Here is a 72,089-nt window from a genome sequence, read left to right as displayed (position 1 = left end):
TAAAGTGAGGAGCTGCACAATAATTATTAGAATAAGTAACACTCAATAATACATGATTCCTAAAATTAAATACTTTGTTGAAATGTAATAAAATCCTTGATGTTAATATTTTTAATAAACTGACATTAGTTCATTATTTTTTTATAGATATTACATCTACCTAATTTGTAAAATAATGGGGGATCCTCATTATTGTATCAATCAATGTTACTTTTATTGTGTTGGCAAATATGTTGTCGAGGGTCTAGAGTATATTTTATTGGCAATATTGGGGAAAATATTGGCAAACCTAAAAAAAATAATTCCTTTTGTTTTTTTACTTTAAACATTTAAAGCAACAACATCGCCAAAGAAACACACTGCCACATAAATATGAAAACAAAACTTATTATGAGATGTATAAGATGTTGATAGATACATCACAATTGATTTTGAATTGTGACCTCTGTCTAGAGTATTTAAGTCTTGGCAGGTTGATAAAAAATCACATAAAAACAAAAATAAATGTATCTCATGATCATCATCCTAGTCATCTAGATACTACAATTATGAATGCACTAAGGAGTCATTCACTGTTAAGGGATTGTTTCAATTTGAGGCATGCTATTCAACATCAAGTCTATTGGTGCTATGGTCCCTGTTGTCATACATAATGTCTAGGCACTGCTACAATGACTTAGATAGGGGGATATCACCCAGATCCCTAATCTCCTCGTTCACGTTGTCTTCCAACAATAGGCTAAGGGAGGTAGACCCTCAGAAATGGAATGAAAGAGAACTAGTTGTGAACCAACCAATTCGGGAGACAATCAAGCAACCAAATACTTGTTTTAGATTTAGAAAGACCTATATGATTCGATTAGATTTAAATGATTGATACCGGTGCCTTATGGAGCCAACTATCTTGCTATGAAATTTAGGACATAGTAATTGATGAACAACTGCTGCTTGGATGAATAACTATCTTATATGAAATGCAGATCCTAGGGCCGGCGACAAACTCAATCAACACTACATATGCCAGTGGTTCCTTTGTCTTGTGTAGCTCTTGATGGATAGCTCTTAAAGGGCTATGAGACCATCTTGAGGAGGCCAAGTGCTTGATGTTCTAGGCTAGGTGCTTGTTATTGGATTAGGATGTCGAAGTCTGGTAGGGGTGTAAGGACTTCGATGCCCATGGTTGTGTGCCTTAGTAGTTGTGGAGGGAGTGGGCCAGCCTTGTGAGATGCCCGGAGTCATTGAGTACCGTACCGGATGCCTGCGTTGGGGCAGATGAGGTCTGAGTCAGGTGTGAGCCTTGGGGCTATCCTTGGACTAGGATACAGATCGGGAGGCTTATGCCTGGTTCCTAAAGTGGGAAAAAGGACATAGATTCCTTGAGATTTCCCGGGTGTTGTCTGCTGGTTATACTAGTTCAGTAGAGGGTGTAGCGCAAACATGAAGTAATAAATAACTAAATAAATAAAATATTATATAATTCAACTTAACTTCGGGACGATGTTCCTTAAAGTGGGGAAGCATGTAATGTCCATTAATAATAAATAATAATAATAATAAATAAATAAATAAAAAATAATATAATATAATATTAAAATACAAGAAAATAAATAATAAACAATAAATAATAAAATAGTAATAATAAAAAAATAATAAATAATAATAAAATAATAAATAACAATAATAAAGCTCTAAATAAATATAAAATTAAATAAAACAAGAAAAGCAATAAAGTTGAATGTAGACACATGGAGTGTGTGCATGTGGTTCCCCTTCCAATGTTTGCTCTATTTAATAGATGGTGAGGAAGATGAGAGGCTTTCCATCATTCCATGATTTCATCATCCATTCTCTTGGGAGAATAGTGTTATGAGACAAAGGATCCCTGGCAGTAGTTTGTTAATTGAGGGCTCAGGGGTGGCCAGTTGAAGCAATATTTTGTGCAACTGAGCCTACGGTTGGGTGGAGTCATCCCCAAGACTTTTTTGCAGGTAGCAAAATTCAACTAGCATTCAACTAGCGTTCCACAGGTAAGTTGTCTCTCTCTTCACTCATATTTTTGTAATTTAAAGTTAACTAGCTAATAAAGTGCTTTTGATTATAAATTGCTTGATTAATCCAATTAATTATGTGTTGTTATTTTGGGGCTGTTACATATGGTATTAGAGCACTTTATGTAATAATGGAGATTTGAGAACTTTTATGCAAAAACAAATTTCCGAGAAGAATTGCAACTACAAAATAGAGGATTGACAGTTTAATAATGATATTAACATAGTAATTTTGAAGAATTGCATTTTGCATTTGCTAAAATTAAGTGTTTCTTCTGAAATATAATAATAATTCATTACGAATAAGATTATGATAGAAGAGTATGGAGAAAAAGAAAAGAAGATTAAAATTAAAGAAAAAGTGAAAATTTTGGTAGTTAGCATACTAGAGTATTAGAATAATAAAAAAATGTCTTCCACTAAAAACATAGTTATTTAAAAGTAATCATACAAGATTATATTTAATTTGACACCAATAAAAGGAACTAAATATAGAACAAGCATATTTATGGGTTAAACCTCGAAAGCATGAATTATTTATGAAAGTAAAAAGCGAATGCAGTGTCCAACTCCCTCCCCTCAGTTACTAGCACCTCCAATGTTCTTCCTCCAGCGAATTAATCATCAAGTTTAGTGGTATTAAAAATCATTTTGGACGATTTGGGTAAATTGGAGCAACTGACTGTATATTTGGTTATGGATATGACGAATTCCTTTCAATAGTTGGGTCAGTTGAATATAAAAAAAATAATGCAAATGCATGCATATAATATTATAATGATTTACCTCAATCGAGAATTATACTTTGGGAAGGAAGATTACATACCTAGTAACAAAATTTACTTTCACCATGTTATAAAAAAAAAGAATGACATTAGTACATTTTTTCCAATATTAGTGCAAATACCCACTACTAGCCATATTAGCACAAATAGAATACACAGAAATAAAAATGATCTAATGCTAAAATTGAGAGCTCAAAGTCATTTCTTTTGCAACCAGAAAAGTAAAGAAATTCAAAAGGCTTCTTCTATACAAGTTGGTGTCACACAATGCACTAGCTTCCATGGAAATTTCCTCTGCACACATTGGGCATTACATAGGGCACAAACTTCCATAAATCTTGATCATGACAGATGCTAGTCTTTCCTCCAATGCCTAAACAATCTTAATAAATTATACGGGCTTCCAAAATTTTCTCAAATGTTGCGAGTACACATCCAATGCATTCTTAAATTAGGCATGTCAAGTACCTTCCTGAGCAGAGCTTTCTACTCATGCACCACTTTAGACCCCTCATTATAAATATATTTGATTCAATCCTTGCCAAAGTATTCTCATCATCTTTAAATAATCCTCACATCACAAACTTCAAATTGCACACAAGTTGATATGCAAGGAATGGTAGTCTTGGTTTCACAGCCACCAAGGACTGCAGTAGGAGACACAATCTTGGTTGACATCCACCAATGCCATTTAAACTAGTCTAAAAACACAAAATAGTGCACCTTGAACATGATCAAATGTCGGTTCTTGAGTGAAATACAAAACCTGAGAATTTGTAAGAATGACATTAGAAAGTGGGACACTAGGAAAATGCCCTTTTTCCCCTTTTGAGAAAGGTATGGCAGTGCAATTATCACTGCCCAAGAGACAACCAGGTTAGAGCTTAGTGGAATAAATATGTTGAAAGTTGAAACTAAATATTTACCCATTGAGATGGATGTCTGTTATCTGTAAAGTAAGATTCTAAACTTTTGTTGCAAGACTAGGTTCATAAGGCATTCCAACGAGATTGTTTCGCCCATTCAACTGTGATCTAGTTTGCATGTAAACCCTGTTTTCTAGCAACCACTGCCAACTCTGGTCCCTCATGTCGTAGATCAATGATTGCCACCCACGGTTCAAGTTCAAAACTATGGGTAGAATCCTTACCTGTGATTTCGGTTGAAGTCTGCTAATTTCAACAAGATTTTGGGGACGACTCTCCACCCAACCGTAGGCTCAATTGCACAAGGTCTTGCTACAACTGGCCACCCCCCAACCCTCAATCAACGTAATACTGCCGGTGAATCCTCTGTCTTAGAACACTATTCTCCCAAGAGAATGAATGATAGAATCTTCGAATGATGGAATGCCTCCCATCTTCCTCACCATCTAATAAATAGAGCAAACAGTGGAAGGGGAACCACATGCACACACTCCATGTGTCTACATGCAACTTTATTGCTTTCTTGTTTTATTTCTTTTTCATAGCTTTACTGATTTTTTTACTGTTTTCTTGTTTTATTTCTATTTATTTTTATTTAGAGCTTTAGTATGGTTATTTATTATTTATTACTATTTTTATTTTTATTATTATTTTATTCATTGTTTATTATTTATTTTCTTGTATTTTTATAATATTATGGTTATCTATTATTATTATTATTATTATTATTTATTTTAAGGGAGGGACATTACAGTCTCTCCCACTTTAAGGAACTTCATCCTGATGTTATGTTGAATTATTTATTATTATTATTATTTATTATTTATTACTTCATGTTCGCCCGACACCCTCTGCTGAACTAGTATAACTAGCAGGCATCGAAAGTTTCACAACACCTGGGAAATCTCAAGGAATCTCTGTCATTTTTCCCACTTTCGGAACCAGGCATAAGCCTCCCCGGTCTGTATCCTAGTCAAAGGCTGGCCCCAACGCTCGTGCCCGACTCAGACCTCATCTGCCCCAAGGCAGGCATCCTACGGTTGGGTGGAGAGTCGTCCCCAAGACTTTGTTGCAGGTAGCAAAATTCAACTAGCATTCAACTAGCGTTCCACAGGTAAGTTGTCTCTCTCTTCACTCATTATTTTTGTAATTTAATGTAAACTAGTTGAGAAAGTGCTTTTGATTATAAATCACTTGATTAATCCAATTAATTATGTGTTTTTATTTCGGGGTTGTTACATACAGAAAGGCTCACTAAATCATTAACAGACCTCCGATATATCATTGAAAGGGTACCTTACTTCGGAACTTATATTTATTTGCTTATGCGCAACAGTGGAGATTTATGTATTCGATGTGTCAAATATATTGGACTTAAAAGTATGATTACAAAGCATATCCTAAAACATGTGAAGTTTGAAGATTGTCAAGTTCACCATTGATATATCAGATTGATTTCTTGTACGGTTAAGGCGTTTCTTGACAAATTGGATAACAAAACCTAATTAAGCAATAAGGTATAGGTAATATAGAAATGAATGCAAACTAAGAATTGCTACTGAATTTTGCATAAAATAGACCTGAACAAAAAAATAAAATAAGACCACAGTTAATGCAAAAATAACTTACGAATCGGCTATTTAGCTTAAGTTTATATAAAAAAAAAACCTAAAGCAAGCCAAAAATGTCTGGTTTGACACAAGACATAAATCAGGATATCTATGATATAAAAACAATTTAGTGCTTTGGCTAGAAAATAGCAATAACCGAAGATGAGACATCGAATAAAAAATATGGACCTAAAACCCCCGATGAAAAATGGGTATATCAAATATTATGGGCTGAAATCCAAGATCAAGAAAAGAGATATTGGTCTGAAGGTGAAAAATATGATGGATGGCGGAGATGTTAGAGATGTGATAAACCCTGCAAGAAATTTACTATTCACTCCTTACAACCCTTTCGGGTATGCTAGAGAAAATTCTTAAAACTTCTAATATGATGATATTTTGCTAGATCTTGGTCAATTAAGAGGAAAAAGAATCGTCGGCTTCACTAGAAAATTAACTAGTCTTGCACGATGAATGTTGGAAGAACTCCTGGAAAATTTTGCAAAGGATGTTATTTATTAAATTCCTCAGTAAAGAGCAGATCAGATCTTTTAACGACTTTTAGTTATTAGATTAGATTTTAGCCTTTTTTTTGTTGAAAACCCTAAAATTAAAAATTACGTGTACAACAAGGGTTTGTAGACCAAAAGGGACATGTGGCCTCCCTAAAGTAACGATCCTAAATTTTTTAGAACAACTCGAGTTAAAAAATCCCAACAAAAAAAACATTTTTTTTTTTTAAGATGCCTATGGGCTCTAAGGGTTGAGCCTAAGCCTCTGATACCATATGTAACAACCCAAAATAAACATGTAATTAATTAGATTAATCAAGTAATCAACATGCAATTATCCACTAATTAACATCAAAGTTCAAAACTATGAGTAGAGACACTTACCTATAATTTTAGTTGAAGTCTACTAACTGCAACAAGGTTTTGGGGATGACTCTCCACTCAACTGTATGCTCAATTGTAGAAAATCTTACTACCACTAGCCACCCTCGAGCCCTCAATCAACGTACTATTGCGAGGGTATCTTTTGTCTCACAACACTATTTTCCCAAGATAATGGATGGTGGAATCATGGAATTTCTCTCATCTTCCTCACCATCTATTAAATAGAGCAAACATTGGAAGGGGAACCAGATCCACACACTCCATGTGTCTACTTGTAACTTTACTGCTTTCTTGTTTTATTTCTTTTGTTTTTACTTTTTGATAGCTTTACTGATTTTTGCTGCTTTCTTGTTTTATTTCTTTTTATATTTATTTAGAGCTTTAGCATTGTTATTTATTATTTTATTATTCTTTATTATTTATTTACTATTACTATTTTTTATTGTTTATTATTTATTTTATTGTATTTTAATATTATATTATATTATTTATTATTTATTATTCATTATTTTTATTATTATTTGTTTTTTATTATTAAGAGACATTACACATCAGACCTAGCACATCACCATGTGGGTCTCCAATTGTCTTGGTGAGAAAGAAAGATGGCTCGCGGATAATGTGCATTGATTACCGAGCACTGAATAAGATAACGATAAAAAATCGTTATCCCCTTCCTCGCATAGATGATCTATTAGATCAATTGAAAGAAGCTGTTTATTTTTCCAAGTTAGACTTGCATAGTGGATATCATTAGGTCAGAGTTGCAGAACAAGATGCATGGAAGACTGCTTTCAAAACAAAGCAGGGATTGTACGAGTGGTTGGTTATGCCTTTTGGCTTAACTAATGCTCCTGCTACTTTCATGAGTATAGTGAATGATGTACTCAGACCTTTCCTTGATGATTTTTTTATTGTATATTTGGATGACATTCTTCTATTTAGCAAAACGTGGGAATAACATTTAAAGCATGTTAAGAAGACACTAGATGTTTTGAAAAGAGAAAAAATTTATGTTAAACTCTCAAAATGTGAATTTGGTAAAACATCTTTGAATTATTTGGGTCATATAGTAGGGGGTGGTGAATTGAAGATAGATCCCTCTATGGTTGTAGTCATTGTAAACTGGCCTAAACTCAAATTTGCTACAGAAGTTAGAAGCTTCTTAGGAGCAACACAATATTGGAGAAAGTTCATTTCTAACTTTTCCTTAACTGCAACTCCCTTACATACTTTAACAGGGCTGAACAAGGTGTTTCAGTGGGGAGGCAAACAACAGAAAGCCTTCGACACCATGAAAGAAAAGATTAGTATAGCACCAATACTAGCACTGCCTGATCTTCAATGACCATTTGAGATCCAAACAAATGCTAGTGACTATGCCATGGGAGCAGTGTTGATACAACACGGTAGACCCATATGTTATCATTCGGAGACATTTAATTTTGCAGTAGTTAACTATCCCACATATGATAAAGAATTGTATGCATTAGTACAGAGTGTGAAAAAGTGGAAACGTTACTTAATGGGAAAAGAGACAGTTATACATACTGATCATCAACCACTTCAATATCTACACTCCCAAACTAAGTTGTAGCAATCAAGACACTATAGATGTATGGGTTTTCTACAACAGTTTCATTTAGTCATCAAATATAAAAAGGTCATACACAATAAAGTTGCAGATATGTTATCTAGACCAATTATAAATGCATCCACTATACTTTAGCATAATTCAGTACTGCAAGAGAGCTATATTGAACAATATGCTCAAGATATAGATTTTAAAGATGTATATGCAACTTTAAGTTAAGGCAAACGAGTAGAAGAATTGGATTATCAAGTTAAGGACCGGCTCTTGTATCATTTTGGAAAGTTATGCATTCCACAAACTGAAAGAGTAAAGATAATTTGAGAAGCACACACTTCTCTAATATCGGGTCACTTTTGTGTAAGTAAAACGGTTGCACAACTGCAAAGATTTTGTTATTGGCCAAAAATGAATGAGATATTTTCTAGATATATAATAGGGTGTACCATGTGTGCTAAAAGCAAGCCCAACGATAGAAAATTAGGCTTGCACACCCCACTACCAGTTTCCTCTCATCCTTGGGAAAGTGTTTCCATGGACTTTCTTGGAGGACTGCCTAAATCTAGGAAAGGTCATGACTATTTATATGTTGTTGTGGATAGGTTCAATAAAATGTGTATTTTGATACATTTTAATAAACAAATTACAGCTGAACAAATTGCAAAGTTGTTCTTTCAGCATGTATGGGTTCATTTTGGATTACCCACTTCCATTATATCTGATCAAGATACCCGATTTGTTGGGAAGTTTTGGTCAAGTCTGTGGGAACTGATGGACACCAAACTGAAGAAGAGCACAAGTTTTCATCCTCAAACAAATGGCCAAATAGAAGTGGTCAACAAGAAAATGATCCAATTGCTCAGAGGCTATTGCAGCAAGCATCCCAAACTTTGGGATGAACATTTATGTTATGTGCAACATGCTTACAACCAAGCTAAGCATTCTTCTACACAAATATCTCCTTTTGAGACCTGTTTTGGTTTCACACCAAGGTCTCCCTTGAATTTTGTCCTCAGTAAAGACATAACAGTTGATGGACGTAGTGATGTGGACAAGGAAACCAAGTTCATTGAACAAATCCAAGAGATTCATCAGGAAGTATAAGAACGACTGGAAAAGAGCCAAGCCAAGTACAAGGCAAGGAATGACAAGCATCAGATGGAGCATAGTTTCCAAGTTGGTGATCAAGTCTGGCTGTATATCATCAAGGGAAAAATGCAAGGTGAAGGTAAAAAGTTAAAGCCACTAAGGTATGGACCTTTCAAGATACTTGAGAAAATTGGTGAGAATGCTTTTCGCCTTGATTTACCAGCTTACATGCACATCTACTCAGTCATTAATGCAGACAACTTGAGAATATTTAAACCTTCACTAATTGAAGATCCCGAAGAGCAGAGTCAATTGCCTTCTATTGATGATCTGTTACCTGAATATCTGAATGAATTGTAGGAAGACACAGTTCTGGACAGGAAGGTGAGGACGACATGCAGGGGAGATGTTGAGTACCTCAAGATTGGACTCAAGGGTTCAAAGAAAAGTAGTGCAAAATGGATGGAGATTGGACAAGTGAGACAACTATACCCTCACTTAGTCAATGCTTGAAAGCCAACTTTTGGTGGTCCAAAAGCTTTCTCAATGGGAAGGCTGTGATTCGAATTGGATCCTCAAACACTCTTACAGTTTCCTGAACACTGTAAAACTCATACTGAAGTTTAAAAGTGCTACGAAAGTCAAGCTTATCAAAAATAACCTCTGAACAATGGAAATGTGTGGTTAGCATGGAGGAACGAGGACCCTCCGTGAAAGCGCACAGACCATTGGCCCATGTTAACAGCGCGCTTGCGCAAATTGGAAAACGGGAGGTCAAATCCAAAATAGAGGTAGTTTCCGATTAGCGATATCACAGGGTGTCCCCCTCATTGAAGGAAAGCCTCGAGTGCTCAGTCATGCAGAAAGTATAAAACCATGTAGAAATCGCCGATTCCGTCAGAAGGTGGGCCCCATGCTAAAACTGTCAGGATATCGAAAGGACCTCAAGTGCTAAGTGGGTTCGACCGAGTCTCGCCTGATGCCATACAACGGGTGACACGCATCCGATGGATGAGAGAGAAAACTACTCACATAGCGTGGGTAAAGGGCATGCTACTTACCCACTCGATATGGACGGAGACCATAGGATTTGGAGGCCCCAGAACAACGGAAAATAAGCAATCTGATGGATGACCGGATTTGACAGGGAAATAGGTTGAGGCAAATAAGATTTGAGCTCTGGCATGACCGATGAGTTGGCAGAGGAAATAGTTTCATAGGTGATCTTAAAGCAACGAAAATAATGACCCTTCGAAGAGAACTGACAATAAGTTTGTGAGGAAAGAGGTGGCCACCTCTCTATGAAGCGTTACAGTGATGATGACACAGAGCAGGGGAATTCCAACGGACAGAGGTAGGATATCTAGAGAACCAGGAAGCAGAAACGAACAGTCAGGGAGCAGATTGGGTTTAAGCCACAAACAGATAGAGGAAGTAGGGGGAAGCAGGAAAAGAGATAAAAGAGAGAGGGAGAGAAGAGAAATTATAGAGAACAAAGAAGCCGAGTTGACCTGCAGAGCAAAGGCAGCATCGAGCAGACATAGACAGAGAGAGGTTGAGAGTCTGTGAACTCCAGGGAAGGCTTGAGAGGTTCAAGCAACTCTTCTGTGTATACTTGTCAGGTATTGGGTGCCAAATTGGACTCATACCACTAAGACCAGTTGAGATCGAGTTTCAGTAAGGGGAGTTTGTGTACTCTAGAGACTTGGAGGATTCAAATACAGTCCTACTGATCATCATCTATTGGGTGAGACTCAATTTGAGCTCATTGTTGTAAAACTCTACTTTTTGAGACACAATAGAAAGGCCACCACTGAAGGCTGGAGCAAGAGACGTAGCCCAGGAGGATTGGGTGAACTCCTTATTAATCTTGTTGAGTTTTATGTGTTTTCTTACTGTGTTCTCTTACTGTTTTAGTGTCTGTGTATTTCGCAATCTTATCGATCTGTGCATAAAATAACATACGCACACCCCAACACATAAGTCTGTAATACATTCATTAATTAACTGAGATCATTCACGAGTGATTTTAAATCATTTTGCCCACAATATTTTTTCTCTAATGGTAAAATTACATTAAAAAGAATTAAAACTAAAAATAAAATAAAGTAAAAATTAATAATTTTAATAACAATGAGATAAATTAATTTTTGGGCTCTAGGTTTTCACAACTAATGGATTTTCCAATGGTATTCTTATGTAAAGCTTAAATTACATTTAAAAACAAAATAAAATTAAGACTTACTAAATAATAAATAAAATAAAATATAAAAATAAGGATGGAGGTTTTTTGGCTCTAGGATTTCACAATTGGTGTCAGCAAGTCGACACCCTCAAATAAATGACCATACATTAACACCAAAAGAGATGAAACAAACACACAATGTAGATAAAATAAAATAAAAAAGCACACTTTTTTATTCACTTTAAAATATGTAGAATTTGGCAAGATTCACACTATAGGCATAATTTTGTGCTTGACCACTTGCTTACACACTTTCTCTTATTCTCCACTCTAACATGCCTCACAGTTACGTAGATTTATAAAAGTAAATCTGAAACTAATTTTGGTTACAGATCCTAAACTAACTCCTACAATCTCTCTGGATCCTAAAAATGCTCTCATGATCCACAAAATCCTCACATAATCCTACCCTAAACTAACTCCAAGAATCTCTCTAGATCTTAAAAATCCTCCCATTGTCCACAAAACCCTCACCTGATCCTCAAATCTCTCTAGCTCTCCCAAATATTCTCAAGATATCTCCTAAAGAGTGGATCTAATTACAATAATTATCATTCTCATACAATTCTCCTAGAACATAGGAAAATACATTCAAACTAAACAATTAAATGCATAGAAATATAATTAAATTTTCAACATCATTCACCAAACATAAAAAGAACATAAAAGTTTTTATTTAATTTAATTTAACAAGATTAAATACATTCATAACATAAATTAATTTATTAAGACATAATAATGAATTGGGTTAATCATTATTAGTCACTAAGTATTAAATATTATTTATTTTTAATAATTCAAACATAACTTAAAATTAAAATAATCATATAGTTAGTAAAAATTAATCAATAATACACACAATTATTAATTAGTTCATAATCACTAATTAATATTAATTATGGGTGTTAATAATTATTATTCACTAGGTATTAATTATTATTTGTTATTTTTATCATTCAAACCTATCTTAAAATCAAAATAATCATATAATTAATAAAAATTAATTAACAATACACATAATTATTAATTAGTTCATAATCACTAATTAGTTTTAATTATGAATTAATAAATTTCTAATCCTAATTATAATCTTAAAGAAGAAGAAAAAACTAGACATTTAATTAGGAACTAAAAATAAAACCAATAATTAAAATAAAAATAATTATATAATTAACACCAAAATTAAAAATAAACAAATCTGAATTAAACCTGTGGGCTAGTATTCATTTCCAGACCAACCCTAACCTTATTTATCAACCCTATTGAGTTCTAACTTATTCATTCTTGGATCTATTCATGAAGATGAACCACCAAGGTTGGTTCGAAACGTCGATTCCAACAAACATGAATGCGTTGACTCTGGAAGATAACACTACACAGAACACATATCACAGAAGCCTCAAATCATTAATTAAATCAAACTTTAGAAACCACTCCCTTAGTGAAATGAAACCCTAGGTTAGATGCTCTTGCATCATTGTTACCGAAATAGTGTCTATGCAAAACTGCTAATCCCACTAAGGGTGGTAGAAACCTTAGAAACAAACAGAGTAAAGCTACTTTCGTATTCCTTTATGACTAATAGATAAGAGAAGAATGAAAGGACCAACCTCAATCTTGCGCTTGGTTCCTCACTTGATTCTTCTCCCTTCTGATAGATCCTTGCCGCTTGCTTCCTCGTCAGCCCAGCTTCAAAGAGCACCTGTGAAATCAAAGCAGCACAATACTATCCGAGAACAGAGATCTACTAGCATAAACAATATAAGATGAAATGTATATTGACCATACACGGACATATATCATAAAATATGCAGGGACATGGAGGAAAACTTGAATAGCTTTATTGATATCAAGAAAAGAATAGGGTAGGATTACAACCAATTGTTCTAACCCAGCATCATCCTCTCAGCAAGAATCCCTTCTTCACCTCATGAAAAGCTTAGATCACCCAACACTCTGATGTTACAGCAAGAAACCAACAACACTTCCTTCCAAGATACAAAATTCTAGCCCCTGGATCTCTGGGATGAGGGATCCATATAGATGTTTGAAAGGAGGGTGAGTCAGCTTATGGGGTTTGATTAGTGTCCTCTCTCTAATAGTTCTTGATGCCATTTGGAGAATAATGATCTCTTACTCATCCCTAGGCAAATTTAGGGAGGCAAGTGTCACAGGAGAAGTTTCTGGAAGATTCCATGATTTTCCACCTCGCAAACTGCCTCTGCCATTTGTTCATTCTCACCCATCACACCCCATAGAAGGGATTTTCAACATGCATCGCACCCTCTCTGTGTATTTAGGTGGGATGCAGTGCACTTTGTCCATGGAGCAGGAGAGATGGCCCAGTTTTGACCAAATCTGAGTAGTTTTTCATGGAGAACTTCTGGTAGATGATGTGATCAGCTGACCTTATTCTTTTAGGGGTTGGAACAACACTTTTAGGGACATAGGAGCCCTTGGTTTATGGACATTTAGAATTGGGGTTGCAGTGCCAAAAAATGTCTATAACAGTTGCCCCCTAAAGCATGAGGTCGTTAATTAATTTTTGATTTCTGGTGAAATGCTTTATCATGAGGATCCGAAGTTTTTCAAGCTAGAAGGCGACCCATAATAAGATACAATACAATACATTATCTTCATAATATTTTTCATTTCTTGGTTGAGTCGGGCATTCCCATGCTCAGCTTTATAAATTCATTTTCATGTACATAGGACAGACAATCGTCTTAGTGCAGAATGATGATTCTGGTAGAGCCATCATCCCTTAGGTTGGATGATTATCTGTGCAGAAATGATGTACACTGGATGTCTTTATTTCCTGAATGTATCTCGTAGCCTGGATGGATGAAACTAGATCTGGGGTCTTCAATCTCGTTCGATATTCACTCGAAGTATAAGTCAATCCATGTGAGAGATGTTCTGGAGTCGAACATGGAAAGACATTTCTTGATTACCAGCCAATGATGTAAACTGTTAACATGCATGAGAGGAATCACCAATAATGATGATGACCCTCAAGGTACTGTAGTACAATTTGCATGGTGTGAAACAGGGATTTGGTGTTGAACACCATGCAAAATCTTTTGGTCGAAGGCCAGTGATGTAAACCTATCACCGAAAGTGAGAAACTTGCCATTGAGGCATGCAAGCTTCAAAGTACTGGAAGGGTTGTTCCTAAATCAAGTTCTTGGATAATGAGCTGATGTCGACAAGAAGAGGTCCGTCACAGGAGGGCCTTAATGAATCCCACATCTATGACACGGAACGGAGCAAATGATTTTAATGGAGGTGAAAATGATCTGTGGATACAAGGTTCATGATGGCGGTCATGAAAATATGGAGAATGAATGTATTGCAGTGGGTGAGACACAAGTGAATTCTCTGAGCGAATTCTCTTGAACATATTGGCGACACTGACATGATAGATTGGTAGCATTAACCCCAAATATGGATGGTGTGATGGAGCCATGGTGATGTGACTAGTGAATGGAACAACCCAACCTGACTCGGATGCAGAGTGAAAGTGTCATGTTCAAGAGCGACTTGCTACCAACAAAGTTTTTTCAAGTTTTCTTCCCAATTTTCCCCAGTCATTGCTGACCAGTGCCTCTTTATTTTTGTCAAGCTTGAGGAGGATAACATATGCTTGTTCTATAATCTGCCCTTCGGGCAAACCCATCTCTATGTTTTAACGAGCTTAGCGATAGTGAAACTCGGTCTTGTCTGTGAGGACAAGTTTGTCACTATTAGGTTTTTAACGAGTTCAACAACAAAGATAACTCAGTCCTTTTCAATTTTAGAGAGTCTGAAAGGGACATAAAGGGAACTCCAATAGTTCATTTTTCGTCATATAATCCCTTAGGTCCGAAAAAGTATAAAACAATACAAAAGGGATGAATTTTCGGTAATTTTAACAAGCCGAACAAGACAAGTGCTCAATCTTTTTGTGTAATAATCCCTTGGGTCGAAAAATATTAAAATCTAAAGGAGGGATAGCACTTTCAGTCGCTTTAACGAGCTGGAGAGGCCAATTGCTCGACAATCTTTTCATTTTTTGAGTCAAATGAAAAGAGCTTAAAGGAGACTCGTTCTTTGAGGAACGAGTGATAATTTCCGATAGCAACTGATTCCAGGTAAGGTTTGGAATTTTCCAATCATGGCAGTGTCACAAGGATGGCTAACTGTATCACTTTTCGCAGCTGTTCCTCAATAGGGTAACAATCAAATGGAGGTGAATGATCGGCCAATATGGAGTGGAGGTGATGATGAGAACACGACCAAGGCTTCAAAGGCTGATGATAAGGCATTCATGATGGTTATTTACCAGAGATTGGTTCATTTTTTAATGAGCTTAAACTCTGGGGGAAACATTTTCTCATTTCTTATGTTTCTTTTTTAACGAGCTTGAATTTCGTGTTAAAACTGCTCGATCCAGTTGTATGATACATATGTCTCATCTAAGATTCCATTTTTGAGGAGCTTGCACCTTACAAAGCTTTGCTCCACGTCCTTCCTTTATGCAAGCTAGGAAATGCCTAATCTTATGAGTTTAAAGGGTTAGAGGACCTATAAATTAAAAAAAATAAATGGTCGCTCTTCGCTTGTGCGCCAAAAGGTTTACATGCCCCCATGTATAGCGAAAAATTTCCCAGTTACCAAAGGCTGTTCTAACCGCGTTGCAGATAAAACACTTCTTCGACGATGTTTACATAAACAAAGGTGAGTGGCATAGACACCTCCACCCACATAACTTTGACGAGGGAATATTATTCCAGTTTAATCCCATTTTCCTAGATGGACGGGTGTGTCAAACTAGTCATATATCCTCCGCGGAAATTTACTCTATACCCAAGGTTTTCCTGTCGAAACAGGCCAGGGTGCATGCCCCCTGGGATTCAGTCATACCCTCCGAATCACTCGCGTTCATCAGGTGGACGGATTGGGATTTGATGAGACATTCCTTGCGTGAAAAGACCATTCACGGATGGTACTTGACTACTAGCTATGTGTGAATTAGGAAACAACAGTTGGTCTACGAGCTTGACCACTCTTCCTTCGTGCGGAAAACAAATTACTCTAAAGAGTGAGGAGACAATGGCTCCCATGCTATAAATATAGTCACGTCCAAGGAGTAGATTATAATCCAAGGGTCCTCGGACTACCATTACGTTTATGTGAACGATTTTCCTTCTCAATGTTATGGGCACATTGGGAAGGATCCCTAATGGTCGACTGGTTCCTTTGTCGAAGCCTATCAGATTTCTCATCTCAGGAAGAAGCGGTGGCAAGCTAAGCGCTTCCCAAGCTATTGAGGAAAGGATACCCATAGACGCCCCTTCATCTATGATGGTACCGGTCATGACCATTTTGTATGCTTGTACAATAATTCGAAATGGTACACTAGCCGATAAACGAGGTCTGACTAGTATATTCCAGTCGAAGGAAACAACTAGGTTGCTTGGAGGTGGGACCGAATAGACGGCCGGGTATGATTCTGATGAAATCCCTTCCTGTGGTAAAGGAATGGGTAGACTGTCCCTATGTTCATCGAAGTCTGTGTTCACAAAGAGAATTTGAACGGTGTCGTTCTTATTTTCCTCGGTGATTGTATCATCTAAAGATGGATCTTCTGAAGGCAATACCAGGTCAATTTTTGTCTCGACCTTTTGACTTTCATCTGGTATGGATTTAGAGGGTTCATCTTTGATGATAGATGTTTCAGCCAACCACAATGGCGTGTTAGCCAGGTTTTCAACCAGTGATGGACTTGGCAAGAGTTTCTTATATCCCGGTAGAAGCCATACTGGTGAAATCGGACGGTCGTACAAAACTCTTTTAGCCTCATCTAGGAAGGGAAAACGGTGGACGGCGTGATCGCCTTCACACAGTTTACAAGGGAATTTGTGGTTCCCCTTTTGTCCAGAGACTTCACTTTCACTAGTTGACGGTGTATTCTCAACATGATTATCAGAGGTTGATGACACCGGGTTGTTCAAATGAGGAGACCAGTCCCTTAAGATCCGAGGGATGCAAGGAAAATATCGATGATAGTGGTCTCCATTGCAAATGACACATGGCGATTTAGGCCTGGTCGGTGCAGTCTGTGGATTTTCACTAGATGATGTCTGGTTGCCCCTTTTCACCTTTGACTCCTTATTCTTCTTTTCTTTCTTCTTCTTCTCCTTTTTCTTCTCAGTTACTTGATTTTGGGTTTTACCAGCTTCATCAAGTGAAGAGGAAGGATGAGAGGAAGAATTAGACGAAGTAGAAGTTTTGGGGGTGATTCTGGCATCATTTAGTTGCTGACTTGAATATTCAGGAGTTACGGTATTCTGAACAATAAAAGTTGAGAAAAGCCATATGGGCAGGCTGATCATCAATCCAGGAAGTGACAATGTGGCCATATGGGGTGCACCAACGTCTCCCTAAGAGGAGAAGGGACTAGGATTTCCTCCGAGAGGAACCCCTTGGTTGGTGGACTCCATTTTCCTCAACTCAAGATCAACGTAGGAAAGGTGATAATTATTCTGTTTAAAATAAATTTTAGACGCTTTGACACAACTTGTTTTTTCAATTTTTAAGAGTTGAGAAAAAACAAAAGATGACTCTAGTCGCCTTCGATTTTTAATGATCCTGAAGTGAAAAGTGCTTAGATGGACCTTTTCCTTTAAGGAGTCTGAAAAGGAATGAAAGAGACTGCTCTGGAAGTCTAGACAGAGGGATTACTAAACCAATCACAAAATTGCAAAATACTTTTTACGGTACGGCAGTCAATCTTCCCGAATGCTGTGTTTAGTGCATTGCGATCGATAGGGCGACAAACACGACTTCCTATGGATAAAGGATAAAGCCTATTGTGGTCTCCCAATATATACTCGACGGTACGTGGGAGCACAAGTCCGTATTGGCACTTATCATCTCAAAGTGGAGGAATCACCCAACCAACAATGAAAGCAACAATTACCACGTTTTACTACACCGGAACACGTCTCTAGCCTAGACTTCTAAATGTTGTGCATTAGGTTCCAAAGCATTTTTAGATTCATTGAATTTATTTTATAGTTGATCTTGCTTATGAAATTTTCCTTTCAGGTTCACTGTGTGATGTAGATGTACAATTCCTAAAATGCAGTCTAAGATGATAAACAGTCGTTTAATCTTCTTTTCAACAATGAAAATCCTAGCTACTAAGGAAAGAGAGATGATTTTCTTTCAGCATAGAGCATAGAGCACACACTATATGCACTCTCCTAAATCAAAACGATAAGAAATCTAAATGCAAATGCACATGCATGTATTGCTTGTCAGTTTCCTTAGTGTATGTGATGATAAGAAAGCTAAGTGAAAATCTGAATTATTTCCAAAGCAACAATACTCAACAAATTTCTTTTCAAAATGAAGTGAAAGTAAGAGAGACACTTTGCGATTTCGAAATGAAAAATTTCTTTTCGACACTTTAAAAACTACTAATTCAAATCATATGCAATAGTAACTTGTATAATCAGCTACCAAGCAAGGGGATTGTCTTCTATGGCTGAAAATGACAGCTACGACACTTTCAGATCAAAGAACGACCGCTCAATTATGCTACTTTTTTGCAAAAGAGAACCGAAAATGATGCAAAATACATAAAAACACTTACAGTTCTTTGCACTATGGAGGCAGAAAGATGTAAAGGAAGGGGGTTTTTACAGAGATATACTGACCATAGACAGCTAAACTCCAGAATAGGACTAAAATCAATGAGTGAAAAACCAAAGTCTTAAGGTAAAGTTAACCTTATCTGACCAGCGCACTTGTTACACAGAGAACTCTGCTTTCAGTGCACCTACTACACTCGGGAAGTGCGATGTAAGGAGGTTTCCTTTAAGGCAGGGTGCGATGGTACCAATACGAGACTTTAAACAAGTTTTTACTCACAATTTTCAATTCAGTTCGGGGATTTAAGCTAAGAAATCAATGTTCAGTATATGCAAAACACAGAGGTGGATCTAAGGAGGTTACTAGAGCTACCACTCAGGGCAATTAGTCTGTTTGTAGATCGATTGTTTAATTCAGAAACAAAACTTGGAGATTGACTGAAGCAACATTGATCTACTTTGCATTCGTAAAACAAATGCAGTTCGAAGGCTAGCTGGCTTGGCTTCAGTCTCTGTCTGTAAGGTTATAAAAGAAACAAAGATATGCTAATAAACAATCTAGTCGCTCCCAAGCGGAGTCACGATTTTGTTACTGGGAATAGTGTCTATGCAGAGCTGTTAATCCCACTAAGGGTGGTAGCAACCTTAGAAACAAACAGAGTAAAGCTACTTTCGTATTCCTTTATGACTAATAGATAAGAGAAGAATGAAAGGACCAACCTCAATCTTGCGCTTGGTTCCTCACTTGATTCTTCTGATAGATCCTTGCCACTCACTTCCTCGTAAGCCCAGCTTCAAAGAGCACCTGTGAAATCAAAGCAACACAATACTATTTGAGAACAGAGATCTACTAGCATAAACAATATAAGATCAGATGTATATTAACCATACAGAAACATATATCATAAAAATATGCAGGGACATGGAAGAAAACTTGAATAGCTCTATTGATATCAAGAAAAGAACAGGGGAGGATTACAACCAATTGTTCTAACCCAGCATCATCCTCTCAGCCAAAAGCCCTTCTTCACCTCATGAAAAGCTTATATCACCCAACACTATGATGTTGCAGCAAGAAACCAAGAACACTTCCTTCCAAGATATAAAATTCCAGCCCCTAGATCTCTGGGATGAGGGATCCATATATAGATGTTTGAAAGGAGGGTGAGTCAGCTTCTGGGGTTTGATTAGTGTCCTCTCTCTGATAGTTCTTGATGCCACTTGGAGAATGATGATCTCTTACTCATCCCTGGGCGAATTCAGGGAGGTAAGTGTCACAGGAGAAGTTTATGGAAGATTCCATGATTTTCCACCTCGCACACTACCTCTGCCATTTGTCCATTCTCGCCCATCGCGCCCCATAGAAGGGATTTTCAACATGCATCGCACCATCTCTGTGTATTTAGGTGGGATGCAACACACTTTTTCCATGGAGCAGGAGAGATGGCCCAGTTTTGACCAGGTCTGAGTAGTTTTTCATGGAGAACTTCTGGGAGATGATGTGATCAGCTGACCTTATTCTTTTAGGGGTTGGAACAACACTTTTAGGGACTTAGGATCCCTTGGTTTATGGACATTTAGGATTGGGGTTGCAGTGCCGAAAAATGTCTATAACAATCATACTCCCCATGTAAAAGAAAGTCATGGTCTCCTGACCTTATGTCTTCATAAACAGATTAAACTCCTCCAAGATCCCAAACTGTAATTCGTCGTTGAGAATTTGTTCGGTCATGTTGTTGTTTTTCTATTGTTTTATTCTTCTGCCTTCTAGGCTTCAAAAATTTATGTTGCAGTTCCCATCTTCCTTCAGTCATTTGGAATCACTGCCATCCTTCCTTTTTGTCTTTTTAATAAAGCTCTTTTGAGGCCCTTTTAACATCATCTTCCTCATTGCTTCAATTTTTATGTTCGACTTCTCCTCTTTTTGTATGAATTACTACTTCCTTGTAACATTGTTGTTGTTGTTATCCACTAGCATCTTGATGTTTGAAGCTTCCTTAGTCATTTCGTGCATTCCTTCATCTTTTTAAAAGGTGTTACATCTATGTTGGGATTGATTATTGTTGTCATTGTTTTCTAACATTCTCAATTTTGTATTTAAATATGCATTTCTAAGGTTGTCACCTCTTGCTTCACATGCTGGACTCTTCTTGTTTATGTTATCACCCTCTTGTGTTGAATGAAAGAAAATGTCATTCTTGGGTTCTTTCATCAACTTCTCTAACAATTTAACTTCCTCTTCAAGCTAGTATATGATTGATTCTCTTCATATCTTTGATCCTCTTTCTGACTATCATCATAAGGGAACTTTTCTCTGTTTACTACAACAATATATGTATGCATACGCAAATCCTCCTTTGATATCTTCGTCTTAAGGTCTTTATGTTGATTTGAGTCCTCCTCATCATTATATTCACCAAGCAATGGTCCTTGATCTAGTTCTGAATAGTAAACTTTGTCTTCCTTGTACTCGGTTATTTAGAGTTCCTCTTCCTTCAACCAGATTCTCATCATGTGCCTCATCTTCTTCCTTAGTTTCCTTGCAATTTTTTCTTAATAGCCCATTTCACCTCATTCTTCATTTGCCATCCACATATTGTTTCATTTTCTTGTAGCAACTCCATTAGTACGCTAAGTTGTAATTTCATCTCAACTATTCCTAATTCAATTTCCTCTTGAGGCATCCTCTTCATCTTCATGCCATTTTCCTTGACATCTTCCTCCATCCTACTATAATTTTAACTAAAATACTTGCCATGACTATCAATAGCCATATTCACTTTTCCCTATGTGAACTTCAACTTGCTCACTTGTGAACCACACTAAGCCTCTATAATAACAAGTTTGTTTCACCCTGGTACAAGTAGCTCACCAAAATTCTCTCTGAACTTGGCCTTTTAGTAACACTAGTTCTTCCATTAATCCTTCTCAGCTTTCTCTGCTCCTTTAGCCTTTAACACTCTCAAGAGCTTCTCCTGCTCTTTCCTTAGACAATTCTCTGAGATTTTCAATTTCGATTGCAAGGGTTATCATGATCTCTTTTCCTCTTTCAATAGTCGCTTATGGATCATTCCTTCAATAGATGTTATTTCCCAAGGATTCTTCTTTCTTTGCTCCAATTCATGGCAAGGTCCTTTCCGCTACCGATCTTCTCAAGTTTCCTTCAAACTGTCATTATCGTTGCTTGGTTTGATTTTGATAGATTTTTTCTATGAGAACCCACATTCATGCTTGGAATATGGCATGGGGGTGATTGTATGAAGCAAGACTTGGTTCATCCAATCTATGGTCAGGTGGAACATGAAAGTCCTAGACCAGTTTGGCCTTTGCATTCATCGATAAGATCTCTCTTTCTCCTTGCTATTTTATGGGTAAATATATTTGTTTATATGTGTCTTATATGGCGGTTAAATCCTTGATATTTATGTTGTTTATATGTTGGTTATGAATGAGTTTTATGACAGTAATAATGTATGGCTCTCATCATGTTTTGGTTAATCATTGAATGTACAATGAATATATGACTTAACATATGGCAATTCAGTTATTGTGATGAGGCATCAATGATTCTTAGTGATTCTCAGATAAGTATGAGACCCCCATGTTCAGATATGTTGTTTAAACGTGCATAATGCATATTTGTGACATGTTTGATGAAATGCTTATCATGGCTAGTAGGGGTCCAATCAAGTCCTTGTTCAGGTATTTGCATTTGTACCATTGTGTTGATGTTACTTTTCATTTGTGAAAGATTCATAGAGTTCTGTGCAGTGGCTTGAGTCCTCGCCCTAAAAAAGTGGCACAAAATTTGGAGTCACTGGCACAAAATTACCTGGAAAAGTCCCTAATCACGTGCATACCCATGTCAAGGGAGAGACTGAGGCTTTAAGGCAACAAAATGTCAGTTTGTCTCAGGGGTTGGTCACCTGGATGTCTCCTGTGAGTTATGTTGCATGTGTAGAAGGTCATCTTGTCTGTGTTCCATCGATTCCACTTCCTTAACTATTACATAGGAAGTTGAATCATATCATAGTAACTCTTCGTCACAAGTTTACCCCAGTTGACCGGTTGCGAGGAGGCTATTACAAAGATTGAGTCAAGTTAGTTGAATTTGGAAATTAAAATTTTCTTATTAATAGGATTCTTTAGCTTTAAATGAATAAGCATGAGGAGAATAAAATACTTAGAAATGGATTTATGAATTTGTTAGAGATTTTGGCATCATATATGAAATGAATTGGTTATTGGAAATTCAATTTCTAAATATTAAATTTTAAAATAACCTTTTGTTTTGTCTTGTAACTAATTTGACATGTGTTGGGTAGATAGAAAAATGCTAAAGAATTATTTATGTAATATTTTATAAGAAAATTTTCTTATTTAAAGTAGAAACAAGATTACCATAGAATTTTGAAGGTCCCACTATTCAAGTTCACAACTTTTATCTCGTAATATGTCATTTGCACTTAGTATAAGAGTTTGGTAGTGAAATTTTCTTGGATAAAACTGAGAGTGATCCATTGGGCTGACCCGTTCTCATCCCTACCACTTTAATAATATTACAACTACCTTAATGGAAGAGGGATACATGTAGAAAGGAATTATTTCAATACTTTCCTAAGGGAGTATATTTCAACATACCTAGTATTCCAAAAAATGTTAAGACAATCATTGTCCAAACTAGTGAATAATCAAATGAGAAATAAAATCTCACTCATTCAATATTAAGGAGATTAAGCTTAGAAAACCATATTTATGGGGGTTACTTAGCTTTGAACTTGTGATTCTATAAATTCAAAAAGATTAACTAAAACTTTGAATCTTATGAATCTATAAATTTATAAAGACTAAGAGATTGAGCTTACAAAGCCATGTTTATGGGGGTTCCTTAGATTTAAATCTTATGATTCTATAAATTCACAAAGACTAACTAAAACAATGAATATTATGATTCTCTAAATTCACAAAAACTAACTAAATTAAAAACCACTTCATCCACATGGTAAGATCATCTTTTATTTTCACATGCGTGTCCTTTTAGGGTTAAATTCAAAAATACTGACTAAAAGTTTAAATCTTATGATTCTATAAATTCACAAAGACTAACTAGATTAAAAACCCTTTCATCCATGTCCATGAGGTCTTGTATTGAGGGCAATAGAGTGCTCTGTTAAGGCAATCTTTGATGTAAATTCCCTGTTTCAATTCCCCACCCTGATTAGGGTGATATATTGGACATGTTGAATATGTAGTCATGTTAAGCTTACAAAAAACCCTCTGTAGTAAAATTTACAGTAACCACATCATGTATGATGGAGAGAAATGCAACTAGCAACCAATGATTGAGCTACACACTTTTAAACTTCAACTTAATGAAAAATTGATAGAAAATTAGCCTAATGAATTTAAAGAAAAATTGAAAGAAAATTATATTACACAACCCAAATAAACGGGGTTGAAGTTCTATGTGGGCTAAATAGCCACCATGTGAAAATAGAAAGTATACCATTTCATTTGTTAAGGAGATGAAGTATTGGAAAACAAATGAAATTTGATTTGTAATCAAATGTTAATGTAGCTAGAATAGGGTGTGATTAATTATCAAAAGTAAATAAATACAAAGAGCACATAAAATATAGAAAAAATTGATTTTTTTTCTTTCTATCCTATGTTTTTAGCTCTTCCTTACCATCTGCTATGCGCAAATAGGTCTTCAAATTTTCCCTATCACTTGGGAGAAGTAGGTAGGGAAACTAGTTAATTTCCTATCAAGGTAGGAATTTTTTTAAATATTTAAAAAAAATGAACCTGATAATTGTCCTAAAGAAACTTTAGAATTTCTAGCTAACAACTACTATGGGTATGCAATACTCCAAGATATATATGAAAAAGTTATAAAAAATATAAGAAACAACTATCAATAAGTAAAATAAAGAAGCCAAACTAAAGGAAACAAAAAATTAACCTAGCTAACCAATCCCTCAATGGAGATAATTGACATAATTAGAAATTACTATTATCCCTCCACCCTTAATAAACAATTATGCATTCCTAATATACAAACATGAGAACAAGTGAGCACAAAATTAGTAGACACCTTGAAAAAAATCAAATGGCTTAGATTCTTTTGTTTAACAAGTTTTTCAAAATAAAAAGGTTTTCATCTTATTTATAAGGAAAGAGTTTTGTGGACCTCCCAAAAGAGGGACATCTTGAGCTCATTGTGATAGTATCAAATCTTACTAAGTCTGATATTAAAAGCTATGGGATACTCGTTTTGTTATAGTAGTAGTAGTATCTAGATTGGATCTTGGACCTCACCTAGATGACTCACATAAATTACCATTTCACAATGAGAAAATGAAAATAAAGACAAATAAATTACTGCAAAATATGTTGATTTCAACGTCAAGATGACAATTAATGTTTGGATTAAATGAGATTGGTTTTGAATGAAAGGGGTTGTTGGAGCTAGTCAACAAAATTATGTAACTTTTCATTGGCCTCATAGGTTAAAAAAGTTTATTTTTGGTTATTTCACATTTTTATTTTATAATTTTTAATAAAATTAAAAAGTTAATCGATTTATATAATAATGCATTAATATATTTTATTTACCAAAAAATAAAAAATTATGTAATTTACAAGCTATGGACCAAGCCTATAAACTAGAGGGTTCCCTTGTAGATTTGATTATAATTTCTTTTAAGTAAATAAAGAATATTGCATAATGACAAAGGGATGAGTTGAAGATGTATGTGAAATATCACATTGGAAAATTGAGAAATATATTCAATTTTTTCATATTAAGTGGTGTGGTATAGTGATCATTTTACTTCTAAGCTGGTGGTTTAATTGGCAGATAGGCTTTCCAAAGAAACCATTCAGAATATAGCAAAAGTTAGTGTTAGGAATATGTGAATAAATTATGTGAAATATCACATTAGAAAATTGGGATATATATTCAATTTTTTCATATTAAGTGGTGTGGTATAGTGATCATTTTACTTCTAAGCTAGTGGTTTAATTGGAAGATAAGCTCTCCAAAGAAACCATTCAGAATATATCAAAAGTTAGTGTTAGGAATATGTGAATAAATGATGTGAAATATCACATTGGAAAATTGCTAAATATATTCAATTTTTTCATATTAAGTGGCGTGGTATAGTGATCATTTTAATTCTAAGCTAGTGGTTTAAGATAGGCTCTCCAAAGAAACCATTCAGAATATATAAAAAATTAGTGTTAGGAATATGTGAATAAATAGTTAATTGGATGTATTTTTTCACTTTTAGCCTTTATTTTTATATAAAGCAATTTTATATATTTTCAATGGCTATATATATTTATGAGAAAACTGTACCTATTAAATAGATATATATATATATATATATATATATATATATATATATATATATATATATATATATATATATATATATATATATATTCCATCATAAAAATATATATAACAAAATTATCATATATTACCAATATATTTCTCTGACATCTATATATATATATATATATCTCTCTCTCTCTCTCTCTCTCTATATATATATATATATATATATATATATAGTTAACCAAAACATAATGAGAGTAACACATGCTCATATTATTGTAATACAGGGTAATCCCACATTATGAAATACTGCATAATCAAGAAAATATGGCCATTCTAAACAAAAGCTTATATGAATCTAAGTCCATTCATTTATTTCACTATTCATAAACTGAAAATTATAATAATATGAACCATCTATTTCAACTATGATCATGCTATTAGTAACTTCTCATGTTAATTGTTATTTAATAATTTTATTTGAGCCAACAAATGGTTTCGTTGTTGGGACCGAGATGTGCTTGATGGAGATGTGTGATGTTGCATCATTGGAATCCGACCAAGAAATAAATTGAAAAGTGGTTGGATCAGAAGATTCACGAGTTTGCGGCACAAGAAAACAGGAATTCGCGCCTGTCAAGGGAAGAGTGGTTGAATAGGTATCTGTATACAAAGATACATGAGATATTCTTATGCACTTTTCTCATTGAACTATATGAGTTGTTAGCTAAATTAATAGATAGTCAAGGGAGTTGGAAGCTCAATAGTCTTATAGTGTGGACTCCAGTATTAGTGTGCCATTTTAGAAGCTTCTGAAAACAAGATCGCGCGGGTTGTTGATCATTGGATCAATCAGATTCTGGGAGGATTTCTTACAGAATTTGTAGTTGATACCTCGGTCAGATATAGCGAAGCGGAGTTGCGATTTTTCAAAGGATCGTGAAGTAAGTATTTAAGATCATTGAATACTTGGATTAAAATGTTGTTATGTGAAAAACTGGTGATGTCATTACCTTGATGTTCGAAGCTACGCGAAGTGGACGACTCTTTATACATCGCGAAGGATCAGGACCAGAGTATAGTCCATTGATTGGACCTCCCTTAAGTGACGATGAAGGGGTGGAATGGACCTCGCCACAAAACTCTATTCAACTAATCACTCAGGGGATTCCTCGAGCAAATCATCCTTCCACTCCACCTCCACCCTCACCTACATTGCATACACCTTTGCCCACACCTCCACCTCCACCACCACCACTCAATATGGCAAACACGATGAAGATGCTGATTTTCAAGGGCATAGGGAATGAAGATACATAGCAATTTTGGTTTGTTGCGAACGTTGTGTGGATAACGAAATAGATTACTGATGAAAGGACAAAGAAGGCACAATTTGTTACAGCTCTGCAGGATCGTGTACTAACTTGGTATATTAAGTATTGTTCTAATAATCCTCTTGCATCACTAGCAGAGACTAGGGAAGATTTAAACAAAGAGTTTAGTAAGTCTAAGTCTGACTCACAGTCAGTAATTGGATTCAAAGAAATGATGATGAGGATCGATGAAACGCCTTGGGAATTAGATCAAAAGATTGAAGTGTGAGATTCGAGAAGCTAACATGAAACTCAGAGATATTCAGCATCGTGAATGGTTTATAGCTTCGCTTCATCCTCACCTGATAATTTCACTGTCACAATAAAGATAGGCACACAAGCAGAAGCCTTGAAAATCGCGATGAGGTTGCATCCATTAGCAAATAGAAAATTTTAAGAAAACCTAGATGAACTCACTTAGGCCCTAAATAAACTAATTGTCTATGGTTTGATCTTGAATTGAAAAAACCAAAATTGTAGGCTCTAAACAATTACCGTGGAAAAAATCGTGGTAAGATTGAAGAAGTACGACTTTTGAGCTAGCTGTTTTTATCGGTTGATTTTTTGACAACATTTTGGAAAAATAAAAATTGGGATTTTATCAAAAGAAAAGTTCAGATAAAAAATATTTTTTTCCAAACAAATTGAGTGACCTAGTTTTTTTTTTAACTATTTTTTAATTTTTATCTGAAAAATTCCAGATAAAATAGGAGTTTTTCCAAAAAATTGTGACTGAGGTAGTTTCTTGAATATTTTTGTATTTTTTTTTAATTTTGTCCATTTTTTTTTTCCGATTTTTTCAAAACCCTCCCGACTTTAACAACTTTTCCAATTTCTGGACTTTGCCGATTTAATCTCAACTTCAAGTTTTTCCACATTTAAACAATACACTATGAGAATTTTCATAGTACTTTGTGTTGGAGGTACTACACACCTACATGTGGACACTTAGTTAGAGCATGAGACTACATGCAAGATTCCTTCTACATGATTTACTCCCTGATTTGCTCCTTCTTTAACTCCACAACTGGCTAGTTCTTCTCCATGATTTACTCCTTTAACTCCGCAACTGGCTAGTTATTCTGCATGATTTACTCCCTGATTTAATCCTCCTTTCACTCTGCAGCTGGCTAGTTCTCTCCGGAACTTATTGTAGGTGCTGAGTCCTCTCATTGATCACCACTATGGTGCATTACCTTGGGATCTTCACCCAGTAATTCTATATCAGGAGCGTTGTAACCTATTTTCTAATGAATCATTCTTTTGTTCTTTCGATTTTCTTTTAGTGTTTTTGCTGAGGCTGTGTGTTCAACATTTACTAGCTAGATTCATCTGTGCAGGTTTTCTAACACATTTACATGGTATCAGAGCCCACAGGTTGCTAGATAAAAGGTGCACCACTACTTTATTTTGCAGGTATTATAGCTTGGAGATTGAAGATTGATAGAAAAATGGAGTTTCATAAAGCATCGATCCTAACACCGTACAAATATCATGAATGGAAGGATCAAATGGCTTTATGCCTTCGTCAAAAAGGGTTGTACAGGATTGCCATGGTTGCAGAAGTGGAACCCACTTCAACCATAGAGAAATCCAAGTACCTCAACCACATGGATGAGGCCCACGGATTCATATGCATGTGCATCTCGCGGAGAGTTGCAGTTTCATCTATTTGCCTAGAATACTCCCAATGAGATTTGGAAAAAGGTTGAAGAACTCTACGGGAAATAGGATGAGATGAAAGGAAATCTGCTTGAAGTGGAGATGTTGTCATTGGATCCACGAAACTATGACAAAATTCAATACTTCTTCACCAAATATAATGATCTATTGTTGCAACTCAAGGGTTGTGGAATTGACAAATCCAAGGAGGAGAGTAACCAAGTTCTCTCTATTATGTCAAAGCTCGGACCAGAATACTCTGTCTTTGTGTCTACATTTCATTCAGTAAGGCTCAGAATAGGTAAATCCTACACTATGACTTCTCTTAAAGAGTTCATGGAGTCCCTTACTTTTGAGCAAGATAAACTCATTGGCATGGGGAAAATCAAACCTCCAAAAGCACATGCACTTGCTGTGCATGATGGCAACCATAATAAAAATAACAGATATGATTCAAATCAGAAAAATCAGCAGCAAAAAGACAAGGGAAAAGCGCATTCCCATCCAAAGAAGGAAGGGTACACCAAGTGCTTCAATGACTCCTTTGGCTCCAGAAATGAGAAAGGGAAGAAAGGAGAAAAATGCACCTACTGTCACCGAGGATTCCATCCAGAATCCTCCTGCATGAAGAAATGAATTGAACAAATGGTAGAAATCCTTCAGAAGCACAAACTTGGGGACCACATCCCTCAGGGCACCAAGAAGAAAACTAAGGATCCACTACATGGGAAAGGTAAAAAATTTCATGCTTTAGTTGCAATTAATTCTTCCCCTGATGTATGGATTATAGATTCTAGTGCATCACATCATATAGCTGCTGCAAAGGAAGTCTATTCCTCTTTGGATGCATGCAAAGGACCTCCCATCCTCATGGGAGATGACTCACCTATTGAGGTCACCGGAAAAGGTAGACTGGAACTTTTACACAGAATCTTTGAAGATGTGCTTCATGTTCCAAAACTTTCGGTAAACCTGCTTTCAGTTTATTAGATCACTCGTTCCGGCACCGGAAAGAGAGTGGAATTCACTCTAGATGCAGCGAACATATATGACCTACATAGCAGCTCCAAAATTGCAATTGGTGAGGTAAACAATGGAGCCAGACTGTATGCATTTTCTGAATTTATTGAATATGGATCCTCCTTATTGCTTACACATGCTGATGATAGTAGTAGGCTTTGGAACAAGAGGTTCGGTCACTTAAATTACAGGTATATGCAGCAGCTAAGGAAGCATGAGATGGTGGAAAGCTTGCCAAATATCAATTTCTCCAAAGGAGTTTGTGAAGGTTGTGTCCTTGGCAAACATCCTAGAGAAAAGTTTGACATTGACAAGATTCACAGAGCATCCTCTCCTCTAGATCTGATCTATAGTGATCTCATGGGGCCTTTTCCTCATCCCTCCATCAAAAAAGCAAGGTATGTGCTTACATTTATTGATGATTTCTCACAGTATACTTGGGTGTATCTTCTCAAGGATAAATATGAAGTTTTTACGCATTTTGAAGATTTCAAAGCACTAGTTGAGACACAGTCAGAGAGAAAGATCAAAGCCCTTCATATAGACAATGGGGAGGAATATGTTAACACAAAACTTCAAAACCTTTGCCTTGAGTCCGGCATACAGTTGCAGTACACAATTCCATACACTCCGTAGCAGAATAGAGTTGATGATAGAAAGAACTGATCTCTCAAAGAGATGGCTTCCTTCATGTTGCATGCTAAGTCACTGCCTCATAAGTTATGGGCTGAAGAACTTAATTATTCTAACTACAACCAGAACAGATCTCCTCATAGGTCTGTCAAGGATCAGACCCCCTTTGGGGCTTGGAGCGGCACTAAACCAGAGGTCACCCACTTCCATGTTTTCGGCTCCCGAGCATGGGCCAGGATCCCCTCTGAAAAGAGGAAAGATCTTGATCCACAGAGCATTGAGTGCATCTTTGTTGGATACCCTGATGGTGTGAAGGGATACCGACTCTTAATTTCCTCTACGGACAAGCTCATCATTGAGAAAAGTGTCAAATTTGAGGAAAGTCTCTGGCACGCACCTCAATTACCGCATGCAGACACCTTTTATCTACCTCATGTCCAAGATGATGACTCGGCACAATCAGATGCATAGACAGAGTCTTTAGATACAAATCCAGTGCATGCATATGATGATCCACATCCAAGCCTAGATCGAGCTTCTAGCAGTGAATGAACTTCCCCTCTCATAAATCAGGGAACAAGGAGCTTACGTGAGATATATGCACAAGACCACCGAGCTGCTAGAAATGGTCTTGTGGGGGATAATTCTGATCCGCGGAGGACTAGCTCAGAGTTTATTGAGCCTCCTCTTGCCCTCACTGCCACTAAACCAACGCCATCCTGTAATTGTCATTTGGTTCAGTCTTCTGATCCACAATCTTATGCTGAGGCTGCTGGGCATCCATCTTGGGAGTCCGCCATGGAGGAGGAGTATACCTCCCTCCTCGAGAACCAGACTTGGGATCTGGTCCCCCTTCCTTTAAGAGGGAAACTTGTCTGATGCAAATGGATCTATAGGACCAAGAGTGCTATAGATGGGCAAATCACTAGACAGAAATCTAGGCTAGTAGCCAAAGGCTTCCAACAAGTGCATGGCATTGATTATGATGAGACCTTTTCTCTAGTAGTAAAGATGGATTCCATACACCTTGCACTTGCCATTGCGGCTGTCAAGGGGTGGGAATTACATCAGATGGATGTGAAGAATGCCTTTCTTCACAGAGACCTATCTGAGGAGATATACATGGAGCAGCCACATGGTTTCATTCAAGATTCATCTTTGGTCTGTAGACTGAAGAAATCTCTCTACGACTTTAACCAGGCCCTGAGAGCTTGGTATGCGAAGATGTATTCTTTTCTATTATCACAAAACTTTGAAAGATGTAAGTCTGATTTGAATGTTTACATGCTCAGGACACATGATTCTCTTCTTATCTTAGTTTTGTATGTGGATGATCTCCTGATCACCGGTAGCTCAGCTTCAACCATTGCTGCAGTTAAGAGGGCCTTGCATGATAGGTTCTTGATGAAGGACATGGGTCCATTACACTTCTTTCTTGGTCTTGAGATCAGCCAGGATGCCACAGACATCAAACTCTCTCAGGCTAAGTATGCACGGGATCTCCTCGAGAGATTTCACATGACTGACTGCAAGCCAGCACTGACTCCTTTTTTGTCTGGGGTCCAACTTGATGATGGAGGTGACACTCCATTAGTTGACAGTACTCTCTACCAACATTGAGTGGGGAGCTTATTGTACCTCACCCACTCCAGACTAGATCTCTCATATGCAGTAGGGGCAATTTCCAGATACATGTAGGAGCCGCATGAGCTACACTGGAATGTTGCCAAGCGCATCCTCCGATATGTGTAGGGCACAATCACCTTCGGGATTCACTATGCAGCATCCACTGCATTGAATCTCCTTGGCTTCATTGGTTCTGATTGGGCGGGTGACGACATTGATCACAAGTCCACCTCTAGATATTCACTCAGTATAGGGTATGTCCCTATCTGTTGGTCAAGCAAGAAGCAGGTTGCTATTACTCTCTCTTCAGCCGAGGCCAAGTACAGAGGAGTAGTCAACATGACCACTCAGGCTCTGTGGCTACAACACTTCCTCACTGAGTTGGGTGTCCAGTTCCACAAGCCCATTATCATCTGGTGTGATAACCAGAGCACTCTCAAATTTTGTAGGGATCTAGTACAGCGGTAGTGGATGAAGCACATAGAGATCCATATGCACTATATCAAAGACCTAGTAAATGATCAGGTCATTGATTTGCAGTTCTCTCCTTCAGTAGAATAGACGCAGACACCTTCCCAAGACATTCATTGAGCAGAAGTTTCACTCTCTGTGCGATCGTCTTGGAGTGAAGGACACAGTTGCTTAGCAGTTGTCTTTTATTCCTCTTTTCTTTTGATTACATTGTATTTTGAGGGGGGGTTTTTCCCGCGAGGTTTTCCTTCTTTCCTCAATTTTAGTACAAGTTGCACTGCATTTTGGGTGACCTTTGGCATTCGTTGCCAGGGCCCATTTTCTATTTTTCCCCATAGTGGTGTTCAGGGGGTGGTGTTGGAGGTACTACACACCTACATGCAGACACTTAGTTAGAGCATGGGACTACATGCAAGATTCCTTCTGCATTATTTACTCCCTGATTTGCTCCTTCTTGAACTCCACAACTGGCTAGTTCTTTTGCATGATTTACTCCCTTATTTGCTCCTTCTTTAACTCCGCAACTGGCTAGTTCTTCTACATGATTTACTCCTTGATTTTTTCCTCTTTTCACTCCGCAACTGGCTAGTTCTCTCTGGAACTTATTGTAGGTGATGAGTCCTCTCATTGATAACCACTATGGTGCATTACCTTGGGATCTTCACCTAGTAATTCTATATCATGAGCATTGTAACCTATTTTCTAATGAATCATTTTTTTGTTCTTTCGATTTTCTTTTAGTGTTTTTGCTCTGTAAAGATGTGTGTTCAACCTTTACTAGCTATAAATATTTTATAATTCTAGAAAAAGTGATAATATCAACTTATGGCTATGAATTTAGTTACATGAGCTTTATTTACTATACAAAGTTTATAAGGTAACAACTTCTGAAAGCTGTGGAGGTTTTCCGTTACACCAAAACCCGCAAGTGTTGGTAAACGTTACAAACCAGTAACTAGGATCCCCAGGGTGGAAATTACGGATTCCATAGAGGTGTGGTGATTCTTCCAACAAAAACAACAAATTTCTAATAGTGATAAGTTAGTGTTGTTGGAGTTTAGGTAGAAAAAAATCTCAATTTTTTTTAAATAAAATGATTTTACAATTACAATGCTATCTTGAATAGTTTGAATGTGTTTTATGATTAAAAACATGTATTTCTTATTTAAAAATCACAACAAGTTCAAATCTAAAGAAATTATAGTTAATACATTTTTACAGATTTTACAATAAAAACATGAAAATATATCTAATATATCACAATATTTACAACACTTAGATAATATCATTTCATCATAGAAGTCCTATTTACTCCCCTCAAATGGGTCACTACGGTTGAAATTTAGTTTAATGAAGTTTGGCGCCACTGATAGGTTTTCAAGTTGAGCTAAATCTACAATATAGACTTGTAGTGGACTATTACCCTAATCTCTTTTGGTGATGTGACAGGAGGTTTAGTGAAGATGGTGGTCGGTTGGGAGGTTTAGGAGATGACTAGGAGGTTTGGGAGACCCTTGGGTGACCTGGTATGGCTTCCTGGAGGTTTTCCCTCATTTTGACCTCAAAACAGGCCACTACAAGAAAACCTATAGGATGTACTAGAAACCTACAAGATTCTGTATATTTCTACAAGATACAACAGAGAGAAAAAATATGGTTGCTGGAGATGATGGAAGTCTTAAGGAAGGTGGTGGATGGGTATAATGCAGTGAGAAAATGCCTAGGGTCACTCAGAACTCAAAACCAAGGTTAGGAGATGGTTGGATTCACTCAACATCTTTGGAGGAATTTCTATGTAAAATGATGAAATTGGTGAAGGTCTTGGTGAAAGAAAGGAATGCTTATGGATGGATGAAGTTGGAAGGTGGTTGCCATATATGAGATCCCTTTAGATTTTTGAAGCACCTGCTCTACATCAAACATTTATAATTGCCACAAAGTCATGTAAACCGGAAGAATTCTAACAAGCTAGAAAAGCAGAATTTAATGAACTATCTGTCTACTTCAAGCATGAGGAAAATTGTTGAGCAAAATGGAATCATGGATGAGATCTAGTGAAAGATTGAAGATGGAAGAGATGGAAACTAAATCCTACACATGTAAAAATGATCAAATTTTAGTTTAAGTACAATAAACTCTAAATCTTACGAGGAAATGGAAATCTATGTTTTTGGGGCTGCATAAGGGAATTTTCCTCAAATCATGATCCCTGAGTGAAGAGGAGAGGCCAAGCCACCTACTGATAGCTTTGTGGTGCTCATTTTATATTTTCTAACCTACTACTGAAGTAAAGCACAAAGGGAAGCAAGCTAATAAACAACTAATCAAATCCACAGTACTTGCAATGAAATACTTCTAGAGACAATTTAACCATGGATCTATGAAACTAAACTAAGCATACAGATACAAGAAGAGAAGCCTTTGCTGCTAGGGTTGAGCCCTAACCCAAGAGATTTAGTCCTCTGAGTTAACTCAGTGCTGGATCAAGAAAAATCTCATTTTCATTATCAAAACAAAAAATTACATCAATTTCTTCCACAAGTCTGGAGCTCGAAAATAACTAGTGTTTTTACAACAAAAATTCAAATCCTAATGAGGCTCTAGACCTCTCTAATTATACAACTGAAGTCTCCAACGACTTCCTTAAATATAGGGAGGCTCAGCTCGCAAACTTGAGATGACATAACTCTTTATCTATCACTTGCTCAACTGCCTATTGATCTTCATGACTTGGCTGCTTGCACTCCGAGTTTGTGTGACTAATGAAGGAATATTCGAATGGGGGAGGTGTAAATGAGGAGGATTTACATCTTACAATCTCTCTCCCTTGTCCCATTCGAGTTTTAAACCTTAGTCTTGCCAAAATTCCTTGATTTTCTCTTCCAAACCCGCATTCAATGCATATTAGTCCACTAGCCATAATATCTCACTTTAACTCATCTCATTAAACTAAATATAATCAAAACATGTTATAAGTTGTGAGAAGAGTTGATTTGATTAAGCTAGGAGGTGAATTAAGGCCCATATAATTATCTAATGATGAGGCTCATCATCACCTCCCTACTGAAAGTGTTTCTCATCCTCTAAGAAACTTAATCAATATCCATGTCTTTCATAGCTCTGGTGGCCTCCCTAACATCTTATGTCTCTGTTGTGGTTTCTTCTTCTTGTGCATAGAATCTTGCCTTTTTTTTACCTCTTCCCACTTCCTTCTTTCTTCCTCTTCCTTCCTTCCTTATAACATCTCCAAGAGTAGTGTGGGACTGAGTTTCGGGCCAATCCAATTGATTTTGAGCCTTTGTATGGATTGTTTGTACATGGGTGTCCTATTCAGTGCTTCTCTCATCCTTTGAGGAGAGTGGTACTCTCTGATCTTCAAACTGTATGGCAATGTATTCCATCTCCTGAGGCAAGCTTGCATGCTGCCATCCCCTAATAATTTGAACATGTATTCAAAATGTGTAATTTCTTGCTCTTGGGCAGAAAGATACCTGGGTGCAAGTTGAGGATCATTGAAAATTAAATTATGTGTACTGATGAGTGCCATTGGATTGGACTGCTTAGCTTTGGTCATAAGAGGCTCTGTTTTTTCTCTTGTCAATACCTTCTTCATTTGTGTAGCCTTTGCTTCCTCATGGTTCATCCATGATTCCAACGTCATCAAATATAAATCCCCTAGCTTTGCATTAGGGTCCCATACATTCATGTCTCTCAAGGCCATGTTATGCAAATAAAACTCAGACATCTTGGCCCTATCTTCCAATGTGCTTTGATCACAAAGATTAATGAACTATTTATAATCCTGGAATGGCATAGTGCCTCTTTGTGATAGGGTCTTGATTTGGAACTACAACCATTATTCCTAAAGGTATAGTGCATAGGACTTAGCTGGCACCCTGCACTAGATTGCTTCCAAAGAGAGACTGGCCATGGATGCCAATTGATTTTCTCTTTCTTACAGTTGTCTTTTCAATCGTGTATTTTCTGCCTGTAACTGATTTTTCATGATGGCCTCTTTGTCACTATTCAGCTGGTGAGACACCACTAGGGTTTTCAAGCAACTTGTCATGACGATGAACCACACTGGTTGGTTCGAAACGCGTCGACAAAAGATTGGTTATGTGATTTTGCCGAAGATTATCTAAACCACTAGGCTTTTCAAGCAAAACTTCTATGGATTCAGAAGAAGCTTGATTTTTGACGAAATAAAGAGAGATCTACTCTAGGAGAAAGCTTGTCTACTACAAATAAGGAAAATGACTAAAATCCTATGCTAAAAACACACCCTTCTCTAACTAACTGTTGAGGAACTATGCTTTACAAAAATTCCAAACCAAAATGTATGAAATGCAATTATCTAAAGCATGGAACTTCAAGACATCAAACATCACTACTGTGCATGTAAAGGACTGAATAAATCCATTTTGTTCTTTTTATTATTTTTCTAGAAATCGAAGTGTAAACCCTAATATCTTTTAGTGATGTGACAGGTGGTTTAGCGATGATGGTGGAAGGTCGGGAGTTTTAGGAGATGATTGGGAGTTTTGGGAGACCCTTGGGTGATCTGGTGTGACTTCTTAGAGGTTTTGTCTCAATTCGGCCTCAAAACAAGGCACTACAGGAAAACCTATAGGATGTACTAGAAACCTATATGATTCTCTATATTTATACAAGATACAACCAAGAAAAAAACGATGGTTTCAAGAGATGATGGAAGGCTTAGGGAAGGTGGTGGATGGGTTGAATGCAGTGAGAAAATGCCTAGGATCACTCAGAATTCAAAACCAAGGTTGGGAGATGGTTGGATTCGCTCAACATGCTTGGAAGAATTTCTATGTAAAATGATGAAATTTGTGAAGGTCTTGGTGAAAGCAAGGAATGATTATGGATGGATAAAGTTGGAAGGTGGCTGCCTGATATGAGTTCCCTTTAGATTTATGAAGCACCTGCTCTACATCAAACATTTATAATTGCCAAAAAGTCATGTAAACAAGAGGAATTCTAACAAGCTAGAAAAGCAAAATTTAATGAACTATTTTTCTACTTCATGCATGAGGAAAATCACTGAACAAAATGGAATCATGGATGAGATCTACTAAAAGACTGAAGATGAAAGTGATGGAAATTAAATCCTACACTTGCAAAAATGATCAAATGCTAATTTAAGTACAATAAACTCTAAATGTTATGAGGAAAGGAAAATATGTATTTTAGGGGCTGCCTAAGGGTCTTTTCCTCAAATCGTGATCCCTGAGGAAAGAGGTGAGGCAAAGACACCTACTGACAGCTTTGTGGTGCTCCTTTTATCTCTTCTAACCTGCTACTGAAGTAAAACACAAATGGAAGCAAACTAATAAACAACTAATCAAATCCACAATAATTGCAATGAAATACTTCTAGAGACAATTTAACCATGAATCTATGAAACTAAGCTAAGAATACAGATACAAGAAGAGGAGCCTTTGCTACTAGGTTTGGGCCCTAACCCAAGATCTTCAACCCTTTGAATTAACTTAGTGTTGGATTAAAAAAGCTCATTTTCATTATCAAACTAGAAAATTACATCAATGTCTTCCACAAGTCTGGAGCTCGAAAATAACTAGTGTTCTTACAATAAAAGTTCGAATATTAATGAGGCTCTAGGCCTCTCTACTAATACAACTACAGTCTCCAATGAATTCCTTAAATCTAGCGAGGCTCAACCCTCAAACTTGAGATGAACTAAATCTTTTTCTATCACTTGCCCAGTTGCCTTTTGATCTTCATGACTTGGCTGCTTGCACTCCGAGATGGTGTGACTAATGGAGGAATATTCGAATGGGAGAGGAGTAAATGATGAAGATTTAACTCCTACAATATCTCTCCCTTGTCCCATTTGAGTTTCAAACCTTAGTCTTGCCAAAATTTCTTGATTTTCTCTTCCAAACCTGCATTCAATGCATATTAGCCCACTAGGCATAATATCTCATTTTAACTCATCTCAATAAACAAAATATAATCAAAGCATGTAATAAGTTATGAGAAGAGTTGATTTGACTAAGCTAGGAGGTGAATTAAGCCCCACATAATTACCCAATGTTGAAGTTCATCATCACCCCCTACTGAAAGTGTTGCTCATCCTCTGAGAAACTTAATCAATATCCATGTCTTTCATAGCTCTAGTGGCCTCCCTAACATCCCATGCCTCTGTTGTGTTTTCTTCTTCTCGTGCATATAATATTGCCTTCTTTTCTACCTCCTCTGATTGCCTTCTTTCTTCCTCTTCCTTCCTGTTGAGGTGAAACAAAACCCCCCCCCCCCCCATTTTTTCACTTTTAAAGCTCACATGGGGACCCTTTTAACTGATCATTTGCTAATATTATTATCAAATTATGAGAATGTGGATGGCCTAAATGAGTTCGATATGTCTTTATCTATCTAGCTAAATTTGTTTGACCTCATTTGGATTAGCTATTTGAGGATTATGCTTGTTTAAATATTGGTGTGTTTTAACCGCTTGACTTTGAGGCTTTCGTAGGGGTTGATCATGACTTGGTTGTTGCAATGAGCTCCTTGCTTGCATGGTGTTTAGCTTTTATAATCATGACCATATTCCATTACTGGTCACGATAAAGTGATATGGCACCTTCAGTGGTAACATCACCACACATTTGACATTTGATCACATGTGTTTCTTGGCTCTGCCCAACTACATGACTTAATACGTGCATTGATTAAAATGACTAATCATTACTTAATCATTTTTGTAAATAGATTTTAACACAAGTTTTATATATTAACATATATTGAAAATATAAAAAAAATAAATTAGAGCTTTTTGTAAAAAAGATAAATTAAATTTATTGTAATATAATATACATAATAAATCAAATTTAATATCAAAAAGAAAATAACAAAGTTATTGTTAAAATGTATACATATTAAAACACATATATAAAAAAATATATTGTATATAAAATGAGACTAAACAATGTTTCAACTCCAAATTTAACTTCTCTAAACGCTTTAATCCATGGGTTGCACATAACATAAAATGATATAGGCATACAATAAATAATGTTGAAAGTTCCTCCAACTGAAAACACAACAAACACTAAGGAATATGCTTCAAATCCCACACACAGCGGATTCATACTCAGAGACACAGACGACATTAGCAGAGAATAATTCACATAGAGACAAATGGAGAAACAACAAGATTACTCAGTGAGAAAGAAAAGAATAGATAAAACAATCACCGAAGAATAGAAATCACTTTGCATTACATAACAAGCTTGAGCCTTGGTTTGTTTTCCTTGGGCAAAGCAATTATAGATTTATAGAGGCAGAAGAAGGATCTAGAATCCTGTATGTGATTCAGATGGAGATCTGGGATGATCTAGAAATGAATGGCAGTGTAAAAAGATTTAGAATCCTGGAGATCTAGAAACTGATGGCGGTGTAGGAGAACCTAGAATCCTACATGTGATTCATGAATTTGGCTTCACACTTAACATTCTCCCACTTGAAGCCAAATAAGAGTCATAAAGTCACATAGAGTCCTACCATGCCTCTACCTAACTCATGTTTATTTCATGGTAGAATCTTAGTGAGCATATTAGTAGGGTTCCTATCTGTATGGATCTTTTCCAAGGATAACATTTTTTCCTCCAACACATGCCAGATCCAATGGTACCTTAAGTCAATGTGCTTGGTTTTGAATGAAATGTTGGGTTTTTGGCCAAGTGAATGGCACTTTGATTATCAAAAAATAACACATACTTGTCCTACTTTATTCCTATCTCTCCTAGGAATCACTGCATCCACAACATCTCTTTACAAGCTTCTATTGTAGCTATGTACTCTACTTCTATTGTAGAGAGGACTACTATTCTTTGTAGCCTTGACACCCAAGATACTATTGCACCTGCAAATGTATACAAATAACCTGTAGTGGAATTTTTGGTATCCATATCTCCAGCCATATCCACATATGTATATCCTTTAAGCATAGTCTCATCATGACCAAAAAATAAACAATAATGTGTTATGAAACCAGCTCAAGGAAATATAGAAAAGATAGATCAACGCCTTAGAATTCAGCCTCTTCGAGGGTGCAACCTCCTTTACATTACATAAATGAACAATTCTTGGATGATACAAATGACAAAACCTCCTTTCTATATATAGGAGTCTAAGGAGTCACAATATAATCCAGCCGACCTAACAATAATAATATAAAGCCACAAAAATAACAACAGAGGGATTCTATGGGGCACAGAAATAACAATATGGGGGTAATAGGGGCACAACAATATAAATAAGGGGTGTAACTACAATAGTAATGGGGTAATCACTAGTATTATAGGGACCCAACATGCCCCTCTCCTTCAAAAAAGTGTTTTCCTCAACGCTTGAGTAGTTCTGGATACTTTTGCATAAAATTCTCATCGTCCCATGTGGAATCTTCAACAGATAAGTTCTTCCACTTGATAAGATACTCTGAAATTGATCGATTTCGTAGCTGTTGAGTTCTTGTTTCTGTGACTGCTTCCGGTTCCAATATAATTTTTCCTTCCTCGTCAAGTTCTGGCAATATTGTTTGAATTGGGAGCTTGTCACCTATAAACTTTTTTAAACATGAAACATGGAAAACTGGGTGCAATCGAGAAGTTGCAGGAAGCTCCAATTTGTATGCCATAGTACCAATCTTTTGCAACACCTTGTACGAACCATAATACTTTGGTGATAATTTATTATCCTTCTTAGCTTGCTTTAGGGACATTTGCTTATATGGTTGTAGCTGTAGGAATACCCAATCACCTACATCAAAACTTCTTTCACTGCGATGTTGATCTGCCTGTTGTTTCATTCTATTTTGTGCCAACAGGAGGTTATCCTTTAAGAGTTGGAGGACTTGTTGTTGATGTTCGATGTGATGTTCCACTGCCTGAACCTTAGAATTTTCTCTTAAATATGATGTGATGGATGGTGGTTGATACCCATAAAGTGCCATAAATGGGGTCATTTTTGTTGCTGTATGGAAGGAAGTGTTATACCACCATTCAGCCAGAGGCAACCATTTGACCCATTGTGTCTATTTATCAGATACAAAGCAACGAAGATATCCTTCCAAACATTTGTTTACTATCTCAGTTTTCCCATCAGATTGAGGATGATAAGATGAGCTATGAGCTAACTGAGTACCAAGACAAGAAAATAATTCTGTCCAAAAATTTCCAGTGAAAATGGGATCTCTGTCACTTACAATAATCTTTGGGTTTCCATGTAACTTTTGAACTGTTTCCATAAATGCAGTAGAAAATGTATTGGCTTTAAATGGATGTGATAATGCATAAAAGTGTGCATACTTGGTAAGTCTGTCAACTACCACCATGATGACACTCTTTCCCTCAGACTTGGGTAAACCTGTGATAAAATCCATTGAAACCTCCTCCCAACGTTGGCTTGGAATGGATAAAGGTTGTAATAGACCTGGTGTCTTAATTGTTTCAACTTTATTTTGCAGGCAAACCAAACATTCCGCCACAAAATTTTGAATATCTGATTTAAGGCCATCCCAAAAAAATTCCTTCTTAACCCTGTGGTAAGTTTTTAAAAATCCTGAGTGCCCTCCTAAGGGAGAAGTGTGCAATTCCATAAGAATCTTTTGTTTTAGCTGGGAATTCTTACAGAGGTATAAGCGATCTTTGTACCATAATTAATCATTTTGTCAGCTAAATGTATTAGAAGTACTGGAATCTTGTTGTAGCTTTCGAATAAGTGCCCACACTTCTTCGTCATTCTTCCATTCCTCCCTTGCTTCGTTTATCCAATCTGGTTGGATAATAGAAATGGCACACAAAAATGCTTCCACATCCTCATCCTTTCTTGAGAGTGCATCTGCAACCACATTTTTCTTCCCTTTTTTGTAGATGATTTCAAAGTCATAACCCAACATCTTTGTGACCCACTTTTGTTGCTCTTGAGAGGATAATCTTTGTTCTAAAAAGTATTTAAGACTATCATGATCCGTTTTTACCTTGAAGTGTCTTCCCATTAGGTAGGGTCACCATTTCTTAAGTGCATGGAGTATTGCCAACATTTCCTTCTCATAAATAGCTTTGCTTAAAAACTTTCCCTTGATTGGACGACTTTCAAAAGCAATGGGTCTTTCATCTTGCATTAGAACAACACCAATTCCATTTCCTGAAGCATCACATTCCATCATGAGTTCTAAATGCCGTTTTCGGAATGTCTTCAATCTTCATTCTGATTTGATGATATCCCGAACGAAGATCCAACTTAGTGAAGTAAATTGATCCATGCAATTCATCCAGTAATTCATCAATAACAGGAATGGGGAACTTATCTTTAATAGTGAGCTTTTTGAGCTCCCTATAATCCGGACACATGCGCAATGATCCATCCTTCTTGTGCACCAATACTACTGGAGCTGAGAAAGAACTTTGACTCGGTTGAATTATACCAGCCTCTAGCATTTCTGCAACCATATGTTCAATTTCACTTTTTTGGACATAGGGATATCTGTACGGCCTGATGTTTGGAGGAACACTTCCTGGAATCAGATGAATAGCATGATCATTAATACGCATAGGTGGGAGACCTTTTGGAGTCTCAAATACCTTGGAATGATTGTCCAGGACTTTTTGGAGATCTGGAGAAATAGATGATTCCAATGTGGAAACATTTAGCGAACATAATTGTGCAATTACACCTCTTTGCTCCTTTTTTAGAAGCTTTGTCATGCTATTAGAGCTGATTATCTTTCCCGGTTTCCCTGCAATACCCCTTAATTCAACTTCCTTTCCTTCCGTAGAAATTTGATGAAAATTTCTTGAAAATTAAAAGCTATTGTACCCAAGGATTGTAGCCATTGGACTCCTAGTACAACATCAGCACCTCCCATTGGAATGGAAAGCATTGGGCTAGTCAATACATATTCTCCCATGGATAGCTTTATATTATGGCACTTCCCAGAGCAATTTATTGTTCCTCCATTTGCAATCATCACTTGAAACTCTGGTGCTGGATATAGGAAGCAATTCAATTCTTTTGCTACCCTACAATGAATAAAATTGTGGGTGCTTCCTGAATCAATCAACACTATTACCTTTTTCTTCTTGATTTGTCCTTCTATCTTGATGGTTTGAGGAGTGGTAATTCCCACCAATGCATTACAATATATGGTCAGATTTATTTGTTCTTCATCTAGGCTTTGTTCCTGGAGTATATCTTCTTCTTTTAACCTTTCTTGCTCCTTTTCTTCTTCCGCTTCACAATCTATGTAGAATAATTTCTTCTCAACACACTTATGACCTTTAGTGTATTTGCTATCACAACTATAACAAAGACCTTTTGCTCTTTTTTCTTCCAATTGTTGTGGTGTCAACCTTATAGATTGTGGAAGATTAGGGGCAACAACACTTCCGTCTTTATAGTTGTGAGTGGTATGCTTCCTGGTTGCCATAATTTTGCTTTCCATTTTTCTTGCTAACCTTAATGCCTTCTCTAATGAATCAGGTTCCTAAAGACGAACACCATGTTGGATATTATCCTTTAAAGACCCTATGAACACATCAATCCTATGCTCCTCTGGAATATCTTTTACCCTTATGTTCAATTTTTGGAACTCCTCAATGTGCTCCATTACTGAACCCTTTTGTTTGAGACTTATCAATTGGCTAAAAAAAGTGTTGCTTTTTGTATCTTCATAATGTGCTATCAATTCTTACGTAAAAATTGCCCAAGTGATAAATTGTTTACGAGAGCAAAGCCATTGATACCATACAAACTGATTTGGTTCTAAATATACAGTTGCCGTATGTACCTTTTGTGCGTTTTGCACATTATTGAGATCGAAGAATTGCTCCATCTGTAATATCCATGTGGCGGGATCCTTGCCATCAAAATTCCTCATATCGATTTTTTGAATATGGTGATTCTTTGATCCAACATTAGCGTCTATGGAATCATGATTAACATTTCTTTTGTTCTCATCATGAGTTTCCTTTACTACCTTTTCACCATTAGTGACCCTTTCTTGTAGCAACTTCTTCAATTCTTCCATGTCTGTCTTCAAATCTATCTTCAAATCATCCATCTTAGCTTCCATGCCCTTTATCTTAGATTCCACGCCATTTACCTTAGATTCCACGCCACTTATCTTAGCTTCCGTTAGCTTTTGTGAGCGTGACATTTGTTGCACTTGTTCTTGTAATTTTGATATATCATGTAGCATTTCTTCCTCTTCTTCATAAGTCATGCTAGAGCTTTTAGGTTCCTTACTAGGTGTTTTCATTTTCTTTCCTTGGGGCATCAGTTACCGATAATAATGCTTTACTATGCCCTTTGAATTCCGTTAAACCAAGCTTACACAAAAGTTAAAAAAAAAAACTACACACCTTTTTTCACTTTATAGAAGCCTGATATTGAATCTGATGTATCTATGTAATTTCGGATCATCTAGTTCTGAAATTTCTACCTGTAGTAACCTTCTACGTCCTCTTTCCAATGCCACAAGTCTGAGCCAAATTGGATTCTCCAAGGAAGAGTTATGTGAAATCTCCCATAGTGACTTGCTTTTAGACTAGTTCAGGAGAGCGAACTTGTACGACATGCCACGAGTCACTGTTTCAACCTTTGAATCTAAAACACACATAAAAGAAACTACAGTCCGTCCTCTTTCTGTACCTTCTTACGAAATTTCAATCTGATCCCCAGAGAGAAGGTTATGACGATTTTCCCTAGGTCACATGTTTTGAATGTAATTCAGGAGTCTGCAAAAAGACCAACTTCCTCAGATCATATCTCCGCAAATATCACGCGAAAAGCTTTGAAATTCGGAACCAAGGTTCAGCGCGATTTCTTCTCAAATGGGTTTTTTTTTGTGACTTCTGAAACATCACAGAAAAAAAGTTATAGTGAAAATGCCACGATGACCTGTTTGGAGCAGCGAAACCCTAGAATCCAAAGCTCTGATACCAAATGTTATGAAACCAGCTCAAGAAAAGATAGAAAAGATAGATCAACGCCTTAGAATTCAGCCTCTTCGAGGGGGAAACCTCCTTTACATTACATAAATGAACAATTCTTGGATGATACAAATGACAAAACATCCTTTCTATATATAGGAGTCTAAGGAGTCATAATATAATCCAGCCGACCTAACAATAATAATATAAAGCCACAAAAATAACAATAGAGGGATTCTATGGGGCACAGAAATAACAATATGGGGGTAATAGGGGCACAACAATATAAATAAGGGGTATAACTACAATAGTAATGGGGTAATCACTAGTATTATAGGGACCCAACATAATGACTAGTACCCTTGAGATACCTCAAAATCCATTTTACTGCTTGCCAATGTTGTTTGCTTGGATTGGCAAGGAACCTAATCACCACTCCCGCTGAATATGCAATGTCTGGTTGTGTGCATACCATGGCATAAAGAATCTTGTTCATATCTTATTTCTCCTTGTCATCACTAGGACATAATTCAATACTCAGCTTGAAGTGGGCTGCAAAGGGTGTACCAATTGGCTTGGCATCCTTCATATTAAACCTGTCAAGCACCTTCTTGATATATTTTTCTTGTGACAGCCACAACCTTTTTTTTCCTGTCATGCATAATCCGCATGCCCAATATTTGTTGTGTTGGTCCTAAATCCTTCATTGCAAATTTTCTTCCTAGATCTTTCTTCAACCTATTGATCTTATTCTTATCATGCCCAACAATCAACATGTCATCCACATATAACAATAATATGATATAATTTACTTGATCATACCTCTTTATATAGACATAATGGTCAGCTTCTAACCTCTGAAAATCGTGTTCCAACATGAATGAATCAAATTTCTTGTACCGTTTTCGAGGTGTCTGTTTCAACCTAGAAAGACTCTTCTTCAACCTACAAACAAGGCCTTCTTTGCGTTTTTCTATCAAGCCTTCTGGCTACTCCATATAAATTTCGTCCTCCAATTCACCATGAAGGAATGCAGTTTTTACATCTAACTATTCACATTCTAGGTCTAAAACAACAACTAGACCAAGAATGACTTTAATGGACGACATTTTAACAACAGGTGAGAAAATTTCAGTGAAGTCAATACCTTCTTTTTGGGCAAAACCTTTCACCACCAGTTTTGCTTTATACTTCTCCTTCTTTTCGTCACCTTCATGCTTAATCTTGTAAACCCATTTGTTTTATAGAGCCTTTCTACCTTTTGCGAGGTTTACCAACTCCCAAGTTTTATTTCCCTGCAAAGAGTTCATTTCTTCTACCATTTCTTTCTTCCATTCTTTACTATGCTCGACTTTACAAGCTTCTTGAAAACAATTAGGTTCACCTTCATCAGTCAACAAAATATAGTTTGAAGGAGGATACCTTTGTGAAGGCTTATGAGGCCTAGAAGATCTATGAACCAACTGTGGTGGTGCATTATCAGGTTGAATCTCCTGTAAGGATTCCTGCAAGATTCCTTCTTCTTGTTGTTCATCATTTTCCACTTGTTGTTCTTCATACTCCTGAATTTGCTATTCATTTTCTTGCATTGGTGGGATGCATGTTGCTCTTCAAACTTGTCAATAACATTCTTGACCTCCAACTCACCTACAGTCCTCTTGAACATTTCTGACTCATTGAATATAACATCCCTGCTTCTAATAACTTTATGTTTGACTGGACCCCATAGACAATAACCAAAATATTCATCCGCATATCCCGAAAAAAATCATTTCATAGATTTATCATCTAACTTAGTTCTATTTTCTTTGGGAATATGTATGAATGCTTCACATCCAAAGATTTTCAAGTGAGAATAATTCAAATTCTTACCAGTCCAAACTTCTTTAGGGATACTGCCATCCAACGCTGTAGTTGGAGATCTATTTATGAGGTAGCAAGCGGTCCTGACTGCTTCAGCACAAAAATTATTCTCCAAACCGGAATCAGACAACATATGTCACACCTTTTCCATAATGGTGTGATTCATCCTTTTTGCGAAACCATTCTATTGAGGAGTACCAGGCATAGTCTTCTCATGCTTTATGCCAAACCTGTTACAATATTCCTTAAATGCATTTGAGAAATATTCTCCACCATTATCTGTTCTTAAACACTTCAGCAATTTGTTAGTCTCTCTTTCAATAGCAACATGGAAATTTTGTAATATTCCAAACACTTCACTTTTATCTTTCATAGGATATGCCTAAACCTTCCTGGATGCATCATCTATAAATGTTACAAAATATGATGCTTCTCTTAATGATTTGTTGTTAACAGGCCCAAACACATATGAGTGTACCAATTCTAACACATTTTTCTTTCTATCATGGCCACCTCTAAGGAATGAAACCATTTTTTGTCTACCATATATACAATGCTCACAAAGATCAAGATTGTAGGATTTCAAACCTAGCAATAAATTTTTACCAACAAGGATTTTTAAGCCCTTTTCGCTCATGTGACCCAAACACTTATGCCACAGATTTGCTGAATTTCCTTCTTTTGTGACGACAACCAAATCTGATTTTTCTATCAGTGTCTTCAATATGTATAATGTTCCTATCTTGGGTCCTTTGGCCACGACCAATGCACCTTTGCTAATTTTCCATCCTCCTTTTCCAAAGCTTGTCGAGTAGCCTTCATCATCCAGTCGTTCCATAGAGACTAAACTCATGCGCATTTCTGGTACATGCCTGACCTATTTCAACAATATATCTTGTCCATATTTCATCTTTATCTGGACATATCCTACTACAAAAATACTGCAAAAATGATTATTCCCCAAATGCACTCCACCATAATCACCAGGATTATATGAAACAAAACTATCTTTAAATGGGGTTACATGGTGAGATGCCCTAGATTCAAGGATCCAATCAAAACTACTACTAGATGTATATACACATGCATCCTCTAATGAAATAGTAAACAACACATCACCACTGTGGCTACAACAGTAGTCTCATCTTCATTTGTGCTGGATGACTTGTGATTTGTACTAGACGGTCTCTGATCCTTTTGTCCTTTCTTCCAGAATCAATATTCTTTCTTCATGTGCCCGAGTTTGCCACAATGAAAGCAGATGATCCTTCCTCTCCTTGATTTTGATCAACCTCTCGATCTTGATTGCCCTTTCCGGCCTCAATCCATTCTCCTACCACGATTAGCTAGAGTTAGAGCCTCGCCTCCTTGGTTTTCCGCAATTGACTTGCGTCGCAGCTCCTCATTCATTAAAATGCTGCTGACATCATCAAACTTCAGGGTCCCTATAGTTGTTGAAGTTCTCATAGCTACAATTAAATTTTCCTAGTTGTCTGGCATAAAACACATTAGCAAAATAGCTCTAATTTCATCATATAAAATGATTTTAACAGAGACAAGCTGATTAGTAATAATATTAAATGCATTCAAGTGCTCAGCAATTGAAGCACCCTCCTTCATTTTGAGATTATAAAGCTTTTTCATCAAGAACACTTTGTTTGATGCTGTGTTCTTCTCATATAGATCATGGAGCTTCTTCCATAATCCTTCTGTCGTCTTTTCTCCAGACACATACATCACACACAACGGATTTATACTCAGAGACTTAGATGGCAATAGCAAAGAATAATTCACAGAGACACATTGAAATAAACATTCTTTGCTAAATATTGGCGGATTGTTGCAATCGCCTTTCTATCTAGCTTATTCGACTCTTCATTTTTCATCGATGAGGGTTTCTTTGTTGTGCCCTCAATCGTCAAATATTGATCCTTTAAAATCAGTATATCATCCATCTATGATTTCCATAGGGAAAAATTAGCCCCACTCAAATTCTCCATATCTACAACTGTTGTCTCCATTTTCAATCAAATTCACACCCCAAAACACAAAAACTCCACTTAAAAATAAAACTTTAATTATTACTCTTTAAAATTTAGTAATAATGACCTTCCTCCTTTTAAAATATACTTTTCAAAATTCTAGCATATAATTATCTAAATATAAAAAAAATATAATGTTTTAACCTTTTCACATTTCACACATACATATGTTGGTTTGAGAAAAAACTTGACGTATACATGCAAGCTTAATGTAAAAAAAACTTATGAACACCACGTTTCAACTCCAAACTCCACGGATCTCCACCTTTCAAACTCCAACAACATGTTTCAACATAGATCCACGACCTTGTTTTTCTTGTAGCAACTGCCTTTTAGTTCCAGATTTCCTCAGCTATTTCCTGGACAGATGCTTCAACAGCTCCAGGGGTAACAACCAATGTTTTAACAAACGCTGCCAGAGTAAGGCGATGGCACTAAGCGGCTTGCATAGTGGATATTTGACCCTAGCTCTGGTACTAGTTTTTAGACCAGAGCATACATAACACACATTGAATTCATACTCAGAGACTTAGACGGCGATAGCAGAGAAGAATTCTCAGAGACAGACAAATGGAGAAACAACAAGATTACTCAATCAAAAACAACGGAATAGATAAAACAATTACCGAAAAACAGAAATCATTTTGCTATACATAACAGGCTTGAGCCTTGGCTTGCTTTCCTTGGCCAGAGAAATTACAAATTTATAGAGGTAGAAGAAGAATCTAGAATCTTGTATGTGATTCAGATGGAGATCTGGAATGATCTAGAAATGAATAGCGGTGTAGAAAGATCTAGAATCCTAGAGATCTGGAAACTGATGGCGGTGTAGAAGAATCTAGAATCCTACACGTGATTCATGAATTTGGCTTCACACTTAACATTCTTGTTGTGCTCCCATTAATGGCGTTGTAGAAGGATGTTCCAAATCTCCCCGTGTGTTTCGTGGCATGTGCTTAAATCTAGCAATGTGTTTGTTTACTAACATCGGCGGGTTTTAGTGTAACGGCAATCATGACTCCAACAAGTGGTATCAAAGCCAAAGGTCTCGAGTTCGAAACACACCTGGCTCGCATTGGGGGGGGAGGTTTTTGTGATCCCGTTAATGGTGGTGTAGAAGGATGATCCAACGCTCCCCGTTTCGTGGCATGTGCTTAAATCTAGCGATGTGTCTGTTTACTGACACCTGCGGCTTTTGGTGTAACGACAATCGTGACTCCAACAATATAAACACCCAAATCTCATTGTGTAATTTGCGGAAGAAATGTGCACCATGATTGAAGCCATGTGAATGGGAACAAATCTTCTTAATTCAATTTGTCTTCAATTTTAATAAACAAATTTCATACGAGAGCAAGGCTTCTACGCATCATTTTTTTATAAACATAACGCCAAACGAAATTACAATCCAAACACATCACACCATAAATATTGGGATAAATGCTCAACTTCTTGCATTATTATATTACTTTAACGCCAAGTTAAATGAAAGCAATATCCCTAAGAAAGCTCGATAGATGATGAGAATGAAAACGATAACTCTGCCATGCATCCAGGTCACAATTTATTTCACGGTTAAATATTAAATATTGTGTAGAGGTTAAGGCGATATCCATGTTTTGTAGAATTGTCAAGATATATCGCGTTGTAGAAATGAATATTTCCATGATTCTAAATTTAATTTGTTGGTTTTTTTGGTAGGGATTTCATAGCGCATGCACAATGGGAAGGATGTCGATGCTAGAGGAACATCAAAGGAACTTCACGCTGATCCCATGATTCTAGATCTTTTCTATCGGTCAAAATTCTAAAACGTTGTATAGGCAGTTTTGATATGGAACATTTAAGCTTTAGAGCTAGAGCTTTCTTATTCGACTGAGCACATAAATACAAGGATCATTCCCATGTTTTATAAATGGAATCAAAGATTCAGGCTAGAACTTTGGTAAAATCGTTGAAAAAGTTGAAACAATCGAGAGTGAAGGAGAGGCATGAAAGTATTGTGAAGATTATTTAAAGAGACACTAAGCTTTGCCAGAAGGGAGGAATTTTTTTTTAATTACTTTTTCAACAAAAATGACTAAGTAATGATTAGTCATTTTAATCAATGCATGTATTAAGTCATGTAGTTGAGGAGAGCCAAGCAACACATGTGATCAAATGAAATGTGTGGTGATGTTGCCACTGAAGGTGCCATATCACTTTATCGTGACCAGTAATGGAATATGGTCATGATCATAAAAGCTAAAAACCAAGAAAACAAGGAGCTCATTGCAACAACCAAGTCATGATCAACCCCTCAGAAAGCCTCAAAGTCAAGTGGTTAAAACACGTCCAATATTCAAACAAGCATAATTTGCAAACAACTAATCCAAATGAGGTCAAACAAATTTAGCTAGACAGATAATGACATGTAGAACTCATTTAGGCCATCCACATTCTCATAATTTGATAATAATATTACCAAATGATCAGTTAAAATGGTCCCCATGTGAGATTTAAAAGTGAAAAAATGGGGGGGGGTGTATTTCACCTCAACAATGGCGACATACAGGAGAAGAACCAGTTATCTCTGATTGAAGATAATGAACTTTGATTTACCTAAAGGTTAAAAATAATGGAGTTCATGAAACCGCCTAACAGTAAAACATATTCAGAGGTTCCATATAAATAGATTAAGTAATATGGGTTTGTAAAGATAAGTACTCAAAACAAATTTGAGTATAAGCCACGAATCCAAATTTGGGAAAATTTGTTTTAAAATCACCTCATATAAACATAGAAGAAGGTAGAGATAGGAGTTTTTGATAAAGTTTATATCCATTTTATGATTGTCTCTCACATCGCCTCGATGCCAGTGAGCCTAAAGAGTACCCCGACAAAGTTGTCTTTTATGCCATACAAGCCTAGTCCCGCTGCCAGCGAGCATCTATAGCCTCGATGGGTTTACCTGTATTTCCCATGCTTCCTCTTTAATCACTCTTTTGATAAGCACAGTTGCAAGCTTTTAGTTTATGACGTATTTGAGTGAAAGAGGTGGGATGGTAATAGAAATTTATGTTTAATGGACATAATACTTTCATAATGTTTACTCCAATTCTTTCCCTAGAACTATCAATTAGAGGTTTTTATGTGGAGGGGTGGGAGGGATTCATTGTGTTAAACTCAAATAAATTCTTTCCTTGAAAAAGTAAACTCAATCACTTAGTAAGGATATGGGTTTCCTCATGAAATATATTTAAAGCAAGATAGTCTTATGATTCCATAAGGATATGCCTTTAATGATAAATGAAATTCACTGGAATAGATAGAGTTAAGAGATTTCCCATGTATGAAACCAGAGTTGGATTGAAAGTCCTCTTAGTAACAATTGATAATACTACTAAAAGAATATGTATGAGGATTTTCAAAGTAACTCAAAATAATCTATTGTGAAATGAACTCTATTGAAAGGGGCAAAATTTTAAAATGAAAGAACTAAGAATGAAGACAAACAAGCTTTTAAGAAAACAACTCAAACAATATGATGATGTTTTGACAAAAACATTAAGTTTGTGTTTTCAAATATTCATCAAGTTAAGTTATTATTATTATTATTATATTTTTTTAAAGTCATCCTATTCCTGATTTTATTAAAATCGAATCAAATTAAATGAAAGATAGCAAACCAGAAAGAAGATCATCAAGAGAATAGATCATAAGAAAATCTTTATAAGATAAAAAGTATAAAATGATGAGTATGTTTTAAAATTAAACATTTTATCTTGTAAGATGTTTGTTAAGTGTTGCTCCTATTTAAAAGCGTTGATGCAGTTTTAAAATTTTTATTCGAATGCTTCAATAGGAATTTTCAATCTTTTGTTAATTTTTACTTAAAACTTATTTTGAAAGTCTTTTAGCGATCATGTTTTAAGAGTAAGACTAACAATTAGATTCAAAAAGGATTGTAAATGAAGTAGGAAGTAAAATTTGGAAAAGGAAAAGGAATTCCCTTCATGTATCATGGTGATTTTCTTTTCTGAATTGCTTTTGCTAGAAAAATCAAATCTTCAAATTGCACGCATAAAAACCTACAAAAGAAAGAAAACAAGGATAAGAAAATATAACTAAAAATAAAATAAAAGAAAGGAACAAAGGAGAAATGAAGATCAACATGTACACAAACCTGAGAAAAATGCATACCAATCTTCCTTCTGAATCTTGACATCTTCATATGAAGAGTATATGAAAATAGGCAAGATTAGTCATATTTATCTCTAAGTTTGGATATGTTGAAAATCTTGAATTATTGAATCTAAAAACTAAGCGATGCTGTAAGAATTCTTCACATGATATAGAAATGAATTGACATATGAATAAAGTCGGATAAATATTGTATGTCATCATTTGAAATTTTATCTTGTGAATTTCATTTATTAAACATTATTTAAAATGTAAATTTAAATCCTATTGCAATTATATGAGTAGAAAGTAGGAATGGACCCTATATTTGAGTTGGACCCTATATTTGAGTTAACATCTTAGAATGTGGGGTTTATCAATTCTTTAATGTAAAAAATTGTTTTACCAATGAAAACTTCAAAAATGAGAAAGATGCCAACTAAATGTTTGATAAGGTCCCATCCTTATTCGTCATAATTGCATTATTTTGGAAAACAATAAAAATATGAAACAAAGTTAAATTTATTCCTACTCTAAACCTTTTGAAGGAAAACGACTAGGTATAATCATATTTCCAATGTAACCAAGCACTAATTTTATTACCTACAAAATATACATTACATGTGTTAGAAAAATATAAATTATAATTATTAAATTATATACAGAAATCCTAAAATATTTATACATATTAATTCCTAAGAATGAAAATAGAAGAAATTTATAGTTAGAATTTTTTTTGCTAAAATGATTTTCTAACTGAAAATAAAATTTATCGAAATATGTACAATCGAAAGGGTTAGAGATATTACCTTTAAGGATCCACCAAGGTTCTATTTTTGAAAACTGTGCAATATGAGAAGTATTAACATCAATTGTTTCTAAGATTTTACATAAATTGTCATTTTCCCTTATGAGACGTTGATCGTCATCATGAAGAGAAAATGAAGGAAAATCCTTAGAGGAATCTATTATATCATAATTAAGGAAACTAACCAACTCATGATTAATATTGAAAAATTGTAATAGAGTTTGATGATCTAGATCATAATGGAAGGGGGAAATTTTGAGCTTAAAAGAAGAATCAAATGATCTAAACTCATAAATATCATGATTATTAAAAATCACATCCTTTTCAAATGATTTGTAAGTATCTTGAATATTGTAGCAAGGATGGATAAAGGTTTCCATATTCATATTGATAAGTAATTGATCATTTAAAAATAGCCCTTGAATTTTATGATGTAATTCCTTCTTAAGTTTTGAACTAGAAAATATTCCAATAGGTTGACACATACAATGATTAGGTTGCAAATAGTGATAATCAAAATGTAAGTTAGGTGAATTTTCTTCAAGATGATCATTTTTGTTTCCTTGGATTAATGATGTGTCAGCTGTTGTCACAATAGATTTTAGCCCATTTTGAAAAGAAGAATTATTGTTATGATTGTTCATTAAATCTTCTTGTTGTATAGAAATTTGATTCTATTGAATTTGGCTCATTATCATAAACATTAGGAGGTACCATAAAAACGTCTTCAGATGTAAAGTTCTCTCCTAATGTTGATGATTGAGATAGATTAGGATTTTCATTTAAGGATTCAATAGGATCAATAATAGAAACAAGATTCATTGTTGGAGATTCCTCTTTGTGTTCCATATAAGTTTTTATATTATGTTTTTGAACAACAGAAGTAAATTTCTCAATCAAAATTTTCTTAGGAGGTAAATCATCATAATGAAATCTGTAGCATAATAACATAAATCTATCAGAAAGTTCACTAACAGTTTCATTATCAAAGATTGTAAATTCATCAAATTCTAAGCACAACTTCTCATAGCTGTAATTGTGATGAGCAAAAAAGAATACCTGCATAAAGTGATTCCAAGAATGAATGCACTTAGCTGGTAGGATCTTGTACCATTCTCGAATCCTTCCTTGAAGTGTGAGAGTGAATAACCTGCAAATTTCGTTGTCTTTAGTGATGTTAAAACATTTGCATTTATGTATAAATTGATCAACATGATCTAAAGCAGAAATGAAATTCTCACCATCATATTGCAGTTTATATATTGATTCAAGTTGTCTCTTGGGTATACCTCTGGTAGGCTTGTGTGAGTTAAAAGCATGACCCAATGTAGGAATGAAAATAGGAGCCATGGCTAGTTTAAAATGTTAAAACAAGATTTCATGTAGATTAACTAGCTTAGGCCCTCCTTCTAGTGCCAAAAATGTTGATGCCTCAAAAATTGCTGCAACAACATTGGGGGATAACCACCTGGTCCGGAGCTTAAAGCAGCTCTTTTTCTGTTTAGAGTAGTGGCTCTGACTAGTTTAACTAGGTCCAGTTACTTTCTCTTAATATTTGATGAATTAAAATATGACTTTCATTCATCAATGGAGAAGAGACATCGGATTAGCTCTCTTGCTGATTAGGCAAGAAAGTGATCCTTAAGCTGATTTGGGTCTCAGCTAAGCCACGACTAAGTTATGACTTACAATTAGTGTAACTATTCTAACCTAACTGGCCTTATAGTATTAAGTTAATATTAATTGTTAATCCTAAATACATTATGATAATGTTACACTATTTTTAATGTCTTTATGTCAGTCGTGGCTTACCTAAGCCCCAAATCAGCTTAAGGATCACTTTCTTGCCTAATCAGCAAGAGAGATGATCTGATATCTCTTCTCCATTGATGAATGAAAGTCATATTTTAAGTCATTAGAGATTGAGAGAAGGTAACTGGACCTAGTTAAACCAGTCAGAGCCAGTACTCCAAACGAAAAAGGAACTGCTTTAAGCTCTGGACCGGGTGGTTATCCCCCAATGTTATTGCAGCGATTTTCGAGGCATCAACACTTCCTTCCTTCTGACATCGCCAAGAGAAGTGGGGGACTTAGTTTCAATACAATCTAATTGATTTTGAGCCTTTGCATGGATTTTTTGTACATGGGTGTCCTGTTCAGTGCTTCTCTCATCCTTTGTGGAGAGTGGTACTCTCTGATCTTCAAACTATATGACAATGTTTTCCATCTCCTTAGGCAAGCTTGCATGCTGTCATCCCCTAATAATTTGAACATGTCTTCAAAATGTGTAATTGCTTACTCTTGGGAAGCAAGATACTTGGGTGCAAGTTGAGGATCATTGGCAATTAAATTATGTGTACTGATGAGTGTCATTGACTGCTTAGCTCTGATCATAATAGGCTCTATTTGTTCTCTTGCCAATACCTTCTTCATTTTTGTAGCCCTAACTTCCTCATGGTTCATCCATGATGCGAAAGCCATCTATTGTAAATCCCCTAGCTTTGCATTAGGGTCCCATACATTCATGTCCATTAAGGCCATGTTATGCAAATAAAACTCAGACATCTTGGCCCTGCCTTCCAATGTACTGTGATCACAAAGATCAATGAATTGTCTATAATCCTGTAATGGCATAGTGTTTCTTTGTGCTAGGATCTTGATTTGGAAATACAACCACTGTTCCTTAAGGTATAGTGCATAGGACTTAGCTGGCATCCTGCAGTGGATTGCTTCCAAAGAGATACTGGACATGGATGCCAATTTATTTTCTCTTTCTTGCAGCCATCCTTTCAACCATGATTTTTCTACCTCTAACTGATTTTTCATGATGGCCTCTCTGTCCCTCAAGCTACTTATGTATCTGCCCATCTCTTTTAGATTTTCTTCCATGTAACAAATTTCCTCCACTCCCTTGGACTTAGTAATCTACATCCATCTATGAGTTCTGGTTCTTTCTTTCTCAAGCTAAAAGAATAATGGAATGGCGAATTTTTGTGGAATGACCCTCCCCCCTTCAATAAATCTATAGTAGGAGTCAAGGTTAGGTTGTGGACTAGGCACCTATAGCTTTGGGTCCTCTCTCTTTGTTTCTGGGTGCTTGCTTCTTTCTTCATTCTATTTTTGAGTTTCTTGTAGGTTTAGCAGAATTTCCTATAGGATTGCCTCTGCTTTTTGAAGGTCCTATTATGTATCTTGTAGGATGCCTTTTCCTTTGGATGAGGTAGATCTGGTTACAGGCCTTCTCACATAGGTGATAGGAGACCTAGGCGAGGTTTGGGTTGATGATCCTTCTTCTTGACTTTTTATAGGAGGATCCATCTTCTCTTGTTGTTTAGGTGAGTCCTCAATAACAATGGAAACCTTTGTTGTAGTTTGGGGTTTTCCCTGCCTTATCCTTCTAATTTTCCTTGTTCTGAAGTACAAGGGGGTTTGCCTCCATATTTTTCCTTTTTGTTTGATAGGGGTGTTAAGGGCAGTGAGGGCAGCTGCTGACTCTCTCTCAGTGGGTTCTGGAGACACCCTAGGTGACTCCTTCTTGTCTTCTGCCTCCTCTTTTCCATTTCCCTTTTCCTCTATGTTTTTCCTTTCTTCTTCTACTTCTAGATACTCATCTTGTTTATCAGTTTCCTCGACATATTCCTCTATTTCTTCATCACCTTCCTTCCCTTTCTCCTCTTCTTCCTCCTCATCTATGTCATCTTCATCCCTCTCTGCTTCTTCTCCATCTGTTTTAGTTTGTTCCTCATATTTTTCACTAAAAATAGGACTAATGTCATATGTGAGGGATTTGATATCCTCCTTTGTCTGCATGTCTTTGAAAATTTCCCATTGGATAGGAATTTGAGGTTATGGAGGGAATATTCTATGATGATTCTAATTAGCCCATGGTGGGCTAACTGTTGGTGGTTTCCCTCTTGCACCTTTATGCTTGTATCTATTAGTTATTGCAGAAGGAAGAATGGTATGTTGAGCTCATGGTAAGGAGGTGTTTCTGCTCCAAACCTCAATTCTTCCAGAAGCCTAAAGCAATACCCATAAACCACACTATACCTACCTTCACTTGATATGTATTTAATAAGGTGTTAGATTACCTCATTCTAGGGGTATGGTAAGCTTGTTCTCCTTACTCCATTCTTATCGTCAAATAGCTCTTCTCCCTCTAGAAAGAACTTGTTCTTGGAAATATGGTTATCTCCCTTGTCTTCATTTCTCCAAGGCACTCCTAGGGGAAGTGTGGTAATCTTGCTTATGAGTTCAGGGGTGAGCTCTATGGAGAGGCCTCTCACTGCAACAGTGGCATGGGATCTGGTTAGTGGAATGAGAGAGAGAGAAAACTCTCGTACCACTCCATCATCATATCCCCTTAATTTCTCAAAATATCCCATCCAATTATGCCCCGTGAAGATTTCTAACACATTAGGGTGTTGGCGTATTTTCATAGTGTTAACATGCCCCCTTCTATTAAACCCCCCTATCATTTTGGTTGGTGAATTTTGAAGAGTAGAGATGGTTGATAGAAATTTTAATGTAGAATTAAATGGGACTGAAATAATTGTGGAGTCAATTCCCTTAGATAGCTGCCAAATTCACTCAAACTGGGAGATTTTTCTGAGCAATTCACTTTGCAAAAAGGGAAGTAAATACATAGCCTACCTCCTCATGGTGTTTGTTGTGGCCAACCCCTGTGTATCCCCTTCTAAAACTGCTCTCGACCAATCCTGTAGATTGTCTTTGTATCCTATAGGATTCCTGTGTGATCCTGTAGGATTTCCTATGTAATCCTGTAGGAAGTCCTGTGCAGGAGAAGGGTGGAATTTTCTCTTCTATAGGTGTTCTGGGTATGAGAGAGACTTTGCTAGAGTGAGCCTCGAGGAGATGAATGCATAAGTGTATGGGGATCAACGATTATTTGCTCTTATGGTCGAGTTGAGTGAGGTGGTGTGCTGGAAACAGAGGTAGGTTTTCTATTTTGGACTGTTGGTCCCCACTACCACCTCATCATTCCTCTCTCCTTGTAATCAACTCCTAGTTCATGCCTTCGTAGACTTAACTTCTTTTGTCCTTCTCCTCTCTTTTTTTGACTTGATGATCCAAATTGGATCCATAAAGAATGTCAAAGAGAACCATAATTGTATCAGGTCGGGACAAAATTCTAAAAATTCCAAAACAGTGATCAAAAACACCTTGAACCAGTGGAAATGGCAGCTAGCGTGGAATGGCGAGGACCCCGGTCAAAGCGCGCTAACCGAGGACCATGGAGATTGCGCAGGAGGTCGAATTATTCCTTGGGAGCCCCAGATCGGGAAACAGAGGTGGATTTTTATGCATGATTAGCGCTTAGCGTGTGGATCGCTGGGTGAAAAGGGTCGAAATGTAGAAGCCCTGAGCACTTAGATGCATGGGGAGTTGGAGAACCGTGGTCGGAAAAGTGAAAAAAGTGCTAAAGGACATGGCAGGACCCATGCTCCGAAAAACTGGCGGTATTGATCAGGGCACCCTCAAACGGTAAGCGGTTTTGGAGAAAATGAAGTGATCCCACTCAACGATCGACACATAGCAAGTGAAGGAGAGAGAAAACTGTTGTTGATCACGTGCTAAAGGTCGAGCAAGTCAACTGCATGAAACGTGCGTATGGCGTCGAATCTGGTGGCTCCAGATTAGACGGCTGAGATCGCACCCGATGGGGGAAGTGGAATCGACGAAGGAATGAGCCTCGATTTGGAAGGATTTGAAGTCTGTTTTGACCACCACAGTGGAGGAAGACTCATTCCATGACGTAACCGAAGAATTGAATCGACGAAAGGCTGGTGCAGTTTGCAGGAGGACATTTGGCCACTCCCTGTGAGCCTGATGATGATGCCAAACAAGGAACTCCAAGCGTAGCTGCAGAAATCGATTCGACGGAGGTGAAAGAGGAACTAAACAGAGATGGAAACAAATGGCTTAAAGCCATGAATAGAGACAGAATATACAGTCAAGGGGGAGACGGAGGAACTAGAATCCCGAGAGGAGGATGGAACATAGAGGAAAAAGACAGTGAAGCAAAAGCAGAAGAGGACAGAGGGCCGAGCTGACCAGAGGCAGCGTCAAGCATAAGAGAGCTTGAGGGATTCAAGCCATCCCAAAGAAGATCTGTTCGGACTGAGCACCACATTGGGATCTTTCCATTATAGACCAGAAGGTCATAGAACTGGTAGGAAAATGAGTCTATGCACTCCAGTGGCTTGGGGAATTCGAGAACTACCCTGCCAAGCAAATATGTTTCAGGTGACTCATATTGGGCTCCTGCATTGTAATTCTCTACTTAAAACACAATAAAATAAGGCCACCACTGAAGCTGGATCGGAGATGTAGCGCTGGAGAATAGGGTGAACTCCTTATTAATTTCTTGTGTTCTTGTATTTTCTTACTGTATTTCTCTGTTGTCTTTCCATTCAATTTTCTGTGTATTAGAAATCTGATTGATCAGTTGCTTAAATAACATAGACACACACCAACATATGAGTCTGTAATACCTTCATTTAATAAATTCTTAACTGAGATCACTCATAGGGTGATTATCAGATCAAGTGGTATCAGAGCTCTAGGCTGTAAGGTTAGACAAGCTTATGTTGGTTTAGCTGTTGAATCCTCACTAGATCAAAGCTAAAATGAGGAGAAGGAGAGTTAGTCGAAACTAATCTTGAAATTGGGAGAGTCTTTCCTCGGAAGACAATCTCAAAGGAAGGTTCTGTGGGGCCAAACCCTCAATTCATAGAGAGTTTCCTAGCTATAAAGTCTATGATAGAAGAAATGTATAGGACCTTTAGAAAGCACAAGGATGAAGATTCATCGGGTTCTAAGTAGGAAAAAGAAGAAGATGAGTCTCATTCCCATGACCACTCGAAGGGAAAAGGGAAAGAGGAAAAATTTCTCACACCTCCTAATAGCCCTGTGCATAATAAGAAAGCATCTTTGATCAAGCTAGATGTGAAATTTGATTTGCCTATATACGATGGAGAGCTAAATGCTGAAAAGTTGGACCACTGGATTAGACAAATTGATGTGCATTGCTGAGTGCAGAACATCGTCTCAGATAAGAGCAAAATTCAGCTGGCAAGTCTACGCCTAGGAGGCACCGCCTTGGTTTGATGGGAAGGTAGAACCCAAGCTGACATGAAAAGACATGGTAAGACCATCTGTGTCAGGAGTGACTTTGTTTCTACAATTAAGAAGCAGTTCTATCCATTAGCCTACATGTAACAAGCTATGATGAGTTGGAAAACTCTTCGGCAGTTAAAAGGGCAAAGTGTGCAAGGGTACACTCAAGAATTTAGAAAGAGAGCATTGATTCTAGGGATCTCATTAGACTCACTAGAGACTCTTTTGAGGTATATTGGTGGTCTACATGGCTACATGAGGCATACCATCCTCATGTTTAATCCCACTAGTATAGATGGGGCATCTGTACAAGCTACTCATCTGGAAGCTAGAGGAAAGAATCGAAATCCAAAAGTTGGGGGACCATCCCAACCCACTGCAAGCAAGAGACAGGAGAAAAGAAAGCAGAAGTGGAAAGCAAGGAAGGCTAACACTACACAAAAAGGCAAAGCTTCATGCACTCACTGTAAAAAGGATGGGCATGATGATGAGCACTATTGTATTCTGCATCCTGAGCTGAGACCTAAGAAGTCCGAGGGAAAGAAGAAGAATACTGTTGTAGCTATTCAAAAAGATCTGGGGTTAGAGTCAGGAGATGAAACAATCATTGCAGCCACAGGTATAAAAGGTAAGAATTCTAAAGCATCTACTAGTAATTCTGCTCAATCAATTATTGATGAAAAACATGAGAGAAAAAGACATGAGCTTTTCCATATTCGAGTTGTTTCCAAATATCAAAAGATTGGTACTGTGTTTGATAGTGGCTCACAAGTAAATTTGATTTTTGAAGCAATTGTAAAGAAATTGGGATTAGCAACTAAACCTCACAAGAAACCATACCCATTAGGATGGTTGAATGATAAAGCGCAACTACATGTGACTAGACAGTGCAAACTCAAGTTTTCTTTTGGGTCAGTGTTTGTAGATGAGGTTGAGTTAGACATAATTCCTTTGGATATATGTGGAATTTTTTTAGGAAGTCCTTACTTGTATGATAGAGAAGCTATTTTCTATAGAGCTGAGAACAAGTATCTACTTGTTAAAGATGGAATCGAATACTTTGTAAGAGCTCATAAGCTCAAGAATAATTATACTCTCATAAACTCAGGGCAGATGAAAAGAATGATAAATTCATGCAAACAATTCTTACTAATGGTTGTAAAGGAAAAGAAACCTGATAAAACCAATGTATTTGGGGGTTGTAATGCTAAGTAGCAAGCTGATACAGAAAATATTGTTTCAGAGTATGATGTTCTGTTTCAAGAACCTAAAGGTATGCCACCCAAAAAGGAAATAGTACATGATATTATTTTGCAACAAGATGTTCCATTGCCTAACATTGGAATGTACAGGCTGTCTGCTTTAGAGAACACTGAAATCAAGAAGCAGGTGCAGGGTTTGCTCGAGAAAGGATTCATCAGGCCTAGCACATCACATTGTGGGTCACCAATTTTTTTGGTGAGGAAGAAAGATGGCTCGTGGAGAATGTGCATTGACTACCGAGCACTGAATAAGATAACAATAAAAAATCATTACCCCCTTCCTCACATAGATGATCTTTTAGATCAATTAAAGGAAGTTGTTTATTTCACCAAGCTGGATTTGCATAGTGGATACCATCAGGTCAGAATTGCAAAGCAAGATGCATGGAAGACTGCATTGAAAACAAAGCAGGGATTGTATGAGTGGCTGGTTATGCCTTTTGGCGTGACCAATGCCCCTGCTACTTTCATAAGATTAATGAATGATGTACTCAGACCTTTTCTGGATGATTTTGTTAATGTGTATCTGGATGACATTCTGATTTTTAGTAAAACGTGGGAAGAACACTTAAAGCATGTTAATAAAGCATTAGATTTTTTGAAAAGAGAAAAAATTTATGTTAAACTCTCAAAATGTGAATTTGGGAAAACATCTCTAAATTATTTGGGTCATATAGATCCCTGTAAAATGGCATTTATTGTAAACTGGCCTAAACCCAAGTCTGCTACAGAAGTGAGAAGCTTCTTAGGAGTAGCACAATATTGGAGGAAGTTTATCTCTAACTTTTCCTCAGTTGTAGCTCCCTTACATGCTTTGACAGGATTGAACAAGGTGTTTCAGTGGGGAGGCAAACATCAGAAATCCTTCGACACCTTGAAAGAAAAGATCAATACAACACCTGTACTAGCACTACCTGATCTACAAAGACCATTTGAGATCCAAACAGATGCCAGTGACTATGCCATCGAATCAGTGTTGACACAGCATGGTAAACCCATATGTTATCATTATGAGACTTTAATCCTGCAGTAGTTAACTATCCTACGTATGATAAAGAATTGTATGCATTAGTTCTGAGTGTGAAAAAGTGGAAACATTACTTAATGGGCAAAGAGACTGTTATCACCCCAAGAAAATCACCTAGGTTGCATATTGGTGATGTTCGGGAACATTACAAACTCAACAAATATGTTGGATAAATGAGGGATGAATGAAACAAATGCTTCATATTCAAGCCAGATAACCACTTCTACTATGATTGACCCCAGACATGGGCGAACACCCCCAGACTACAAGGCTTTTAACCACCAATTACTCACAATTTGAGGATAAGGTGATAATGGAGAAGACTGACCACACCAGCAGATGCATAGGACCCTGTGATCAACGATTGCGATTGGATCACATCGCTACATCGCATCGACGAAGACCAAAGGGGTGACCATAATGGGGATCGACGATTAAATGAGGACATTTGATCGTGCGATCGGATCGACAACCAACATTGCATCAGCGGATTGCAAATTAGTGTATCGCAGCAGCGCTTCACCAAGGGTCGAGGCCTTTCGCACATGCATATTTGCGATGCGATAACCGGACCCGACGGTTATATAACACTCTATTGCATATTATTTTAGTTCCGCTAACGGCCAATTTTCTCGTGTTTTCAATGTTTTTCAAGCATAAGTCAAAATACGAAGGAAGTAAGGGACCTGGCTTGCTTGCGACATGTGACAGCGACCCAAGGGTGCACATGATTAGATATATATGCCATGTTTGAGGATTTTTGAACTCTGAAAGAAGCAGAAATGGGCGGGATTTAGCAGTATTGCAGCGTTTTCGCCGTTTATGACCTGAATAGCCACAACAACAGAAAAACATTCATGGTTATCATCTGAAAGGGATCGGTGCAGGGATTTCATAGGCATGATAGCCACTCCATTGCAGGTTCAGGCGGCAAGCCATCCTTAAAGGAGTCGTGTAGTCATGTTACATACCAGAAGAAGGATTCGGCAGAGAGACAGCGGCCGGAAAATAGAGCCCGGAAAGGGAAGGAGAAGGACCACTGCGCACCACAACTCAAATCAAATGAAATCATGGAGCACTAACAGTCCTGCCAGCGCAGCAGTCATCCTAACAAACATGATTGTGGGGCATCTTTGGCATGAGAGAGATCCTAGGCATCATAGCAGGCACCCAAAATATTTGAAAGCGGTTACTCTTCTATCAGAAGATGGAAATCACCAAGCCATGATTTCCGTTTAAGGGAATCAAACAGTTAATGGGATAGGGAGACAGATCAAGACCTCTGAAGCCTCAAAAGGCTTCGGTATCATTGTGAAGGGCCTATAAAAGGCTGAAAACTAAATGTAATCAGGGTTGATGGTTTTGGTTTTGATGTAAGGTTCAACTTCTGGAGACTGTAACTACTGTGATACCTGCAGCGTCTAGTCTTCATTTTCAGCTAATACAAGCTTCTTTCGTTGTTAATTGCTCACTTTCCATTTCTTCTTTGTTCCAGGCTGTGCCTGTTATGCATTTGTAATCTGCTTTGATGTTTAGCATTAGAGGGGCTGTCCTCCCACCTCTGTGTTAGAATCTAGTTAGTATTATTGAATGTATGAGCAGGTTTCTATTGTTTTAATGCCAGAGAGCTGTCATCTTGTCTATGTATTAGGTAATAGATTTGCAGACCTTTTAACTGGTTGCAGCCGGCCATCACATGGTCTTGTGCATCTTCTGGTGCGGTCAGTATTCTCCATTTCCACTAAATCTTCAAACTATGAGTAATTGGTGGTCTAAAGCCTTGTAGTCTGGGGGTGTTCACCCATGTTTGGGGTTAGGCATAGTAGATGTGGTTATTTGGCTTGAATATGCATCATTCATTCCATTCATCCATTTCCAACTTTTTTTGAGTTTTGTAATGTTCCCGAGCATCTCCGAGATACAACCTAGGAGAGTTTCTTGGGGTGATAACATTAAATGGCGCCGTTGCCGGGGAGAGGAGAATCGAAGCTCAGCTTCCCTAGGAGAATGACATAGTTTCAAGATTTGATGATAGACAAGGTTTGAACACAGTATTTCGGTTGTAATCATCTGTCTGGCAACTCCACTGGGGGAAGACCAACCTTTGGCGACTCCACTTTGTAGTTCTGGCTTAGTTCGTGAGTTATGTTCGGAGAAATCTTCAGAAATCACTAGCTGGCTAGTGCCTGATCCTGAGAAGATCGTTCAACTATAGAAAATATTGCAGACAGGAGCATCAGGATCAGGTAAGCCTTAAAAGTTTCATGTATCTCTGTTAGTGTAGAAATACCTTCAGACATTCATTCAGCTCCTGTATATTCATTTCCCTTTTGGATATCAGTCCAATAAAAGCAGCCCGTGTTGTCCATCATTTTCTTCTATCTCTCCTATCCTCTTCATTGACTCATATCACTCAGCCTACCAGTATTCTTTCATGTCCCTCAGTCATGGCAAGCCAACAATCTCCCACAAAGATAGAAAGAATCATTGCTACTAGGTATAGACCTCTGGTCTTTCCTGTTCCTCTAAATGCCATGCCTGTAGGAGATTATCAGCAATACATGCCAAAGTTACCTGTGTTATCACTCAGGTTGTTCCCTTTGACTCCTAAGGGAATACGGTCGAGGTAACCACAGACCAATATTTTAGTTGCAGGTCCTAGCCTACATGCAACCAGAGAGGGCTCTCTCTTTATGATTTGGCTTTGTTTTGGTGAGATTTTAGGCTAGTTATGAAGTGCGGAGTTTTGTTTTGAGTTTGGTTGGATGGATGGTGTCATTCAATGGAACAGGGTGCAAATATAAGAAGTTCAGTCCATTGGGCTATGGATTCTATGAGGATGAGCTGATGGATATGGTTTCTTTAATAGAATGAGGTACTACAGAGTAGGGAATCAAACATGGAATAATCTGCAAGCTGAAGTCAGATGGAATGGGGTCAGAGGTGAAGGGAAACTAAGAATCCTTCATCATGTTGACAGAGGGAAAGTGAATGACTATGTAGGAGAAATTAATAATTCCTAAACAAAATTCGGAGTGCAAGAACCAGGGAGACAAGAGCAATAAATGATTCTTGCCTATGCTAGTCCTAAAGAAAACGTAGAAATAACAGAGATTGAACACAGAGTACATTAAGTAGATTCTGGGCTATTCTTTTTCCCTGTTATTAAGATCATGAAACATATATGATATAGAAAGACATAAATTGAAAACACAAGTAAGAGAAAGACTTATTGATCCACAGAACGATTCAAGAATTCTGTAACATAGTCCTTTGTCATCAATTCCACATCCAGAGTTCAGCAACAATGCATTCCAGCAGCCTTTTATTCAGAATAGTTCTCAAAATTTACAGCGCAGTCTCAGGAAAATCACAACCAACAACAACCAACCCTCAATCGATCGCTTGGGGAGGTATTTATAAATAGAATATTTACAAAAAATATCTCATAAAGATCTGAGAAAATATCTAAGTTTTAACCTAATGTAAATTACAAGCAAGGTAAAATATCTAGCTTATGCTGCGCTGGAGGCAGATCCTTCAAAATTTAGCTCATAGGCATCCTTTGTAGTTGTGCGCCAACTGTCTGCAATATCTGTTCCTTAACTTCTAATATGCTCCTCTTATTCAGCTTCGTTGTGCATTAATTCTGATCTGATGTAGCTTTTAGTTCCTGTTGATACTCTTTGACTTGCTGGGATCCTCTTTAATGTTCCTCTGCTTGGATTTTACTCTCCACTGATACTCTTTAATGCTGAATCACCTTTTTACCGCTATATGGCAAAAAAGAACTGCTATCATGTCTATTTTGCTTCTTTTTTTGGGCTAAGAAGTCTTTTGGCACTGGCCCGAACACTATCAAAAAGGAGGAAGACCATACAATGGCAGAGGATTGTACAATGGCAACTTTGGCTGAGGCCGCGAGCTCGCTGTCCGGAGCCTTTCTGGCTAAAGGCGATCGAAATGGATGAAGAATGATCTCGGCTCCTTTGCACTTGGATCGCGCGCAAGCACCGAGTGAAAACATAAGAAATTAACCCTTTTACCCCTTTTAACTGGCAAAAGTGTCTTTAGGTGGAAAATTCATTATTTGAAGGATGAGAGCGATTTGGATGAAATGGAGGGATTTGGGCCGTTGGATCATGCAAAGGCGGATCAGACAGCTGAGAATAAGTCGCCATATTGCATTGGTGACGGGCAATGGTTTGGAGCCTTTACATATGAGACTTTGTGAAATGCGATAACGATATCGCATCGGGGTGACATAGCGACATGATATCGGGGGAGGGCTTTGCGATATGATATCGGGGCAGGCTTTGGGATATGCGATAGTGATATCGCATCGGGGAATCGTGTCGGGGATGGCGAAGGATGGAGGCTTGAATAATAGCGATAAGCGATTGCAATATGCGGCGATTGTGATAAAGCGAGGATTTGCCATAAAAGTAGAGATTTGATGATAATGTGGTAATTTGGGATAATGAGGTGATTTGCGGTATAATGGGAATTCACGATAAAGCAGAGATTTGGGAAAAGCAGCGATGCGATAGCAATATCGCATCGGGGGATTGGATCAGGGAAATAAAACAGAGGCGGGCTTAACAATGCGACTTGTGATTGCGATATCGCATCGGAGGAGGTCGGATCGTATCGGAAGAGGGTTAAATGGAGCGGGGAGGGCTCTTACTAGGTTTCAAGTAAACTTAGTAATTCCCGAAGAAACAATAATTATGGTTATATTTTAACCAAGGCGGGGATATGTATTTATGGGGGAATTTTATTATATTTTTAATACGGGGAGGGAAAAATAAAGAGGGATTTATATAATAAAGTTAAAAAATGGTTAATATGAATTTTTGAGAAGAAAGCGCTAGGTATAGGAAACTTAGGCTTTTAAAGGGAGAAAGAGTTTATACAAGGAATATGACTAGCCCCTAAGTAAAGCAGATCTTTACTTAGGAAAATGTTTATGGAATAATATGAATGATTCAGTGATATTAAGCAGATCTTAATATCTCTGGGGGGAATTAGTAAATTATTTGGAAAAGAGTGAAAAGGGGAGTTAGTCATGCCTCGCTTGAGCTGCTCCAAGGGAAACTGCTTTGCACCTGTGATTGAAGTAAATTTAACACTTTGAGAGACAAAATTATCACAAGTATTCCTTCTGCAACCTCAAAACTGCCTACCCTACCTACTTAAATTTTTTTCTTCTTTCTTCTTGGGTGCATTTGGACTAGCAAACAATGATTTTTCTCTTTTCTTTTGGCTGTCCTCCTATCTAAATCTATCCTTATCTCTACCAAGGGCTGAGATTAAGCAGTTGAGCACCCTTGTTTCTCTACATATCTAATTATTTGCCAAGTGGTGGGCTCCAGTATTGCAGCAATAATGCTACAACTCCTGGAACTCCCTTCTTTAGTTTTATCAACCCAGTAGTTCGTAACAAACTTGGAAGCGACGGTGCTATATGCACAAGTACTAGCTCTTGCCGCAGTTGTCACTTGGTCATCTGGCACAAGTCTGCTAGGAGCTTAAGCCAACTTCTATGAGCTCTTAGAAGAAGCTTTTTAACTGATGCATGGAAGCTAACTCAAAGGAAGCTAATCTACTTGCAGAAAGAAACTGAAAGCCAAAAAGAAACGCAAACCCTAGCAAACCCTAATTCTACCAGCTAGTCCTACTGACTCAAAGGAGAGCATGCAAACTACTAACAGAGATGCCATTACTTCTATGAAGGTAAAATACATGTGTCTAGACTACCTCTATCTGAATAAAACATCTTTTTGTATTTTTGAATAAGTTGTTAGAGTTATCATGCATGTGCTTTTAACTATTTTTTTTACTGTGCAGAGGTGGATCAAGGAGGAGAAATGCTTGGAAAAGGTTGAGAAGGTTCAGAGAGGGTCTAAGGAGTCCCTAACACCCTTCCAGAGAGTTTCACAGAGTTTGGCTATCAAGAAACCTCATTCGTGAGCTTCTACAAGAAGTCTGCAGGGGTTATACAGGATGTTTAGGAATTTCTACAGGATTTTCTGTAATTTTTCTACAGGATATTTAGAAATGGAATTTTGGAGCATGGATGGAGGGAAAAAGGTGGAGGAATGAGTATGGAGGTAAAATAGGGGTGTAGGGGAGTTCAAGACTTGGAGGATGGAGCTGAGGAGAAGGTGTAGATGGCTAGACTTGTTCCAAGAAGACTGGAATAATGCTGCACAAAAGGTAGGGTTATGAGGGCAGTGTGGCAACGTGAGGCAAGAAACCAAGTTAGGAGATGGAGAAGATGGGTTTGAGGGAGTCTAGGCAGATAGAGAAGTGGTACAGGTGCTCTGCAATTTGTGTTTCCAACTGAACCAACAAAGACATACAAGAAAACAAAGATCTAGTTATGCTACCCTAATATGATCCGACTAACAGTAACGAGAATGGACAATAGCTTTATTTGCAAGGAAACCATGGATATTAACTATGAAATGAAGCATTCAAAGATATGAACATGTAACAAAACCTCTGCAAATGAAAACAACACTGTTATAGACATTTTTGTGCCTCGCGACATGGAGCATGAAATGTCAATGATTACAGGGATCCTCAGTCCCTAAACATGTTGTTCTTACCCCTAAAAAGACAAGGTCATCAAACCACAGCACTTCCCATCAGTTCTCCACCTGAAAACACTTAAAAACAGGCTATTTTTGGATCATGTCAGCTGCTCCACTGAGCATCTGCGCTGGAATGCAACTGCTCCTCCTTGTACCTGCGCTGAGAGTCAAATCTAATGAAGGCTACCTGCGTTGGGCAAGATTGGCCAAGTGGCACAGTCATTCTGCAAGGTGTCAATTGCCCAGGAAGCTTCCAAACTGACACTTGGTTCATGAGATTCACCCTGTGATGAGTAAGAGGTACTTGATCTCCATGTGTAAGCAAGGATCTCCAAGTGGACTCAAGAACTGAAGATTAACTGAAGAGGGAGAGGACACAAGGCAGCTTTATGTCAGTCTCAAGCTGACTCATCCTCTCTTCTTCTCTCCTATATATAGAGCTCTTCTATGAGGTCTAAGGAGGCTGGAATTTTGTGCAAAGCAAGGAAGTGCTGTTGGTTTACAGTCAGAGCTATTGGGTGATTGCTTTTATAGAGGTGAAGAGGAGACTTCTTGCTGCTGGGGAGGTGCTGCTGGATTGGAGCCATTGATGGTTGTAACCTTCTCAGAACCCTGTTACTTTTATCAATAAAGCTTTGAATGTTCTCCTATATACTTGTATTGCATTGATGTATTGTATTTACTTGTATATTTGATTCACTCTAATCCATGCATCAGTTATGAGTACATGTTTCTTGTAGTTTCCTCTCTTGTTTTGTGCAGGATCTGTGTGTAGCTGGACCGGCAAAAGGGAGCAAGGAGCTGGGAACAAGAGACGAAGAGAGAGGATAAGGATCGACAAAAGCGAAAGACACCGGTTGGTTAATCTTTTCTTCCTTCTCTGTACTTTCATAAAGAAAAATATCAAAGCTTTACTTTCAGTTGTTGCTAAGGACTGTCACCCTTAGAGTAGGGATAGGGTCATCCGAGTCGGATACTTTTCCCCACAACAAACTAGCGACTCCGCTGGGGAGCCTAGTATCTTGTTGGTGTTTGTAGTATCTTTGCTATTCATTTCTTGAAGAAAAGAGTACCAAATCGAAAAGCTTTTGACTATATCAAAAGCGAAGTAGAGGGACTACTACTCTTGCTCATTTACTGAGCAGATTAATGATTTGAATAGCTGATCTACAAAAGACTCTTGTACTCTTTGTGATAGCTTTTCATCCTCTTGATCATCCCTTAGCCTGTACTTGACCTATAGCTTTTTATTT

The sequence above is a fragment of the Pinus tabuliformis genome, chromosome 9, assembly GCF_031772625.1.
Source record: "Pinus tabuliformis cultivar Carrire ecotype Pingquan chromosome 9, CPIR1, whole genome shotgun sequence".
Taxonomy (NCBI): domain Eukaryota; kingdom Viridiplantae; phylum Streptophyta; class Pinopsida; order Pinales; family Pinaceae; genus Pinus; species Pinus tabuliformis.
This window is presented reverse-complemented; position numbering follows the sequence as displayed.